This window comes from Solanum verrucosum, unplaced genomic scaffold (assembly GCF_900185275.1).
Source record: "Solanum verrucosum unplaced genomic scaffold, falcon-dt-bn FXZP01000128.1, whole genome shotgun sequence".
In the NCBI taxonomy this organism is placed as follows: Eukaryota; Viridiplantae; Streptophyta; class Magnoliopsida; order Solanales; family Solanaceae; genus Solanum; species Solanum verrucosum.
Genome location: NW_026020327.1, coordinates 1,320,880 through 1,391,157, shown reverse-complemented (window position 1 = coordinate 1,391,157; position 70,278 = coordinate 1,320,880). Strand labels below are relative to the sequence as shown.

At 33.8% G+C, this 70,278-nt stretch overlaps 9 protein-coding genes, 3 non-coding genes and 1 pseudogene across 12 annotated transcripts; 9 read left to right on the top strand and 4 right to left on the bottom strand.

Annotated features, from left to right (window-relative positions):
* Positions 1–690: 690 nt before the first annotated feature.
* Positions 691–795, bottom strand: LOC125835963 (U6 spliceosomal RNA). The gene has a single exon (XR_007443432.1). It is a non-coding gene; the product is annotated as a U6 spliceosomal RNA (small nuclear RNA).
* A 3,828-nt stretch (positions 796–4,623) lies between these two features.
* LOC125835958 (protein IDA-LIKE 2-like) lies at positions 4,624–5,113 on the top strand. The gene has a single exon (XM_049515063.1). The coding sequence runs from the start codon at positions 4,822–4,824 to the stop codon at positions 5,068–5,070; it is 249 nt and encodes an 82-aa protein (XP_049371020.1). The 5' UTR covers positions 4,624–4,821; the 3' UTR covers positions 5,071–5,113.
* Positions 5,114–15,273: 10,160 nt separating this feature from the next.
* On the bottom strand, positions 15,274–32,306 carry LOC125835913 (protein TONSOKU). Its single transcript, XM_049515019.1, has 19 exons — positions 31,979–32,306; positions 28,476–29,273; positions 27,640–27,816; positions 27,213–27,304; positions 26,360–26,458; positions 25,635–26,149; positions 25,512–25,555; positions 25,164–25,415; positions 24,725–24,872; positions 24,089–24,208; positions 23,104–23,207; positions 20,888–21,011; positions 20,607–20,719; positions 17,759–17,870; positions 17,431–17,535; positions 17,275–17,341; positions 17,047–17,167; positions 16,599–16,769; positions 15,274–15,918 (listed from the first exon to the last, which is right to left on the bottom strand). Exons 1-19 carry the CDS (start codon positions 32,255–32,257, stop codon positions 15,274–15,276), a joined length of 4,086 nt encoding a protein of 1,361 aa, XP_049370976.1. The 5' UTR covers positions 32,258–32,306.
* A 2,094-nt stretch (positions 32,307–34,400) lies between these two features.
* On the top strand, positions 34,401–34,561 carry LOC125835970 (U1 spliceosomal RNA). Its single transcript, XR_007443437.1, has one exon. It is a non-coding gene; the product is annotated as a U1 spliceosomal RNA (small nuclear RNA).
* Positions 34,562–36,349: 1,788 nt separating this feature from the next.
* LOC125835968 (U1 spliceosomal RNA) lies at positions 36,350–36,510 on the top strand. The gene has a single exon (XR_007443436.1). It is a non-coding gene; the product is annotated as a U1 spliceosomal RNA (small nuclear RNA).
* A 1,657-nt stretch (positions 36,511–38,167) lies between these two features.
* On the top strand, positions 38,168–41,076 carry LOC125835955 (40S ribosomal protein S18). The gene is made up of 4 exons (XM_049515061.1): positions 38,168–38,257; positions 38,377–38,537; positions 40,471–40,659; positions 40,742–41,076. The coding sequence occupies exons 1-4, from the start codon at positions 38,255–38,257 to the stop codon at positions 40,845–40,847; spliced, it is 459 nt and encodes a 152-aa protein (XP_049371018.1). The 5' UTR covers positions 38,168–38,254; the 3' UTR covers positions 40,848–41,076.
* Positions 41,077–41,687: 611 nt separating this feature from the next.
* On the top strand, positions 41,688–46,533 carry LOC125835934 (protein HEAT STRESS TOLERANT DWD 1-like). Its single transcript, XM_049515044.1, has 12 exons — positions 41,688–41,735; positions 42,129–42,280; positions 42,404–42,482; positions 43,513–43,662; positions 43,741–43,839; positions 44,065–44,224; positions 44,436–44,539; positions 44,627–44,766; positions 44,843–44,915; positions 45,131–45,276; positions 45,389–45,506; positions 46,368–46,533. The coding sequence occupies exons 1-12, from the start codon at positions 41,688–41,690 to the stop codon at positions 46,488–46,490; spliced, it is 1,392 nt and encodes a 463-aa protein (XP_049371001.1). The 3' UTR covers positions 46,491–46,533.
* Positions 46,534–48,262: 1,729 nt separating this feature from the next.
* LOC125835715 (putative F-box/FBD/LRR-repeat protein At5g22670) lies at positions 48,263–50,009 on the top strand. Its single transcript, XM_049514819.1, has 2 exons — positions 48,263–48,552; positions 49,784–50,009. The coding sequence occupies exons 1-2, from the start codon at positions 48,263–48,265 to the stop codon at positions 50,007–50,009; spliced, it is 516 nt and encodes a 171-aa protein (XP_049370776.1).
* Positions 50,010–52,648: 2,639 nt separating this feature from the next.
* Positions 52,649–57,723, bottom strand: LOC125835714 (uncharacterized; annotated as a pseudogene).
* A 354-nt stretch (positions 57,724–58,077) lies between these two features.
* Positions 58,078–59,818, bottom strand: LOC125835926 (F-box/LRR-repeat protein At4g14096-like). Its single transcript, XM_049515032.1, has 2 exons — positions 58,206–59,818; positions 58,078–58,105 (listed from the first exon to the last, which is right to left on the bottom strand). Exons 1-2 carry the CDS (start codon positions 59,816–59,818, stop codon positions 58,078–58,080), a joined length of 1,641 nt encoding a protein of 546 aa, XP_049370989.1.
* Positions 59,819–61,684: 1,866 nt separating this feature from the next.
* LOC125835919 (G-type lectin S-receptor-like serine/threonine-protein kinase LECRK3) lies at positions 61,685–64,037 on the top strand. Its single transcript, XM_049515024.1, has one exon. The coding sequence runs from the start codon at positions 61,685–61,687 to the stop codon at positions 64,016–64,018; it is 2,334 nt and encodes a 777-aa protein (XP_049370981.1). The 3' UTR covers positions 64,019–64,037.
* A 1,451-nt stretch (positions 64,038–65,488) lies between these two features.
* On the top strand, positions 65,489–67,013 carry LOC125835713 (G-type lectin S-receptor-like serine/threonine-protein kinase LECRK3). Its single transcript, XM_049514818.1, has 3 exons — positions 65,489–66,383; positions 66,433–66,821; positions 66,912–67,013. The coding sequence occupies exons 1-3, from the start codon at positions 65,489–65,491 to the stop codon at positions 67,011–67,013; spliced, it is 1,386 nt and encodes a 461-aa protein (XP_049370775.1).
* A 754-nt stretch (positions 67,014–67,767) lies between these two features.
* On the top strand, positions 67,768–68,534 carry LOC125835712 (calcium/calmodulin-regulated receptor-like kinase 2). The gene is made up of 2 exons (XM_049514817.1): positions 67,768–68,111; positions 68,405–68,534. The coding sequence occupies exons 1-2, from the start codon at positions 67,768–67,770 to the stop codon at positions 68,532–68,534; spliced, it is 474 nt and encodes a 157-aa protein (XP_049370774.1).
* The last annotated feature ends 1,744 nt before the right edge of the window (positions 68,535–70,278 follow it).

The window sequence follows — 70,278 nt, the reverse complement described above, 5'->3', positions numbered from 1 at the left end:
TGATGTACACTCTTCTCAATCTCTCCATACCCCATGTAGTAGAATTTTCTATCCTCTTTTCATTGTTTTCTTCATTGTGTACTTGAGTTTGATGCGCTCGAGCTGAAAGTGTTTTTGAAACAATCTTCTTACCTCCACGAAGTAGTGATAAAATATTTGTACACTCTACTCAATGTCTTCATACCCCATATAGTAAAATTTAATTAGTGGATATATTGTTATGTTATTACTAACTAGTAATAGATTTTTATAAGTTTTATGTCACGTGTAAGCACTTCTTATTAAATGATAAAATTATTTGTAAGGTTCAAATTCAAAAAATTTATGCAATGCTCTAATAATTAGCTAGCTAGGATAAATTTTAGGGTTTAATAATTGCAAGTCATAACAGAGGCGTTTGAAACTCACATAATATATCTAGGACATGATAACAGCGTACTATACGACAAATTTTTTTTAGTGAAAAACAATAATTTACTCTATATCAAGACCTGAATATAAACTACTTTATATGCACATCATCGAAATTTTAAACATGATAATCTTACAAAAAAATGTTTAAGAGAACATATATGAACGAAAGACATTATCATAGAGAGGAATATATGAAAGCTTTAACTGGAAATTAATTTCTACTTTATTGTCCTAACTTTTATTTATATTACCACAATTTTTTTAAATTTTTTTTTTTCAAATTTGGACAATTTCTCAATTTATGCATGTCATTCTTACGCAGGGGCCATGCTAATCTTCCCTCTGTATCATCCCAATTTTATCGAATGTCCCCAAAGGGACTTATATTACCACAATTGTCAGCAATAAGATGCGTGCAGAGAGCCAAAAAATGTTTAGTAACGTTAATCAATCTAATGAACAAGATTTGTTCTTACTTTTTTACTAGTTATAAACTTTTTATTAATTTAGCCACACATATAAATAATTAAAGTTTACATTTGTGTCAAGCAAAAGTGTTTATCTAGTCATTGTCGACAATTTGAAGCGTCTATTTATGTGTTTCGCCTTGTTTATTTTATTTTTTTAATTTAAACATCCTTGACCAGATGCTCTTGATTACGTCATATACAATTCAATTCCTTTTTCAATTTTAGAACTGATACAATTATAATAATGTGACATTTTTGGTTTTACCATTAGGGAATGTTGGAAATAGCTAGAGCTTTTTTTGTTCTTGATCCAATGTCTAGCTAGTTTGAGTTATCTTAAAGAATGATAATATTTTTTAAAATATCATTTTTACTTTCCTATGGATTAATTGACACTAATTCGAATAAGTTGATTAGTAAATTTTGAAAATCGGACGATGAAACAAAACACATTTCAAATTAGGAGAGAAAATGACAACAATGGTCCCTTTTTGTTTGAAAGATGAATAAACAATTTTATCTTAAAAAAAAAAGAGAGTCAAAATGGTTCATTAAATATATTTTGGTCCTCTAAATTTGTCAAAAACAAGCATTTTTATTTTTTATAAAATACTCAACAAACTCTAATAGTTAGATTTAACGAAAATTGTGGTGTGGGGTAGGGAGAAATAATAAAACACATAACAATCAGAATTTTGTTAAAACATATAAACTGTTTAGAAATATACATAAGAAACCATTTTGAATATATTCACACAATCAAGTTGTATCCATTTTATCAGTGGTGAATCCAGATTTTTTTTAATAAAGGGTTCGAAATATTAAAAGTAAACATACGAAAAAATCAAAAAAGATACTTCATCATTTATTAGATATACTTGTAAAAATAATTGTTACCATGTACTCCTAGCTGAAGAGAATACGATTAAAGCACTCATCGACTCTTACAAGCACCCACTTGTGTATAACCTACAAATCACAAATGCAAATAATGAAAATTGTCATTAATACTAGCTCTGTGCACCGAGTTGCCCAATCAATATTTTTGGCCCACCCCACCTCAACAAAGACTTTACAAAAATATATACTCCTATAAAAAATAAAAAATAAAAAATAAAAATTGTCCAACAAAATCCTAAATCAAAGGAGACTCTCTAGCAGAGTAAATAGAGTCTCTGTCAGAAAACAAAATCTCTGTCATTTTCATTTATGCATCAAAATCAGTACTTTCATTGACCTTCTTACTTTCCTCTCCCATAACCCTATTCTTCTAGCTACTCTTTCTTCTTATCAAATTTAATAATGATTAGACATATTAACATAACATTTTTTAGGTTTAAGAAAAAAAATTAACATTTCACAATTAAGATTTAGAATTCAAATCTTTGTTGAGGGGAGGTTCGCTAGTGCTTATTAGTGGTCGCGCTTAATCATATCCAAATCCAAAATGAACGAGAGATATCATGTACATATCGTTTACTGAGTGAAAGATGAAGACATGTTGATTTCTATGTACTAGTACTAATTTGTAATGTTTAGTTTGTTTAATATTATGTACATTATGTACACACTGCTTGGTGAGTGAAAGACGAGGACATGTCGATTCCTATGTCTCTTAGGAGGTGCAATACTTCTATAGTAGAGATTTTTGTGAAACATTTTACTATGTACTACTAGACTACTAGTACTAGTTTGTAACGTTTAATTGTTTAATATTATGTAACATTATATAAATCAAGTTATTATTAATTGCTTAAATTTACTGTGTCCATTTTCAAATATGTTACACTAAATAAGACAAATGGAACTATTTGAAGTATGGTTTTAAAAAATTGAGTCTGAAAACAATCAACAAGCATGTGTATAATGTCAAAGTCAAATATTAAATAGTTTTGACCTTCATATATATATATATATTATATTTTGGAGCTATTTTCAAAGGTGTGGGCTCTGTAATTAATGGTGGAAAAAGTACTATACATTAATTATGAAAGAAAAAAACAAAAGAAGATTTATAAGGTGCTCCATATTCTTGATGAATTGGACTAATTTTATTATATATGTATAAACCATGTATAACAACGAGGCTTTTCACCTTCTTAGGGATATTGTCAATAGAATTTGTGAAATATTATTGAGTATTATTTCAAGGAACTTAATTGTTTAGATTCAGTATATCGTATAATAAATTGTGAAATATTATTGAGTATCATTTAAAGAAATTTAATTTGCTTAGATTTAACATATTATACGATAAGTGTTATGATTGTAGGTGATTCATACACACGATTAGAAACAAACGTAACATCCATTGACTCATTAGCAGTAACAAACTCCTTCTGAGAGTGTTATTTATAGACTTTGTATTCTATATTTTAGTTAGTGAAAGTATGTGTGATAGTTTAATCAGACACTCAATTAAAAAAGAAATAAAAAAGATATTTGAATCTTCTAAGTTTAAATTAAATATATGTGTAATGTACTGATACATACATATTAAATTATATGGAATATACGTGTAAGATACATGAACTATATTATATGGTATACTTTTTTATCAGCCAAATACGTACATAGACAACCCCTCTAACTTGTCCTAATGTTCAAAACTACAGGTTAAAATTGAAAACACAGTTTAAAGTGATCAATATAATCAATGACATACTAAAAAAATAAAATACATGAAACAAACTTTTTTTATTGGCCAAATACATAAACAACCTCTCTAACTCAACTCTGATATTCAAACTCTTTAGTTTAAAGTTGATAACATAGTTTATGAAAATTGATTTTCATTACTATAGCACAGTAAAATATTAAAAAGTAAGTGATAAAAACATTAGAGATTTTACACACATATATATATGTATTTAGAAGGAAAGCATCAAATCAAACACTAGCAAAAGGAACAGTATAAAAAAGGGGACATGATTTCCTGTTTTGTGGAACAGTGCCAAAGAGCCTTAGTTGTCCATTAATATTTTAGTGGGACCAATCACTCACCTAATCCATAAAATGCCATAACCCCCATCTCTTCTCCAACATACCCCCACCCCCAACCAAAAAAATAAAAAATAAAAAACTTTGATTTACTTCCACTAATATAATTATTTTCATTTCTTTTGTTGGTATTTGATAAAGAAGAAAAAAGCAAAGAGTTTTTTTGGAGTGAAAAAAAATAAAATTGAAAGTTAAAAGTTATATTTGATAACCTAAAATAAATAGTAATTAGTCTGTTATAACAAGTTAAAATATATTATTTGATATTTCATTCGATGGCTAATATCTGCATTGGAAAGTTCAACATTAAGGGGTAAAACATTCTCTAGATGACTTCATATTTAAGGATATTCAAACTCGAAACATTTTGTTAAGGATGAAAAATACTTATAACTCTGCCTCAACCCTTGTTGGTATATTTTACTTTATCAATGTACAATTATAACAACAATTATATATATATACCCAAGTTTAATCCCATGATTTGGATTTAAAAGGGATAGAATATATTCAGACATTATCACTATTAGCGTATATAACTTAAGTTTCCTTATTAGCGACGTGTTATAATAATAACGATAAATATACCTAGAGTAAAATTTTAAAAAGATAAAATATACGCAGATCATATCACTATCGATTTATATAACTTCTTAGAATCATTTCTTTCTTCTTTTTCCATTTCTTTTCCTTTTTATTCTTTTCCCCCTTTATTCAATTACCTATCAAGTCATTACTCTCAATAACCCAAACCAAATGGCCCCCTTTCAAAAAGCCTTGTCAAACTTTTCAAAACTTTCTACTTCATATGTCTTCATTCTTCTTCTTCTTTCTTTCCTTCTTTCTAACCTTACTTGCCAATAGATTTACATATGTTTTCTTCTTTTTCTAAAGTATCACTCTTTCAAAATTGTCCATAGTGAATTAAGTTTCAAGAATGATAAGTTTCTTCACAAGGAAAGTACTTGTTTTATGGATGGCTATTATATTAATCTCTATTTTTGGTCATTTTTGTCATGGTTCAAGAAGCAACTCACAAGTATTCAATACAATAAATAGCCAAAGAAACTCTTACAATCATGGCCATTTTTGGAACTTCTTACCAAAAAGAATCCCAATTCCAGCTTCTGGTCCATCAAGAAAACATAATGACATTGGTTTAAAGAGTACTTGGAGATTGCCATGAAGATTATTTGAAGAAATTAAATATTGGCAACTTTTTTTTTTTGGTTATGGGAGGGTACTACTAATTCTTCTTCTTCTTCTTAATTTCTTGGATGAACACATGTACATTTTTTTGGGTAATTGTAAGAACTTTTTTTTTTGTTTATTGACTTAAGGGTATTTTGTGTTAGGTTGATTTAGTTCTATGTTTTTTTTCTTTTTTTGGTCATGGTGACTAGAAGGGAAATTAAATGAAAAGGGGAGAAAAGAATTAAGAACATTTTTTGGGGTTTTGTGGATCAAAATATAATTGATCATCATCTAGCTTTGGAGGTGAGGTGGGGGTGGTGGGGGTATTTTGGTCTTAATTAATTAGTATGCTTTGAAAAACTGTGTATGTAATTTCTGTATACATAGAAGAGATCCATGATAATACAAGATGAAATGTCTTTATTTTTAAGTTTTGTTTGAATGTTTTAATTTTCATGCCATTTCTACTTTTTATTTTTGATATCCTAGTATTTGATATTTGTTTTTTAGGGTTTGACAAGTTTGATTTTGCATTATAAGGTCTCGTTGTAGGTAAAATATTCATTTATCAAAGATGATTCAACTTCTGATAATTCGAGCTCCAAATCTCTATATAATTATAAGTAAATAAGTATTTATCATTCTATTATGATCTTTGGCTGTGTTTTTTTTGTAATTTTTAAGTATGCATAGATCAACTCTACAAAAGACTTGGCAATATATTACACCAAAATTTTGTGTTTTTCTCTTTTGTTTCTTTACTCTTTTCACGTCAATTATTATTTTGAAATCTTTTTTTATTTCTTCTAAAACTATTTGTCATGTGATAAATAAAAAATAATATTTCTGGTACGGTACATAATAATTCTGCAGAGAAGAAAATCAAGAAAATCGGTCCAATATTAAATTGACAAGTTTTCTGCTGATGGCAAATCTATCGCAATATAATCAATTAACTATCGTGAATTGACAAATTTTACTCTGATCATCAATTTATTGCAATCCTCCTCCTTCATCGGAGTTTCGAATCGAAACTGCTAACCTAGCATGCTCACACTGTCTCACCACATTCCACATAAGTGAAATTGAAAAAAAAATCAATCCAATATACAACAAAAAAAAAATTTATTATTAAAATCAGTCATAACAACGAGAACTTTTATTTATTAAAATAATTAATAAAAAAATATTTTATTTTATTTTTTGTTTGTTTTATGACTAATAATGGCAACAGTGAAAGCTACTAACTCCTATTTATTAAGTTGTACTGATACTGATAATAATATCTAATGTCATACGTAGATACAGCTGCACACGTAAACTATTTATTTATTTAGTACTCATACCGTACTCCATACCAAATTAATATATAATTAATAATGCTGTCAATGTCATATTTTTTATTTTTTATTTTATTTCCTTCTTAATAATTATTTCAATAATTAAATTTATTTTAATTATCATCCATATTTACTACGTAATTTATTTATCATAACGTACAATTTTGTCATGTTTTCGCGTTTGAATATGTCAGACTAATTTCTTAAGGTATCTGTTATATTCTCACAATACAAATATCGACTACAATTTTGTTACTATTTTATTATAGTGATAACTGATATTCGATGGTATTTTTACCTTTTTTCTCAATTTAATTTTTCCTTTATTTTTTCGTATATGTATTTGTCCATTAATTATGTGCCAAAATGATTCTAGATTTGTGTATAATTACACAGATTCTTTTTCATTACTTTAATCACTACAAGGAGCAGTTAAAAGTAAAGTTTTCACCGATTTTCTCTAATATAATTAGTATAGAAGTTTGTAATGATTTTAAAACAAATGTGTCCCCATTATTGTTCATGATTTTCCCTACAAAAATGTCCTATGATAAAAACCAATACCTTTACTAAAAAGAGTTACAGCTAGTATCAACATGAATTGTGATGGATGAGTGAAATTCTTTCATTCTAAAGCAGTCGTCTCAGATTCAGGTCCTGAAAAAAATTATGTTAAAGTGCCTCCTTTAAAAAATAGGTCGTGAAATGTGTGCATCTGAATTAATTGAACTTTAAAGCCGGAGTACCAGAAATTCGAGAAACTAAAAAAGAAAGTTACAATTAGGAAATTATGTACTACTACTTGCTTTTAAAATAAAGCATGGAATCCAAAGTCTGAGGAGAAAAAGTTTAACTAAGGGAATAAGAAAATAAGGAAATGCAAAATAAAAATTAGGGAATCTAATTGAAAAGCAAATTTCTTGAGAATTAAATGTTAGGTGTTTATTTATTTGTTTAGCTATAGTATAATCAAATAATGGACCTAGAATTATTGATAAATTAAGTGTATCTGGATAATGGAATACAAATAAATAAATGTCTTTATCTCACTATATGTATATGATAATAACAGGAATTTGTCCACGTAAATTGCACTATGTTTATCTTTTATATTTCTTAAATACCTTCTTTTTTTTAAAAAAAGTGTTTTTTGGAAAGATATATCACTTTATTCTATTTGAAAAAACTAAAAGAAATGAGCTATATATAACTACCAACTTTTCCTTTTATATCTCTGATACGACGATAATTTTTATGATTTCATCTTAATTAATTATTGTTACAAATCCTAAGTTTTTAACGTCTTAGTTTTGACTTGCTCTATCACGATCTAAATTTATGACATGTATTGTCCATTTTGGACCGAGGTTGCATGTATTTGCCGTTCAAGCTATGCATGTCGTGTGAATTTGAATCGTGCCTTCTAAAATTATTCATTTTCATCTCCCTTTAAATATGAGATTCGCCTAATAAGATGACATGCGTACCCATCTTCAGAAATTTGTCAGCCTAGAAATTAATATGTCAGTCATATTAATCCACCCCATGTCAAGGTGCAATATTTTTCACGATTCAAGTTCATGACACGTATTGTCTGCTTTGGTCCTAGCTCACATGAATTTTTCTTTCGTGCTCTATCACATGTACATCGACCCCTAAAAAGCATGCGTACAATGTGAACTTGATTTATGTCCTACACAATTGTTCATTTTCTTTTTTCATTTCGATGTGAAATTCCTTTAAGATATTATCGATTGTTTATCTCTAAAAACTTACTTACCACCTAAAAGTCTATCAGTCCTGCTTAATCCACCCTCATGGACGGCTTCACACAACAATGTGGTAGAATTATTATGATATAATACATATAGTATCTTTTAAGTAATCCTTTGTAACATTGTATTTACCAGCAAGCAAAACGAATCCTTTTATTACATGCTTTCGGCAAAAGTTAGATTAAAATAATTTAATATTCAGACCAAAAAAATAAATTAATTAAGTATTGCTATTCCTTAAATTTATGGATCTGTTTCGAAATATGTTTAAGGGGACCCCTCTTGTTTAGGATTATGTTAACAAAGATTATTTGACTATTATTTTAAAATACTAATTCCTCAAATATTTTATTGTCATTCATATTATTAAATATTTTCCACATTTCAAGGCCAAAAGTAATATATAAAAAATCAAAAGTTTCCCTAAATAGCTGCAAATTATTATACTATCTCCGTCCACTTTTAATTGTCGTAATTTCATTTTTTAGAGTCAAACTATAAAAACTTTGACTAACATTTTACAGTGTTTTTTCTCATCATATTGATATGCAAAAAAATGGAATTTATAGTACTTTTCGTATAGTTATTGATTTATATTTTTTTAAATATCGAATAAATGTAATCTAATTTAATTTTGAATATTAGTTAAATTGACACTCGAAAAATGCAATATGACAAATAAATGTGGACGTAAAGAACATCTAATTATGAAACTGCAAATTTTTGATGGGTTCAACAGCTTTTTGGGAAATATTAATAGTCAATGTGGTTTATATTTTGGTTTTATTTTTAGTTGCAAAATGACAAGCCAGCATGGTCAATGGGCCATTGACTTATTAATCAAGGATTTATAATTAAGTACCTTATCCTTAGTATACATAAATCTATAATTTAATTAAGTTAAACAATAAATTATATTGACATATGGTCAAAGTTTAGAGTTTAACATTCTAGAATAATTGTAATTTATCTCTCATCTTGTCCTAAAACAACTTTGCTTAATTGCAACTTGTAAATTGTAATCTTCTCCAATTATAAGTAGCTAATGGTTTAAAATATAATATGTTTATTTTAAATTGAACGTCTTAGTAGGCGTTTGGACGATATTTTGTTCATGATTTTTTTTTTTGAAGTTGATGTTAAATAAAAAAATACTTGATATTTTACAGATATTTAAAATATTGAAGTGGACGTATCGAGATTATTTTGCATAACTTAGTAAAAATACTTAAATTTGATATCTTAAAAATAAATTTGAAAGTACTAATCAAATATACTAGACCAATTAAAATACAAAAGCCTTGATTTTTTTTTTGCTATACTAGACTAAAGTTTTGTATACTCTCCTTTAATTTTCTTTGTATGTGGGAGGGGATTAATTTCCCTAATGATTGTAATAATTTTGTAGAAGGACTATAATCAAGATTTTAACTATGGCCCCACAAAATGACCAAAGTAAAGATGGTAAAATGATATTCGTTTGGTCTCAAAATAACTAAATAAGTATCACTAAAATAAAAATCACAATCAGAAATTAATAAATATAATATGTAATTTACTAAATTATCTTTAGTTGATAAATATCAAACACAATTAAGAAAGTGATGTATAAAAGTATAGTTAAGAAAATATACTAATTTTCTAATTATTTTTATTTGATTATAACTTGAGATTTGAGAGTTTAGATTGGTACCTGTGACCTAATAATAACTTTATTTTCATTGTCAATTTTCTTTAATGAATTTTATTAATCATAACGCATTATTTGACCCATGTGCATTTTATGTCGCATGAATGCTTGATTTAATTAATCAGAAAAAGTGGAAAACAAACAATATTTCTTACATCAAATTACTTGTGAAATTTCTAGTGAATAATATTGCTGGCGGCAGGAGTGTTTTTAAATATTTCAATACAACGCAATAGTCTGATTCAACATAAAATTTAAAAATTATAGAAAATTTTATAATAATTTTAAAAAAATGTATACCTTTATAGATTGTTTGCCAAATAAATGGGGCTCAACGAATAACTTATTGATATTATTATTAAATATTTATTAAATAAAAAAACATGCCATTAATTTTTGACCGACTAAAAAAGAAATAAATAGTATAAATTGGAAGGAAAAAAAAAGCATATTGTATTAATTTTTAAGGAGATGATTTACTTTATCCATCTAAATAATCTTGTAAAAGTTCCATTTTTATATGTACTTTAGACCACACATTTAATTGTCTAGACTATAGTTGCACTCCAACCAAACAAATACAAACTCATTGCTAATGTCAAATCAAATATGTCTCAATCCCAAAATTAAACATCAAATGCCAACCAAATTAAATCCAATCCAATCAAATCAAATACTTTACAAATTACATCAAATCAACCAAATACCTCATTTCACTTCAATCCAAAAAGATTTATACACCACCAAAGAATTATGTTGCCCCTCCCTTAATCAGAGTTTTTGGATTCGAACTTTGAGTATGAAATCTTTGGTAGGAAGCGTTTTTCTCCAAATGAGACCCTACACAACTCAAATTCAGATTAGTCCAACTCCAATGCAATAAGACACCAGACTAAATCGATCGTTCAAGTATTTCAAATTGAATAAAGGAAGTGAGACAAATAGATCAGGTATAATCCATCTATATTGAATCCCCTGAATGAGACCCTACACAGCTCAAATTCGAAATAGTCGGACTCCAATGCGAATATACACTGCGGACTATTCAACCTCCTCTTTCTTTATGGGCTCTCTATTATGTGGGCCAAGATTTGACATTTGGATAAAAGGCTTCTACTTCTAATGGGCCCATTTTCTTACTTCTATGAGGCCCAAAAGACATTCTAAACCATGCGTGATGATTACTTCCTTTTTTACTTTTACCCTTTAATCTTTTAATGTTTTTAATAATCACCCCTTTAAATTATCATAATGTTTTATATTATGATTTGTTACTGTTAATTGTTCAATACTTTTCTACCATCATTTATCTTAATTTATTATTATTACTACTTCATTTTTTGGTGATTATGAAAGCAATATTGGATTTGGCGGTGCAATTACTAAACACCAATTCAATTCATTATTTCAAGATTTTCTTTCACGCGTGATTTTTTGTTTTTTGTTAATTATTAAAGTATTCTTTTCAAATAATTGATTGACAAGAATATTGTCAATCAAATACCTCGTGTGTGTGAGCATGTGTGTTTGTTTGTGTGTGTAAGAGAAGCTTGTCAATCAAGGGCGGAACTAGTAATTCAGATACAAATTCGATCAAACTCAGTAGATTTTGCTCAAATATTATATTTTGTTAATAAATTCATTAATATATATAAATATTAATTTTGAACTCAGTTATTATTATTTAAAATTATCATTATAAAATTCAAAACTCATAAAATTGAAATTCTAAATTCGCCTCGGTTGGCACCCACTAAAAATTTAGAGAACAAGAAAACCATATGTACAAACAAAATAGACCTTTAACCTAACATTTTAAAAGATTCAATAGGAACCAAAGTTTGAATCCCATTGATTTTTTTATTCACTAATACCAAATGCTATTAATTAATTAGAACAATACCATGGTTTCACTTAGATGGTTTTCAAAACAATTTAAACTTATGGATAAAGTTAAAAACAAATAGAAGCTTCAATTATGGCTAGGGATGGCATAGTTTGGATCCAATGAAATTCTATTTATTTCAATTCAACTTTTATCCCTGTTAATTAATAAAGTAGGTTTGATATATCATTTGTAATATGCACATGTAAAAATAAATCATGAATAGAGTATTTATGCATATAATCAGGGCAGAGTCAGATAGGGATAAGGGGTTCATCCGAACTCCATTCGACAGAAAAATTACATTATTTTATATAAATTTCTTTTTTTACGTATATACAGTAATATATATTGAATCTCCTTCATTTACGTCATGAAATATAAATAAGGAGGCATTTAAATCAAACTACTTGAGAGGGGGAGAATTATAGCTTGATTTAAGTCATTAAAAGTAAAGTTGGTAGTGTGGGAATAAATAATGATGATGGTAAATTATCAAAAAGAGTAAAAGTTTGTTTTTTTTATCCTACTTTAATAAAAAAATAGTTTTAAATTTAATCTAAAGTTTGAGTGGTAAACAAAACTTTCCCAAAAGTATCTACTTATTATTTAATTTTCACCCCATCCCATCATCAATTCTTCCACAAATAGTTGCATAATATCAATCACCATGATTTTAGGGCTTGAAAATATGGGTCGTGCAACTTTACAGGTTAAGGTTACTACAACTTTTCATTTCTTTTTCTTATTATAGTAATAATAATAATAATATATTACAACTTAATACTAGAAAGTTAGAGTTTAGATTAGGGTCTTGGCCAGAATAAATAATGTTTTTTTTTTGGATTTACATTACAAAATTAAGCTCTAGGGTATATTAGAAATATATTACTCCCTCCGTCCCATTTTATATGTCACATTTTTTACTTTGCACTTGCACTAAGAAATGATGTAACTTTACCCTTCTACCCTTATTTTATTTTTTTTGGAACTCAAGTTTTCAATCAATGAATATAAATTAATTTATTTTGATTAATTAATTTAACCAATGAACATGAATCATTTACTTAGCTTTTCTAAGTTGGTCAAATGTATATTTTCAAGGCTAATAACTCACAAGGTAAAAAAAGAAGAATATTGTAATTTATGTATTGATTTTATGAAATGACAAGTATTATGAACCAACTATTTATAGAAAGGGATGACATATAAATTGAGACGGAGGGAGTACTTTATATTACAAAGTTCAGGTTTTAGAAGTTTGGCTTTTGGGCTTGTACAATTTTACGTTTAGTTTTAGTAGTACTATAGTGCCCGTTTTTGTAAAATAGTGAGAATTTTTCTTTCAAAAGGTAGTAGTATTTTCTTTTCAAAATCATGTGTATATAGTTATTGATGGTATATATCTATATTGTCTTAAAAGCATGAACTCCTAACTTGAATGTTAAATTACTATAATATTCCTAACTTAGGTTGTGACTTTTTCGATAAGTTGTGAGTGTCTTAGAAGGGTTGTGACTTTTTCAATAAGTTGTGACTTTTCCAAAGAGTTGTGAGCTTTTCAATAAGTTGTGACTTTTCCAAAGGGTTGCGACTTTTCAGCTAAGACACAAAAAACATTTGCGTATACTACCCTTTGTTGACTATAAATAGAGAGGCTTCCTCTCATTTTTCAACCACAATTTTTTTAATCTTCTACTTTTCTTTTTGCATTTTAATTTTTTTTTGTGTGATTTATTATCGTTGAGTGAGTTCAAAGTTTAGAAGAATATGAGGAACCACTTATCTAATGAAGTATGTCGTTCTATCCTAAGAGGGTATATTTCATAACCTCGAGTACTTGAGGAAAATAATTTTGATTATATAATAATGTATGTTTCACTATACATTGGTATGTAATGTTCCAATATATGAAGTTAACATGATGTAGTTTAAATTCATTTGTTTTTGTCAACAATTTCTCTTGAGATGTAGATATATGCTTCTGAATATCTTTTCCAAAATTTAGAGAATCGTCACGATTTATTTTTGATGATCAAGACAAAAGAATGATTTTATTTATCAACGCTACTTATGTGATTTCAAAATAGTTAATACTATATAAGCATTTCCCTTTTGTTTTACTTATTTACTATTTCTTAATATTTCAGTAATTTAGACGAAGAAAAATTTATATGACTTGTAATAACGCCAATTGAAGTTTGTATTAGTTTAATTTTTATTATTTATTTATTTAGTAGTTAATTTTATGATATAAATATTTCCATTAATGCAAATATATATTTATATGGGTAGGTATTTGTATATAAATTAGAGTATTATATATGTCACAAATGTATTATCAAGTTAATAAGATCTTCTAACTTCAAAATATATTATTTTAAAATGTTTCGAGTTTTTTTTAAAGAAAACACACAACAAATGTGAAAAATATGTGAATATATAAAATGCAGTTGTTCTATTCACATGTTCATATGACATCTAAACAATTTAACGTGGAATACACATGCAAAGCACATCTGGTTAGATAACAAGCAAAATACAAAGCGAATATTGTCTATAACTACATAATTGAACCTCATCAAATTGAAATAAATATATACATGATTGCATTTAAATAATAAAATTTTTCATTGACCATCTTCATAGGTTTACATGAATAAGAGATATATATGAAGATCCACGTTGAACATTCACAAAAAATCTACAATATTATTTATTGTTGAGCTTATTATTTAAATCTTCGCTTAAATAAGCAATATTATTTACTATAACATATATTTTTGGAATTGATAATCACGTGCAACACATGTGTCAAAAAACTAGAATATATATATGCATGTAGTTGCAAAAGTAAAAGTTAGATGTACGTGTGGCTAACTTTGTGTTTTTAAAACAGAAGTTGGACAAGTGAGACTTGCTTAAGTGGTTGAGCGCCTCCACTATTAACCTTATGAAGATGGTACTTCACACTAGACTTAATAATGCTTGATTAGTTTCTTGCTAGAAATTAATTAGATATAATTCTACAGAAAGAGAGGTTAAAAAAAAAATAGTGCAAGAATTAAAAAAGAAAGTAGAGATCAAATATTAACGCATGTAAATATTCTATTGTTTTTTCTTTAATAACAATACCCTTGTGAAGCAATAATATATTTGTTCCATTTCTTGATTACACTACATTCTAATGTTATTTAGTCATTCAGATTTTAGACACGTTTGTCAAAAACTCCATTTAGACTCAAAATAAAAAATATTGAAGTATCATTTCTGATGAATGCTTTGGATAAATTGACAATGATTAAACAAAACAATTCATCAAGAATTATGTTTTTCTTCAAAACACAGATATCCTTGGTTTAATCCCAACCTAATTGCCAAAAGCTATATACACTTAAGTTAGATTTCACTACTCTAAGTTTAAATAATTAGGAGCCTTTGTGAGGCTTCTGATTCTGATTGATGTTTATGGCATTATTACAAACAGAAGGTAAATCTATATAACTTAAATCCGTCTGCAGCAAGGCTTCAGATGGCAACATTTGACTCCCTCCACTGACAAATGAATTGTATTACCTTCGAAGTGCCCCCTCGATGAACCACTTCTTGAACTAGATCCCCACGCAGCATACAAACTTTCAGCTAGCTGTTTCGTGAACCCGTTATAACTAAGATCTAACAGTTGCAAGTTCTTTGCCATTTGAATAGCAGCTGGAAGCTCTTGAATGTACTCATATTCTTCTAAGTTAGAATGGTTCTTTATACAACTCTGATTCGTTGCTCGCTCTGTAACATCTACCTCCACTTGCTCATCTTCACTATCAGGAGCTTCAAGCTGATTATAATCTGTATTAACTGTACATAAATCTTCTTGACAACCTTCTTTAGCATTAGCTGCAGATACCTCAGACGTATGCTCTAAAAGGTTTATATCTGTTTGGAAGACATTTGAGCATGGATCATGTAGCAAAGCATGAATTTCGTCTTGATCTGCATTTTCAGCCACGTTGAGCTCTTCCAGATAATAGTTGTCTGATAATCCCTTTAGTATCGAAAGAATGCCAAGAAGTCCCAGTTGACATTTCTGTAATAGCAGGACTCGAAAACAACACTGGGGATTACTCACTGCTGCTGCCAATGCCCTGCCACCCTGCATTTATACACATTTTTTACATTTTCAAATTGCAAATATCGGAGTATTGTAGTGGAGTATTACAGATTAACTGATCCAAGTGTATATATTGAGAACTCTACCATACCGGAGGTAGGGTGAAGGAGCATAAAGCTTTCCACAACATGCATATTGTCAGAAGTCGAGAATTAATCCAGCTATATGTTAGAATATTATAGATCTATTCTATGTTTTAAGGTTATCAGTATAGCATATTACTTATAATTCTGTCATAATTAAGTAATTTTTCTTACAAAATAATTCTCCTTATTTCTGATAGTCTAAACTCATGTATAAGGAGGCTCTTGTACGTACAGGCATAAGTAATTTCTGTCTACTAACAAATAGCCTTATACTGCTTCCCAACCAATGGTCTTCCTTTTTTATAATTTGCCGATCTCTTTTTGGTGACTGTTTTATTAATCCACTCTTCTTTCATATACTATTTTGGTCTTCTCCCGCTACCTTTGCAATGACAACAATTGTTCAGACAGGTATTATAATCAGAAGGAAGGGCATCAATTAAGTTTCAACTCAACCCTTTTTCTGATAGGTTCGACTCACTTCACTCCGTGTTAGGTATCATTTTTCAAGAGGCACACATAACAAGGAAGGAACTGAACTACTGAAGTAATGAATAATAAGAGAGTGAAACAGACCTCTTGCTTGAGGTGATTACCCCCAAGGTCAAGCTCAACTATGCTATTAAATACAGAAACTTCTGCATTTAATCTGACAATGCAGTCAGGTGTCAGACCACAAGATGAAACGTCAAGCTTTAGTTCTTGACTTTCTGTGGACAATGATTGCATCAATTTTAACATTCCATCCTGCAGAGACATCCCAGTGTTATCAATTTTACTTAAAGAAAAAAAAAAAGGGCAACCCGGTGCACGAGTCATCCCACGATCAGTGTCTGAAGAAGGATCGCACCCTAAGGGGTGTTATGTAGGTAGCCTACCCTGACACATGTGTCAATAACTGTTTGCATGGCTCGAATCCGTGACCTATAGGTCACACAGAGACAACTTTATTGTTGCTCCAAGGCTTTCCTTTGTTTCAATTAAAGACCACATAAAATAGTTAAAAGGTAGATGAGTCGCTCACCGTCCCTATACTAGTGTTTCCAAGCAGTAATCCAGACAAGCAAGAGCTCTTGATAAGTTGACAAAGACTCTCTATTACAGGCTTGCTTAGCTTTATTCCCTTCAAACTAAGCTCTTGAAATCTACAACACGAAATACAAGATCATGCACTTTGTAATACTTGAACCAATCTTGAGCTTTTACATGTATAAAGAAGAATAAAGCAAGTCAACGAAGTTCAAGGATTTGCCTCTTTAAGTTGGTAAGTGTAACCAAAAGATTTATAACGGCATTTGCAGCTACTGGGTGGTTGTGTCCTATACAATGAAAGATAGAGACAAATAAGTAATGCATCGAAAAGGAAACATTCTTTCGAACTATCGTTCAAATAGTCAATTATAAGTACCTAAAGAAAGATGTGTAAGCACTGATCCAGAAGTCAGTGAGTCAGCAACCTTTTGAATTGTTCTGGATGTGATTGAACATTGCTCAATGTTTAAACTATAAAGAGCTGCAGAAGAAGAGCTATGTGAGAAATGCTGACGAACACTGCAACTAGAAGAGCCTGTAATGAGCCGTTAAATATGGAGCCTACTCAATATCTTGCCAGTTTTAGGCTAATCAAGCACTCATCCAATTCATGCAGAAGGGAAAGCAACAGCATACTCACTTCATGAAAAGCAACTAGATGATAGTTTTATTTTTAAAATATAAAAGAGCGAGAATCTCCATACCTTTGCAGTTCTGCAAGATAGTTGAAAGATATGATGCACATGCATCAGTCAAACGGTTCCCAGATAAGTTGAGTACTTCCAATCGGGCATATAGAACATCGCATTCACAAATCTGTAAATTTGTACAATCAGATAAGACTTTCTACTGGATCAATTCAGAATGTTATGTCTTTCATCAGCTCGACTGCAAACAAAAGAAAGATGACAAAGTGTGGCATGTGGATGATCTCAAATCATAAGTGACTTTATTGTGTCTCCCTCAGGATCTGACTAAATAAAACAGTTTAGGTGCCTCCCTGAGTTACAAATCTATCTACCCAACTAACATTATCAGCATTACATACTTTTCTGCCATTTGAGGCATAAAAGACTATACCTGAACTGACTAAGAGGTTCTCATGAGAGATAATTCAGAGTCTCTTCATATTCTGAAACTTCTATAAATGATTCAGGATCAATTTCATGCTAAATGTCATGCCGCCAAAACAGATAATGGAGAAGAATATTTCAATTTTAAATTTAGGAATTATTTTCTGAAAGTGGAATTGTTCATAAAGTTCTAGTGCAGATACCAGAATGGAATATCTGAAAAAAATAAAAATCACCTTTCTGAGGTAGCTAGATAAATCATGAACTAGTAATGATCCAAATCAGTCATCCAGGGAAGCTATCTTAACAGCAACTTAACAAAACAACAAAGCCCTCAAGAAACTAGAGATTCGATTCACTAGGCCAGTTGTACTTTAGAAGTTTCTAAAAGTTGAGTCGTTACTAATAATACTCTAAAAGCACTAAGATGTTTTGCTATTTTCATATTCGCTCTCATCAAGACTCAATCCAAAATCAGTCAAATACTCAAATGTTTCTTCTTGGATTACTTCCCCTCCAAAAGGATTACAAATATTACTCTCCTTATGCACAAAATACTTGCAAAAACCATGAATTCAACATTCATAAAGAATGTACCTTTACCCCAAAACTCAGACATGGAGTTCGCCACTGTGTCAGAAAAACTATCAATTTTGGGATTCCCATCACTCTTGTGACAACAACACCCAAATAATTCTCTACATTTGAGGATCAAACCACGTCTCAGTTTGGGATTCCCATCACTCTTGTGACAACAACACCCAAATAATTCTCTACATTTGAGGATCAAACAACGTCTCAGAGAGTGCACACTAACCTCTCTCGTCCTACTCCCAGTCCTAAGTAACAGAACAAGGAACCTAAAGTTTGCTCCAGATGTCAGAAGGATCCTAAATTGATGCAATACACATTTTGTCAGCTTTTCCCTGACAAGATCCAGAGTCAAACTATGAGGGAAGATATTCAAGGCAACACATATTCTTGTTCTCTACCAGTGTTGTCAAAGGTGTGTTTAAACCTTGAAGCGAAACTCAAAACATGTTGAGCACTTTGCATCGCTTAGTGTAAACTTCAGTTTCGTCATCAAGGCTCTAAGACATACTTTCCTTACCAACGAGTGTTTCATGAAGAGGCAACACTAAACAATTAATATTTCACTTAGTTGTTTTTTTTTCCAGTTTCTTTGTCCATATATTTGTTATTCATGCTAATAATTATTAGTCCTAGATGAAACATATTTATTTGTATTTATTCTCCATTTGTGCCTTTTTTTCATTACAGCACACGCTTTATTTGCGCTTTGTGCTTAGAGCACCACCAGACCTTAAAGCTTTTTTACACTCTATGATTTTGATAACACTGTTCTCTACAAAAAAAATATTATTTAGTTAATGAGCTTTGTATTCCTATTGCACAAGGAAAGGGAACCGAAGCCTATACTCATGACTATATTGTACACTTTGTTACTTGTTGAAGTGTGTGACCATCTCAACTAAAAGGTTAAGTTGTTTTAGAAAGTACACATTTATTGGTTAATTGTATTCTCAACACGACCCCTCACGTGGGGGCCTGATTCTTTTTCATGGGCAAAACACGTGGAAATTCTTTCTTTTTATAAGGGTGGCGGTAATATTCGATCCGAACCTCTGTCTGTTCTAATATTGAAGCGTGTGAGTGTGACCATCTCATCTAAAAGTTTAAGCTATTAGAGAGAGCACACTTTTATTAGTTAATTATATTCTCAACAGCCAATAAGAAGTTGTCCCATCTACAAGCTTCCACCACCAATCTGAACAATATAAGAATTTCTTAGCAGCATAAAGGAGGATCTACAACAACCTAACAAGAAGGAAGTTGTGAATGTATCTATCATGAAACATTTCCTCCTGTTGCAAAATGTCATATTTTAATTTTGCTATCCTTGACAGTTAATCTTGTCTAGGGCCTGCATCAACTGGATATTAAAAATGCTTTCTCAATAGCTACCTTGAAGAGAAAGGCTACATACTACTTTATTTGGATCTGAACCAATATCAGATTAAAGTTGTTTATATGGAACAGCATAGATAGAACAACGGAAAAGAAAATCCTCTTATTGATTGAATGAGAAAGCAGAGGAAAAAAGTCATTATACCCTCCTTTAATCATCTTAATACATAATAAAAACATTATCCTAATCTTTGTAACGTGTAATAAAAAATGTTAGTTGGAAGTTTGCCTTGAGGAAGGCAAACTTTAAAATGTCAAACTCTTCCAATATATTCATGGAGTTGGAAGTAAGTATTTTAAGCTACAGAAGATGTCATATACATTTTGACTTGAACAACCAGAAAAATGCTACATTAACTGCTGCCCTCAGAGCATGATATCTTCAGCAAGAACATGGCTGTGTTGTGCACAATTCATGAGTACATTGTATATCACATTTAAGAGGCAAAGAAAGTCATATTTCAAAGTTCTAATAATTATTTAGTAAAACCTGGAACAAGGCAGTTGAACCAAGTCGATTGCAGTGCAAATCCAAGGTCAAACCACCATATTTTTGCCCTGATGCGATGAATACTTGCTTAAGCTTCTCTATTGTTCCATTTCCTGGTACATTGCCAAGATTAGGAAAAAGAATAGCAAAAAGGTGAACTTATATTTCACAGAAATGATAATGGCTAGGAATCAAGCTATTTGATAAACATAAATAGCAAATCGGAGTGTGCACTTTTCGGGTAGCAGTATGAAGAAAGATCTTGACCATATGATTGTTACCTAACAGATTGTGTGAAAGGTCTAAGACAGCAAAAGTTTTGTGTACATAGAGGGCATTGATTAATGGTGTAACTGATATATCTTGCAGTTCGCAATCAGATACCACGACTTCATCCTCCGACACCTGGTAAAGATATATAAAAGAAGCCATCAAACTAATGATTAGGGGGTTATGTAAACACATTAATTTTCTTGCTCTGATTTAAATACGATTGCTAAAATTGCTATTATGTCTCCATCCAAAAAATCATGTGCAGCCCCACTTTAAGATATTAACAGTTTGTCTGGGATCTTGAAACAGCTAAATATCAGTAATACTTTTCACTTTAAATGATGCCAAGCCCATTCTTTTATTCTTGTTGCTGCACTATCCTTGTTGTTGCACTGTTTTGGCTGATGGAGTTAAAATATATTAGGGCAAGTGGTCCTATTATTTTTGGAAGAAAGAAGCGGATCATAGAAAAATTTTGGGATATTCACAGACAAGCTAGCAAATTAAAAAATTTCACAGTGATAAGGTATTGAGATTTTTCCTTTGCTCTTGGGCATGAAAATTGAATACAGTTGGGCTGATGTAATGCTTTTGTTAAAGAAGTGATAATGGATAAGAATTAATGGCTAACCATAAAAGCAAGTAATGATGTGATATTCATTGTGAATGGGGTAATCATTAGTCAATTATGAGTCTAAAAACTTTAAAGAATTTGGAACTTAAAGCCACTGTAGGCTGTGAACTGGTGCAGCAATGTGGTTTGCTACGAAATTAATTACACTTTTTCATCTAAGATTATTTACGCACGGTTTGTCTATTTGGGAATAGAGTGCTAATTTATTGTGCAGATAATTCACTAATTAAGTTTGTTAGTGATGTGGAGATATTCTTTAATCTTTAAATGATGGTTTAAGGTGTGAGATATTAGGGTTTAGCTCTAAGCTTAAAAGTTTGGGATATTGAGACTTGACTCCGACTAGCATAATTGATATCATTAATCAATATTTTGCATAGATTGAGGCCATTGGAGGCTGTTAGGTTGGTGTTCTATCCATTGCAAGGTTGGGGAACTTGTTATTAGTGAGGTAAGTGAGACTTTAAGCTTTAGTGCTTGCTTTTCAAACCTGCTTTGAAAATATGCTTTATCTGTCTAGTCCATGTGTTGGGACAAGCATGAGCTTGGCAGAATCAGTGGTCTTTCATCAGCCGTAGATATGCTATTTTGTGAAGAATATCGAATTATTTTTTTAGAAGTGATACGTGGGGTGACGTTGGATATCTTTCTTCATTACCGTGTTATAGTTACTAGGAGAATACATAGCTGTCGTAATATGTTAGGGGTCTTGTTCATGCTGTATACTTTGAGGCATCATATATGTTGTCATGGACATGTCGGGGTGCTAGGCTGATCTCCTTCACTACCGCTTATGACAAGCTTGGAGTGTGGATTGAATTGAAACAGGTAGCGTCCCCATTGAACATTTGTTAGGACTTATTGAGCATTATATTATGAAGTATATTCCTGTACATATCAGTTACATGTTCGCTGTGTAGTTGTATTTTCTAATACTTGTTTCAGGGTATTAAAGTAGCGGGTCGAGGATCTTACTGAATTATATTTATATATAGCTCACTCTTTACATGCATGTCCATGCGAACACTGTTGCATAGGGTGAGACTAGTGGCTGGCGAGTCCATTCGCGTAGATCCTGTTGCTGAGGTGCACCTTCGCATTATTCGTGGAGGCTAAACTCATGTAACTCTATTAGATGCTCCATGGTCTTATTGTGGAATTTGGGATAGAGAATTGGTATTTTGGTGATCGTTGAATCAATGGATTGATTATGGATTTTGCGGGATTATTATTCTCCTTTTGTTGATTATTACTAATGTGATTAGACTTGTGCATAATGCTCTCAGTACTTAGATAGTTTGGGTAAGTGTTTGAGTATTTGGTTCTCCCGATTGATGAGTGATGTTGTTAGCAGGTGTCAATCACATCTAGGAGGTATTTTGGGATGTGACAACTAGGTTTGGTTCTAATTTACAAAATCATGCTAAGAGAAGACCCCAACCCAAAAAATAATTTAGTTCAGAGATGCTTATATCAACTCCTTGACAAGCTACTAACTTGTTAATGAATATGAATGCTCCACAAAAGCTCTGACATCTTAGAAACAAAAGCTAAGGTATTGTTGGAAATGTAATGAAATTTGTATCTTACCTCTTGGTTGTACAGCATCTTAAGAACCTTCAAGATCGGTGGCTGAGACAGCTCCTCGCAGCAATCAATGTACAGTTTCATGAGATGCTTTAGAACCCATACTGCTGATGACAAATTTGAAGCTTATAATGTAGGGGATATAAATGACATGGCTTTGTACATTTCAAAATCTTAAAATAGCCAACAATTTTTATTTTATTATATTTTGCTTTTTTCTTTCCAAACCGACTCCCAAAAAGACTTCATCTTTCCAGAGATCAAGTCTTTTTTCTCCTCTAGTTGCATAAAATTATTAAGACTTGCCATAGCCATTATAGTTATTTGCATTAATTCCATAGCAATCTCAAGAGCAGGGAAAGCAAATATCTCTATTAGGAAATAGTACATTCATGTGTTTCAAACCAATATATTATTTCTCCTTTATACATTTCCAGCTACCGAAAAGCGATATTTGGCATCATGAAGGCTGCCACAATGAGATGATGACCAAGTCCTTGTCTGCATTGACTATTTGATGGCACAAACTTCACTATATGGAAGGACAACTGGAGAATGGTAGCATGGATTACAGTCTGTCTATTTCTAGGAATGAGTTGTTGCTTAATGCTAAATTTTAGGAATATTAACCCATATAACATGTTGCCACCAGTCTTCTATTTTAAAATGCTTGATATAGGCTGTAAGTATTTGTAGGATTCTCTATGTAGTTATAATAATTACTATGGTATATTGTGAAAATGGGGCTAGTAGGAGGTAAACTACACCCAAAAAAATATCACTACTATAGCACTTCTCCAAAATTTCATCTAGCACTAAATTTCAAGTCATCTTCGCATCCTTAACAAGTTTTGTATTCACAACTTAAGAGAATTAGAAACACATTAGAGTTTACTCTTTTGACAAGAAACTACTAACGATTTGAAAAGTAGCAATTGAAGGACAGGAAAATGAGTATCCGAGAAGGAACAGATCAGAAGAAACATACCATCGATTGAAACTTCAATGCATGCCTTTCCAGCCATATTATCTTTTAGGATATTAACTGCTTCTAATGATTCTATAACTCTTCCTTCATGCATCATATGTTGGATGACTGGCACTAGGCCTATGAAGAAACTAATCTATATCAGATGACTGACATGTGATGCCAAGACAAATTAGAAAACAAACTTATCCGGATATTGTCTGCACTTCACAGTAATTTTATACAAATACATTCAACGGATAGAGCAGATCACTTGAACTCTTTCTGCAGCTTTGTATCAACCTTCATCAAGGTTCCTTAAAAAATTCTGATAACAAAGTATATGAAAATCCTGCTTCTTTGCTGCTCTATGGTATTTTAGAAAATCTTAGAAGTTCTCATACTGATAATAGGAACAGCCGCAGCAGTAGCATTAGGAGCAATAATAAACCTTTAAATAATAAAAAAAAAATCGATGCATTAATGTTGTATTCAAAATGCTCATTTTGCAAAGCACTGGAACATTCATGAGTTGCAGTAGCTATGTCTTCTTGCTCTTCACTGAATACTGGTTGATGCCTCGTGAAAAGTAATAAATCAACAATTTGAGAAGGTGAGAGTGTGAGACTAACTACAAACTGAAACTTATTTCCCTACCTTTAGATCTCTCCTCAGCTGAGAGCTGTAAATAGAACAAGCATGCTACCTCAACTTTCATCTGCTCTAAGCTGAGCTTTGTGCCAGCATTACCTGAATCCCACTTTACATGTACTACATTGTTGCCAATTCTGAAGAGAATATGTTGCTGTTAAACACATCAAGTAAGAGAGATAGTCAATTATTGCAGTGTAATAACAGTATTCCAGTAAATATGTTAATGTTTGACAATGTTTCCTATAATGAACCAAATAGATCTAATGTTGTACATGTGATGGGTCAACGGCATAGTTATCGTATTGCATATTATGGACATAAAGTTAGACTTATCACTAACTTAAGGTGAAAACAGAAACATATAAACTGACTTGGTATTTAACTTTCTGTATTAACAATTATGGCCAGTAACATAATATCTTGAGGCTTAATTTACACTCACACAATGTTCACCACAAGCATGCAGAGTGAGATCAGAAATACTGTCATTGCCAGAAACATCTGCATCCAATTCTCTGCCACAAGCTCCATAACTAAACTTTGGAGCAGACCTTTTTGTGCTTGAATATGTGAAATCCTTGTCGTCCCTTAAACCTAACTCAGGAGTCCTAGATTTGTCGGAGCAAGTACTTTCTTCAAGATTGATAGGGGTACAAGCACTGACAACACATCCTGAACCAACTGGTGAAACTTCCTGCCACACAATCAACTTTCTTGTTAATAACAAGTACTTGATCAAATTCTCCAGAAGGAAACTATTTTTTCAAATTCTTGTAAAACAATTGAATACCTTCAGTCCATGAGAAGGACTACAGCGATGTTTTGTGTCTTTAACTGCAAATTTACCCAAATACTGATCAGTGTTCTATTTCTTTCATGATATAAACTTACTAGTGGCTGCAGACCAACTCACATTCATCAGAAGTAGCAACAGTTTCTACAGAACACTTGTGAGAGATTCTTCTTGAGCAATGGCCCATTTCACCCTCTAGAGGAGTAGAAATAATCCTGCTGGAGCTGTATACATCCTCATTATCATCTTCGTCATCAGAGAGAACAAGGCGGACACGTTTACGACCAACTGCTTGACTACCAGCAGGTCTCGACATGCTCGGGGACGGAGAATCAGGTAGCTCAGTAGTAGCAATATGTGTTTCTACATAAGCTGATTTCAGCTTAGATAGGTTCTTACTGGGACGGATAAGTGATTTCAAAGGCAGATCCTCGAATTCATCTTCACTGCTGTGAGATTTTGATTTCTTGAAACCTCTCTTAGCTTTCTTTGGTGTAATGCTATCATATGACGTGATTGGCGATTGGTTGCCGGCCTCTGTTTCACTTTCAGAACAGCAATCCCCTGCAACATGTTCTGCTTCAAGATCTCCAATTTTTGACTGCTTCAATTTGTCAATTGACGACTGCAACCTCCTGTAATGTTTCATCTTATTACTAACAAAGGAATATATATATATATATACACATATATATATGATTATATGTACACACAAAATCCCTAATAATCAATGATATTCAATATGTAGACTATGCACAAGACAAGAAAATCTAGGCATTTACTTTTTCAGTAACATGTTACTGATGGACCAAAATCCAAGGACTTCAGGAGTAAAAGCATTTTACCTGGCCTCTTCCACATTATCAAATCTGATCATCTGGCTATAGTGCATATTTTCTAGAGCAGACAACTGAATCGAGGGCTTCTTTGCCTGAATGGCAATCCTGCAAAATGATAATATAGTTGGCAGACATTAGAAGGGGAAAGCATTGATGAATTAGGTTGTTAACCATTTTTGTTCTAGAATTTTTAGCTTTCTTTTTTACAGCTTTTCATTTTGTCTCAAGTAAAGCTACTTGTATACCATCAAGTAAGCACACAGAAATGGAGAATATGGAAAATGACAGTGTCCATAGAAGTATTAACACACCCTGCATGGGTGCATCCCAAATCACAGACTTAGTTTGAGTAGGCAAATATGAAAATTAGAGTTAAAATTATATGGTAGTTTAAAGGAAAGTGGACTTGTAGGTTTGAGATACTTCAGGGATGAAAGATGTGTACACAAATTTTGAAGAAGTACAGTATTAAAAAGGAATGTATAGCAGAGGAAAGAGGTTTCCATTTAAGGAGGATACCAATAGGAGATATGTTAAAAAAGAAAGTACTATATTCCTATAGGGACGATGGAGTATGAAAAAAATGAACAAAATATATGAACTACTTAAGGATTGGATCATTCTCGTTAGGTAAATGATGATCTTTTACTTTACCAAAGAGAGAGAAAGACCACACACGCAGAGAGATTTTACTGAGGAAGTACAATGAAAACACAACATATCAAGCTTTAGACACCATATAACCCCGCATGAGAAATTTAGTTCCAGTCGGGCATCTAAACTCTTGCAGCCAAGCACATTTGACTCGTATGCTGGATACCACTCATTCATTGAGATAGTGATAATAAAGATGCTGTACCTGTAACCCTCTTCAAAAGCCGCCAAAGCACCTCCCCAATTACCATTACAATCCAGTACATTTCCAATATTGATCTTTGCTAGTGCTTGTCCCTGAAATCACTATAAATGTGTTAAAGAAGAGATTACTAAATACTCAAAGAGAGATATAAATTAGTCAATTCTTTTGCAGAGATTCCAGTTCCCGACAAGTCCCAAGTGCACACATCCCAATATGATCATAATATCTCAGGCACCTTTCATGAATAAGAATGAAAGTGAGATTGCGGATATGTTTGTTAAGCATAACAAGTGTTAAATTAGGTCTTAGGCCTAACTCACACCCCAAAAGCTAGCTCAAAGGGAGGAGGATTGCCCAAGCCTTATAAGGAGTCCACCCATCTCATTAACCACCGATGTGGGACTTTTGTCATTCTTTAACAAATTACCTCCAAATTTCCAATTGATCTGTATGTATCCAAGCTCTTGTTGTACCATTTAAGAGCTTTGTCAAAGTGCCTAAGCTTCTGGTGTGATTCTCCAATGGCTAGAAATGAGTCGCTTAATTTCTCTTTGTCACAGAGTGCAATTGCTGTCTGCTTCTTCTTTTTGGCATATGTACGATGCTAACCACAAGAATAAAGGTACCAAATTACAAAACTTCCAATTACTTAATTGAATACAACCAGTCAAAAACAGAAAAAATTACTGTTGTCACATTTCTATCATCAAGAAGCTCCTTTGATTAACACAATGCATTCAATGTATAAATGAAAAGGGAACACAAAGAATTAGAAGAAATGAGGTATTTGGTTCCACGAATGTGTTGGAACTTGCACTCCAGTCATTAGACTGTCACAAAAATATCCACACTCAGAGGTCCAAAAAAAAGATTAAAAACATAAATGGTGCTTCCAAATCAGACCTCAGTTCTTGGATATACCTCAATCTATTGAGATAGATATGAAAAATTACTGTTTGAGATTTTGGAAATTAAATCAGTTCTTTTTGGCCAAAGAAACACATTGAAATGACTGCCAATAACTAATCTTTCTTAGAAATTGATTAAGCAAGAAAAAAAGGAGATGTGTGTAAAAAAGAAGGATTAATAGCGCAGAGGAGGTACTGATCGACACAAGCTCGTCAAGCAAAAGATCCATAATTTTTGCCAAGACAGAATTAGGTTTGGAAGCATGATATTGGATGATGAAAACAAATCATGGAAATATGCTAGCAAGTTAACTGGTAGTTGAAATAAAAGCAAGAAGGCATGAAGAGAACGTACTTTTACCCATGCAAAGATTGCACTACATTTCTCGATGAGACGATCAAGTGCTGAATTTTGTTGCAGCAGGCACTTCCTCTCACCCTCTGTTCCTCTAGCTATTTCTATTTCCCTTGAGAGCTTTTTGAGACTTTGTTCTCCTATTTTTATCTCATCCATTACCTTGCGTGCTTCTTTCACTATTTCAATGTTTTGATTGGCTTGACTAATCAAAGCATCTTCATCTTCCATGGACTTCGCCAGTTTGAGAGCCCATTCATAACATTTCATGGCCTCATCATACTTTTGAATCCTGTAATGCAACTCCCCAAGATTTATATATCCCTTTGCCTCCCCTTGACAGTGCCCTATCCTATGACAAATGGTAATATCTTTCTCAATGTGCTCCCGTGCTTTATTCAAATTTCTTAGCTCGGTGTAAACATTTCCAAGGTTATGATGGAGCCTGCTACGTCCATCATCATCCTCACTTACCTCTTCTTCATCACAGATATCTAATCCTTTAATGAGAATTCTTTCAGCTTCTTCCAAGTTATCAAGATCAACTTCAAGCATACCAATGTTGTTGTAGGCATCAATGTATTCCTTCACAAAAGAATGTTTGCTCAATTGTAAATTCTTCTTCAGAGTTTTGGCAAGATCCAGTGACAATTTGAAATACTTTCTAGCATTCCGAACTGAATCATGGTCATCCTCCGACTTCAGAAAAATTTCATGATATGTTCTTCCCAGTTGAGTGCTGGCTCTTTGCTGCTCAACAAGGTCATTTTCATCCTTGGCAAGCTCTAAATGCTTTTTCTGTACCATACAAATAATAAGTATTGACGATAAACAAATGAAACATATACGCTGCAAACATAATTGTTGGAATATTGACGTTTTATGTGAAGAGTAATACAAAACGAGAAATGGGCATTTCTTTTCTTTTTTTTTAAAAGGAAAATATATAGAAATAGATTATAAGTCAGTTTGGCTTGATAACAACACGAAGAAATACAATGTTCAATCAATGACGAGCTATTTTCACTCTTAAGATTTATCTTTCTCATGAAACGTATTAGGTTTGGAATTTGCCATCCAAATAGCAGATTTATAAGAGTGAGCATGAGGGGTTCACCAAATATGAATATTAGAGAGGCAGGAGAGAAACCAGTCCAGCGTCCCAAAAGCACGAACAGAGCACTATGCATATCATGAGAACAAAATTGGATGCCTAAGGAGGTGACAAATGACATTGTTGCCCTATTATACACTGAAAAGAATCAAATAATTTCAATAGCATCTTGAAATCCTAAAAATATGTCAGACATAGAGTGACAGAAAATCAAGTTCCGAGTCAACAAGTGAATGTAAATGCTTGAAAAATTAGATTTTAATACTAAAGATAAGGCCCAGCCATACAGGAAAAGAACGTGATATGAAAAAATCAGCACCACTCATATATTTTCATATGGTTAACGTAATGATTCCACAGGTAGTTGTACTGAAAAATGTGAACTCTGTTGGATCTCCAGCTGTTGGTATAACCAATATTAAGGTAACTTTTTTTTTTTGAAATTGGTAAGGTTGAATTCTTCAGCATTAACGGTATGCTGGAAACCTCCAAAAAGGGATAATTACAGATTTCCTATCAAATATATAATCTGATCTATATCATCTATATAAAGTGTTTACACCAAAAAAGTAGAGATACTATACAATTCCATTTAACTTTGTGGATGGAATTGGACCTATCTTCAAAATATCTTCCATTTTTTTCTTTCCAATCTGACCACCATACACATGATGGTATTAGCTTCCACCATCTCTTTTGACTCTTACTGCCTCCCCTCCTAATCCAGCAGCTCAACATATCTGATGTATGTTCTGGCATTGTGCAGTTCATACTTGTGATGTTGAGAAACAGGTTCAAAATTTGAGCAGCAAACTTACAATACAAGAAGAGACGGTTATTTGTTTCCCTTGTCAAGTTGCACAAAAAACACCTAGGGACCAGTTGCCTGCCTTTCTTTTGTAGAACTTTTTGTGTTAAACATGCTCTCTTTATCACTAACCAGGTGAAACACTTTACTTTTGTAGGAATGTCACTCTTCCAAAAGTAACTCCAATTATATTTTCCTCTTTTGTAGGAATTGTTGACGGAAAAGACTCCAGCCTTACTATGTTTCCCAGGATCTTGTATGTTGATATTGTGGTTATAATCATTCCAGCTAGTTTTCCCAATAGCGCTGCCACACTCTCCACCTCCCAGTTATTAAGTAGTCTTCTTAAAGATATGTCCCATCCCTGTTTTGTCCAACAGACACTCACTTTAGCATCAGGGTTCTCACAGATTAGAAATCTGGAAAAGTTCCCTAAGAGAGGTTTGGTCTATCCAGCCATCTTTCCAAAATTTAGTTTTGTTTCCATTACCCACCAATATTAAGGAAACAAGAAAATAATCCTTAACTAGGTAACTGATTATATAGAGAGAAAAAAGATATTAGATCTTAAGCCCACTGAAATGTCATTAGCATTACAAACTATAACGTCACAAATATACAATTAATTAAAGCATATTGCATCGCCATTTAGTGCAGCTTTTTAGTTCAAGAGTTAGAGAAGTTCCCATGCAAAATAAAACTAAAGCAAATTTCAGAACTTTTCATTTCAACAGACAATAACTTGATTCAATCTGACACATCTAGCGTACTAAAAAAAATGAACATTAGCATAAAAGTTGGACCTACACCGACACTTTGCTAGGATTTGACCCTTAGATCAACTGTACAACCAGCAAATCCATCTTGGGTTCCCCTGGCTAGGCATTTATTCTCTGCCATTTTTCTTCCACTTATTTTTTATAACCATGGTATCCAGGCTAAATTGTGTGCACCTCGACTAGCTCCATGAGATACCTGCCACCTCTCACCAGCAACGGGTAACAGGTAACTCTGTCCACCAAGGCTAGAACAGATGAGAAGAAATCACCAAATGTTTTATCTCTAATGAGATTTGAACCTAAGACCCCGTGGTGCTCAATCCACTTCATTGATCACTAGGTAACATATTCTCGACCATTTGAATTATGTTTATCAAAGTCATCTACGGAAGTATAATGATTTATGCCCTTAACACTTCATCCCCAGCAACCCAAATATTCTTATGTGGCTTGCAGCTAATGCATTTGTTTCTAGTTAATAGCAGGCATCCCCAAAGAAACCAATTAGACATCTACCTAGATAATCAACCTTGACAATGTTTCTCAAATAAAATTTACATTTCTTTCTAAACAGTTTAAATTCTATGTGCCATTAAAATATTGCACAATCAGCTCATTGCAAATTCACCTATTGGTTCTGTTGCCCATTAAATTTTTAAACTTTATGTCAAACAGATGTCAAAAAATAAAATGAAGTTATTTTCTTCGAGTTAAATTGTAAAGGTTATGTTCAACATTTCGAGTAATGCTAAATAACTTGCTACAACCAGCTAAGCTAAATGTAATCACTAAGCACGTTTACCTGGAAAGTGAGGGCGTGTTCGTAGTCCTGAAGGCGGAGATAGACTTCACCAAGGGATTGACATGACGGAAGAAGCTGCTTCTCGGGCAAGTAGTTGAGTGATATTTCGTAGTCGATTCGGAGCCAACGAAGCGCCTCTACATACTCTCCTCGGTTCTTCAGCATGTCGCCGATCAAATTTGCCCATCTCGCCTCCTCCTTTCGGTTCCCCTCTGCTTTTGCGCTTTTGTAAGCTCTCTTCGCCTCTATTAGCTGGTTCTGGCTATCGTTCTTGCCCATTCAATTGATGATCTATTGCTGTGCAATTTGGAATTGTGAGAATTTAGGGCTTTTTGCTTTACTCTCTACTTTGCTGAGCTGCTTTTTTTTCCTTCTCTTTAATGGCGGGGATGTTGAAAAGGGGCTTTCAATTATTCGCGCCAAAAATGTTTCGTCTTGTTGGGCTTTAAATAGATCCGAGACTACACAACTACAAGATATGAAATAAAAATGAGAAAATTGAATATAATAGCAAACTATTAATTCAAATTAAATTCTATAAATATAGTTTGATTTAATTGTACCTCATAGCAAACTGTTGTTATTTCACCTTTATCCTATTGAATTTTGCTCGCTACTCTCGTTCTCTCCCTCCCCTCTCTCATTTTTTATACAAACGCAAGTGTATAAAGTGTGTTTGTGTTTATATAAAGCGAGAGAAAATTGTATATACATATGTTTTCGTTCCCAGATCTCGCTCTCTCACTTTATACAAAAAACGCAAATTGTATAAAATGCGTTTGTGTTTATATAAAGCGAGAGAAAATTGTATATACATATGTTTTCGTTCCCAGATCTCGCTCTCTCACTTTATACAAAAAACGCAAATTGTATAAAATGCGTTTGTGTTTGTATAAAGCGAGAGAAAATTGTATATATACATATATTTTCGTTCCCCTCTCTCCCTCTCTCCCAGATCTCGCTCGCCACTCTCCCAAATCTCGTTCTCTCACTCGCCTCTCTCACTTTATACAAAAATGCAAATGTATAAAATGCGTGAAAATTGTATATATACATATATTTTCGTTCCCCTCTCTCCCATCTCCCAGATCTCGCTCGCTCACTCGTCTCTCTCACTTTATACAATTGATCTTTTTGTATATGTATACCAAAGCAGATTATACATCTGCTTTCTTTTGTATATGTATAGCGAAATATACATATTTATGTTTATTATGAAGCGCAATTATGCAAACTTTGCTATAGCATACAAATATGAATTTGTGTTTGTTATATGTGAAAGTTGCTCAATAAAAATAGGGCAAAGGATAGAAATCACATACTTTTAAGACAAAATTACTATTTGCCCTTTATAAGTTTATAATTACAGAAATCCCTCAAACGGATACAATAATATAAGCGTTGATACATTAATCTGATGGGCGAGATACATTAATCGTTAAGTAAGATACATTATATTTTACACATGATACACTAATTTGATGCGCGAGATACATTAATCTGATGCGCAAAAATGAGGGATTTTGGAGATTTGTAAAACTAATAGGGGATAATGGTAATAAGAGAACTTAAATGTGGGATTTCTGTCATTTTTCCTAATATATTGTATCGTGTTTATAATTCAAGGTTGATGTAATGAACGAGATCGAAACAAATAAAAAAATATTTGAAGTCGTTAATTTATCGACTGTAAAAAAAGAAGAAGAGTAATTTCATGTTGAAGGAACATGTTCTTTGATGGAGTTTTGAATTGTTTAACTAATCCATTTTTTGTGTTAATATATTTTATTATTGTTGAATCAATGAAAATTATAGCGCATTATGTAGGATTGGATCTTCTTACACAAATTGAGATATTTGTACAACATATTTATTTATTTTCAATTGTAATTTATGATATTTCGCCAGTATACACTCTTATTTAGTGATGGATATTAAATGTTTCATGTCATAATTTAAAGAAGTGAAAAAAAGACCAAATTAGTGTAAAAGAAAAATTATTTAGACCATATAAACAAAAACAACTCAAGTACATTAGTCATTACTATATTTTTTTCGCGACAAACTTCTTCGTTTTGTTAAAATGAACCAACGATAGTTTTACTACAAACATTTCAGCATTTTGATTTATGATTTAATCATGATAAATAAGTGTGATTTGACGTAAATACAAAGTACACCTAAATTTTAGCATAGTAATTAGTAACAATAACATGATAAAATGCTTAAATTATAAAAAAAAAACATAACAGTGTATTGCAAATAAATAGCTGGCCAACTCTATCATAAATCTGTAGCCAATGTGAGAAGTTTGAAAAATCTTTACTATAAAGAAAGCACAGTAATTATATCCCACATCGCCAGATGAAGAAAACGGATAAAGCAGGTGAGTATAAAATTGGGCCAACGAGGATGAAGAAACATACTTACCTGGACGGGGTCAATGGGCAATCATGAAGGTCCATGGCCTAGGCTGGTGACCTCCATTGCACTTTGGAGGGGTACCTGCCTAAGATCGGCCCAAGTGGTCGAGTCTACGTCATAATTTGTTGCTAAGGGGGCCTGCGTTCGCGCGGCCCCTGCCAATGCTAGTTGAACTTTAATAGGTGGATATTAGATTGAGTAGAGTTTGTGATTTGGGACATAGTGGGAGATGTGTTTAAAACAAAAAATGAAGTGTTGGTAGAGACCTAAGCTGTTGAATGAAATGAAAAAGGGGATTGATAAGCAACAACTACAAGGGTATCAAACTATTTTGCCAAATTATGAAAGTTAGTTAGAGAGTGATCAAAATGAAGAGGGCTGTGTTGATATCTAAAAGTCATTTCTGACCAAGTCTAGGACGGTTGGCTATAGAAGTCATTCATATTGTAAAGAGATTGTTGAAATACAATACATTGATAGAAAGAGAAACTTACATATGGTGTTCAACGACCTAAAAAGGCGTATGATAAAGTCCCTAGGAGAGTCCTCAAGAGATGTTTGGAAGCTAGAGTTGTATCGATGATTTACATTAGGATGATTAAAAACACGTATGATGGAGACTCTGGGTTAAAACAATGAAAGACGATTCCAAATACTCTTCAGTTACAATGGAGATGCACTAAGGATCAAAGCCTTGGCCCGTCCCTATTTGTTTTAGTGATGAATGAATTGATGTGACATATATATTCAAAGGAATTGTGCAGTGTTGTATGTTATTTGCAGATGGAATAGTGTAGACATATCCTAAAGTCTAAAATTTCCAGGTTAAGTAAAATAAAAATGACGTATATAGAGTGCAAATTTAGTGAGATTACGCAAGAGGCAAAAGTGGAAGTGAAGATTGATGCATATAACCAAGAGGATGTTTCAAGTGTCATAAGCTACATAATCTAAGGAGACGAGGAGCTTGATAATGAGGTTCAACATTGCAACAACTATATTTACACCAAAGTTAGAACATTGAAAGGTGACTCAAAACACTTTCTGGACATGATGGAGGCTGCCTATAGGGATCAACCCTTAGTTTGTCTCTATTTCCCTAAGTGATGAAGGGAGTGACGCGACGTATTCAAGAGAAAATATTGTGGTGTATGTTATTTAAAGATGACATAGTATTAATAGAGACACACAATGAAGTTAATGATGTGCTGGAAGTTTGGGGACAAATCCTAAAGTCAAAAAGTTTTAGGTTAGGCATAACTACTAAACATAACACATGAGGTGTAAGTGAAAGTGAAAGTGAAGATCGATGCATAAGTCTTATCTATGCTTCAAGTATCATGGGCTACACAATACAAGGAGACATGAGTTTGATAATGATGTTCCACGTGTTATTGAAGCGTAGGAGAAATGGAGGCTCGCACCATAATATTATGCTATAAGAACGTATCACCATAGTTTAAAAGTAAATTCTATGAAATGATGGTTAAATCAATACTTTTTGAGAAATAATAGATCAAGATGAACCAGTGCATTATGAAGTGTGAATGTTTACACAATGCCATTTTCTACATATTCTATCATTTTCGTGTGCATTTTCAAGTGCAACTTAATGCTAAATATATAAAGGACTAATAAAAGAAAAGGAGAGAGTAGTAAGTTATAGATTATGTGATACAAAGAAAAGCTAACTATTTGATTTTTAAAGCTCAAGCAGATATGTTTCTGTTAATTTGTTGAATAATATCTTATTTTGATTCATAGTTCATAGATTAGAGACAGTTTTAATAGCTAGGCAACTCTTATCATAATAATTCATTACTATGGCCATTGGCCAAGGAGAAAAAGTTTTCTGAAAAACTTAAAATTTGTCCCACATCACCAAATGAAGAAAATGGATAAACCAGTAAAGTGAGTATAAAATTGGGCCAAGGAGGAAGAAGAAACATACTTACCTGGACGGGGTCAATGGACTATCATGAAGGTCCATGGCCTAGGTTGGTGACCTCCATTGCACTTTGGAGGGGTGCCTGCCTAAGATCGGCCCAAGTGGTCGAGTCTACGTCATAATTTGTTACTGAGGGGGCCTGCGTTCGCGCGGCCCCTGCCAATACTAGTCCAATCTTTTGATTGTTGGCCCAATTTCCTGCCAATACTGGTCCAATTTTGCTTCATAATAATTTTCATCTCTGTCGAGGATTATTTTCAATAATAATATAAAATCATATAGTAGATTATTACAACATCTTTCTTTTGGTGAAGGTAGAGGTAGAAAAATTGTTTTTAAAAAATTCTTAGCTCAAGTGTATCAATTAAAGTTTGCTTTTGAAAGACTAGCTCAAGTATCAATTATAAAAACAAACTCATGTTTCATTTGTTTGGATGATGGTTAGATATTGTTTCGTATTGCATTGTGTGGTACTTTTTTATTGTTTTAATGAATATAATGTTTGGAAAGATTGTATTGTTCTCGTTGTTGCATAATGTCACATGCCCATAATTTGAATGATAAACCTACAAGAAAAGTAGTGTGCATGATAGAGTTACTATGAACATATAGGATAAAAGATGAAATATGATTATTAAATAATAAATAAAAACAAAATGAGAAGAAAATATTAAGGTAATAACACGATCACGTCAAATTGGTCGTTATATGAAATAGGTCTTTTCGTCATTACATAACAATGAATTTAAACAATATGTTTAAACAATATGATACGATACAATACAATTTAAGTAACAATCAAAATAAACATAATATTTAAGCCAACAATATAATACAATACAACGGGTAACAACCATCCAAACAAGGTGTTAGTGTCTACTTAAATCTCAATAATTATATACTTACTCTTTCTGGTATAGGTTATATTTTAATTATTTAGATCTAAACTATTGAATGTAGCAACTACTTACTAGGTCTGTTAATAATTTTTATGATTTAGAACCCTTAAAGTGTGATTTGAATGATTTGGCTTGGAATTTTATAATAGAAGTTTAAAGTTCGATATTCTTTGTCTACGACTACACCTTTTTGGAAAAAGTTTGATTCACGAAGCTTGCTTGATATAATGTATCATTTTTATATGATTTGTGGGCTATTGTATAGAATTTTTTTTATGTTATGCAAATTCAAAGAATAACGACTGCGAAGTTTCTTGTCTTCAATAAATAAATATGAATAGTACCAAATTTTCATTGCAACATAAACAAAATTCCCTAAGGTACTCTAGGGTGCACGTACTTAAAGACTAAGGTACTGAGACGTTGGGTAAATTTTACAATTAATTCAAACTAATTTAATTTCAAGAATGCAATTTAATCTAACACGAGTTATATGTGGTCACAAATCAAAGTCATAGCGATAATTGTAATCAACATTGGTATAGCTTGAAATAAATTACAACTCTATGAGTAAAGATTTTTGTAAAATTACGAAAGTTTTTTCATATTCTTCTTACTTTCGTTACGTAGAGAAAATGAATGACTCTAAATTAAAAAAAATCTTTTTAAATATGCATCTATCGTAAAAAAAAAAAAAACACTTTGATGAGAATTATGAATTTTTTTTAATCGGAAACTCATATTTAGAGGTACACTTTTCATAATTCTGTCATTTTTCATTTATTTAATTTATGCTATTTTAAAATATATTTTTTGTAATATGCGTTTTTTAGAATTTAATTAAACTGTCTTGTTGTTTTACCAAATTACCCTTATCCTTAAGGAGTATTTATGTATCATTGCATTTTTATTTTTTCGCTTCTCGTATCTAGGGTTTTCTAAGAGCTTGGCATCTCTTCCAAAACAAAAGCAGCAGCCGCAGTGTAACACAGTGAAACCCTAGCCATGGTATGTGTTCTCAACCACGCTTATTCCTGTACAAATCTCTTTCTAATAAACTGCAATTGCGATTGTTTTGCTTACTGATTCGTATTTTTAATTTTTTGATTTTGATAATATATATATAGTCTCTGGTTGCGAACGAAGAGTTTCAGCACATTCTTCGTGTGCAAAACACAAATGTTGATGGAAAGCAGAAGATCATGTTCGCTATGACCTCTATCAAAGGTATCGGTCGCCGTTTTGCTAACATTGCTTGCAAAAAAGCCGATATCGATATGAACAAGAGGTGATTTTTCATTTCATTTTTAAGCGTATTATCATTATTTTTTGTTTAGATCCAGCTTGTTGATAACCTTTCTATGTATTTTATTGTATTATTATTTTTTTACTTAGATGTATTTGTAGACAGTGTCGAATCTATGATTTTGAGAACATGAGTGCACCACTAAAAAAAAGAGAACAGATGTAATACTTTTCAGTTTAGAATTCACTGTCGAACACTGTTTGATTTTAATATTTTCAGTTGGAATCATTGTTGCACAGTACAGAAAATAATTTGATAGAACTAAGCGCATTTGAAGCTAATATAGCTTAAAATAGTTAATTTGAATATTAACTCCAACAAGTATGAAACTGAGGTGTAGGACGGCCTAGTTGTCAATAAGTGTGTCGAGAACTATGAGATCTCGTGGTCAAATCCTAGCCTAGACAAAAATACTAGGTGATTTCTCGTGCTGAAATCCCAGCCTGGACAAAAATAGTAGGTGATTTCTTTCATTTGTTCTAGCTTTGATGGGCAGAGTTATTTGATATTTGTGGCTGGTGGGCGGTTATAAGCATACATGGAATTAGTTGAGATGTGCGCAAGCTGACCCTCACAACACGAATATGAAAAACCCAAAGAAATGAAGATGTGATTTAGAGACTAAAATGGGTGAGACAAGGAAGTTATAGAGGGACCAATTGTTGTTAGGATAGGATATATATAGTATAGGATATTGGGGTTAATTTGAAATATTGGTATAGACTATTACCATATATACTAACCAAGTACTATTAAAAATGAAATAAATGGATAGAATAAGTATCCTTTACTTTCATTATGATGAACAAAAATAGAAATGGTGGTCTATATGAATGTGAATTAGATGTCTGTCTATGATAGGTGGTTATTTTACTATGTCAGAGGTCGAGCTTAGGAGGGTGACCCATTTGGGGAGGGTTTCTAATTTTGTATTTGTGGGTATGAAATACTTGGCTACTGCTGTTCTGAAGTTTCACTTTGCTTAAGCCACACTATAGTGCATGCACCGAGGAGTTGAAGGTTTGCCTCAAATATAATGATCAATTGGTATGGAGATGTTATGGATAAATATCTTAGTGATTGGTTATATGAAAAGTATGTGCTAATACATTAAACTCTATGTTTAATCTGGGTCACAAAACATAACTTAGAGCCTGATTGAAAGGTCTTATAGGTTTTGACTTATATAAGGCAAAAGCTTTAAGTTAAGAATTCTAACTTTTGACTTGTTTCGTCTTTTTGGCTTAAAAGCACTTCTTTTGTTTTGCCCAAACACTACAGAAGTGCTTTAAGGCTATTTGAGCTTAAGTGCACTTAAATTTATGCCAATCCAAACCGGCCTTAGTTGCACCTGAATTAAAAACATGAAGTGTCCTTTTTCCCTCGATTTTCTCCATATATTCTGTTGTTTCGACTCGACATATTTTACTTAATTACGTTTTTTTTCAATCTGCTGTTTCATATATTTGATATTTGTGTTCTTTGCTTTTCATGGAGCAGATGTATATTTTATTTTTCTTCATTTGCATCTCTTCAATAGAGTGTCCACTTGATTACCAAATTACACTCAACTAAATTACTTTTCTAAAATTACTTTTCTCTAGAAAAGTTAGTTTTCTTATTCCTATATTTATATCCATATGTCGGTGCATGGATCTGGTGCTACTCTTTACCACATCAACTTCCAGTTAGGATAATCTTCTAATGATCTGTGTATTTGGTGATCTAACGAGAGAATATAACCAACTTACAAAACTTGGTAGTTATTTTATTTGTAGTTTATTTTGTGGGCTTGACTAAGTGATTATGTAGCAATAGGTGTTGCATTAAGTGTCCATGTGCTCTTTTTCCAGGTCTATATTTTAGCCTTGCTGTAAGGTTATCTAAATTTGTTTATCTCCTCTGTCTTCTGTAGGGCTGGTGAGCTTACTGCTGCAGAGCTTGATAGCTTGATGGTAGTTGTGGCTAATCCTCGCCAATTCAAAATCCCAGATTGGTTTTTGAACAGACAGAAGGATTACAAGGATGGCAAGTTTTCCCAAGTTACATCTAATGCCCTTGACATGAAACTTAGGGATGACTTGGAAAGGCTGAAGAAGATCAGGTGTGTTATCAGGCCATATGCTTTTGCTACTAACATCTTCACTACTTTTTTCTTATATATTGATTATGTCTGTTGCTGACAGGAATCACCGTGGTTTGCGTCACTATTGGGGCCTCCGTGTCCGTGGTCAGCACACAAAAACCACTGGCCGCAGGGGAAAGACTGTTGGTGTCTCCAAGAAGAGATAGATTATCTACCTATGTTTTATGCTTTCTCTTTAGATTGCGGAATCTGGACACTTGCAAAAAGTTTGTTAGGGTATTTTTGTATTGTTTGCATTTGAACTTTCTTGCCCTGCCTTTTGGAGATCTATAGTTCCTATAAATCTTCCCATGGCAGTGCAAGCATGTTTTAACTTTTGGGATCAAAGTTTTGTCGATTGCACTTGGATTAATACATCAAATATGAGTACTTTTTACGGAGATGCATCCTTTTTTCAATTTCCAGTTTTTCGATATTAGTTGTCGCAGTGGGCGTGTTGGGTTTTTGTTTTCTGAATGCGTTTTGGACCTTGGTGTTCGTCATTTTGATTTATGAAAACATCTCTACATGTTTAAACCGAATAATAGGTAGCGCTGTCCATGGTTATTTTTTTTATGCAAGGGAGAGCTCTCTATTAACTCAAACAATAACAAACTTTCATATGCATCTTCAATCTGCCACTACTGGGAGTAAGGAATTTGAAACCGACTAGATCAAGTATTTGAATACAATTGTCAAAAAGCATGTGACAATTTAATTTGTCCATGTAACAAATGACTCGTTACTTTCGAGGTGTGTGTTGATATCCATGAACATAAATTGAACAAACGTTTTTTTTTTCCTCTTCCGGAGATAAAATTCTATGAAGAGAAATTATATTTTAACACATAAATAAGAAAATAAAAATATTATATTTTAATTAATATTATTTTAAGACGCTTATATAAAGTAAAACCTTAATTCTAAAACCCATAAAAGGCAGTTGAGTCTCTGCTTCACCTTCAGTCGTCTTCGTTCGTTCTTATTTACAGTGTAACAATTCCAAGATGGTCCGAAGCTTAAAGAACCCTAAAAAAGCTAAAACCAACAACAAGGTGCAATTTTTTCTCTCTCATAATTTGTATCTTTTTGCTATTCACTCTGTTCCAGTTTTGCTTCTAGACGAGAGTTAATTTGACTAATTTTTAAAGCTAAATCAAATTAAATTACCGTAATATTTTAAAAGTACTATAAATTGCAATTCTTTTCGTATGAATAGGTTGAGAAAATATATTTTGAAATTTTGATCAAAGTTAATATCCTTATGGTCGAGTTCTGTCATACAAAGCTTGCCTAGTGTAGTTTATTTCTCTTGTGTGGTTTGCGGGTTATTGCATAGGAGCCCAGTCTATGGGTTCCCTTGCCAATAAAAGTTTCTTTTTGATCAAATTTACGTAGTTTGATAATTTTTGTTACATGAAAGAAAATCTGAAATTTGAATATTAAAGAAAGGGGAAGGATCCTCGGATTCCGTGCCCTCGTTGGCAGCTAAAGTATGGCAACCAGGAGTAGACGAATTGGAGGAAGGTGAAGAGCTTCAGTGTGATCCTTCTGCATATAATTCTCTTCATGCCTTCCACATTGGCTGGCCTTGTATGAGGTATTTTCTCTATTGCCAGAGTTGTACCAATTGATATTTGTTTTGTTATGTGCATTGCGAATATTGGGACATGAAGTTTTAAAACAGTTTTGGATGTGATTGATATATTGATTGAATTGGCAGTTTCGATGTGGTGCGTGACTCGCTTGGTTTGGTGCGGACTGAGTTTCCTCATACTGTATATTGTGTAGCAGGAACACAAGTAAGCTCTCTTTTCACACTAAACCGAAAATAATAATGACAATAGCTTAATTGTCGCTAAACATATTTCTTTAGTGACAATTAGCACTCTTTGTAAATGTCGCACATTGGATCCAATGACAATTAAGTAATGCTGGTAAAGGTTGTTTTTGTTGTAATGTCATGTTATGTCAGTTCGACCTGCTTGTTAATTGCGATTAGGATCATCATAACATCCTAAAAGATTCTCTTGAAAAGTTTGGCTTGCAAGCGGAGAATGATGAATTTCTCACTTTTTGGTCAGCTTTGTGATTTTATGATTGGAAAATGCTCTTGTATCGCTAGGCTTCCTTTGTTTTATCATCAAAATCTAGCATAACTAGAGAACATTCGAAAAGATTATGGAAATATATGAGAATGATTCATCACCATCATCGTGTATTAAAACAAGGGACATTCAAGTCAAACTGCTATTTATTTGCTGAATAGACAGGTAGATTGAAAAAATCATGACTATGCTTAACGTTAAAACACTCTGAAAAACCCACATCTGGTGAAAACATTTTGTTTCCCTTGAAAAAGAACAAGTTCGCTCCTATTAACCTAGGGACTTGAAGTGGAATGAAAGGTATGATCCACGCATATTCATATGTTTGTTCTGTTCCATAAAAAAAAATTGAATTCTTAATTAATTGTTTCCGATTCACTGTATCTTACCTCTTTTGAAATGGAAATATCACGAACTAAGGGTGGTCATTTATTTCTAGCCAAGAGTTGTTGGGAATTAGCTTCGGACTTCAGAGGATGATTTCTATACATTGGCCAAACTCTTTTTGATAAGAAAAAGTAATTAGCAAAAGCTATCTGTATTCATTGCAGAAATTCCTTCTGTTTTAGTTTCTGTAATCCAGTTCATTTTTCTAATGAATGTACATTTTGTTCGCCAATGTTATGGTTTAGAATTCCTTTTTATAGTAGGGAAAATGAAAATGGAGAAAACCAAAATTTGATTTAGTAAGAGAAGATTTAAGCTCCTGAAACATATCTTTCAGGCAGAGAAAAGTTCTTGGAACTCGATTGGAATTTTTAAGTTATCTAATATATCTGGAAAAAGGCGAGACTTGGTGCCAAGCGATGAGAACTCTGATATGGACAGTGAAAGTAGCGACAGTGATGAAGAAGAAGAGGAAGCTGTTCTACAGGTACTTTATTTCTTAACATCATCGATAAAGTTAATATGACACTGTTATGTATACATCACATTTTCCAAAATTGTACAGCTACGCAAGGTGTCTCATGAAGGATGTGTTAATCGTATACGTGCTATGGCGCAAAACCCCAATATAGTTGCTTCTTGGGCTGATACTGGTCATGTTCAGGTAAGACCATAAGTTTGAAGTTTTAAATGATAATATAAAAAATAATACGAGTTCTCTAACAAACCCAAATCCTATTTTTCTGCCTAGTAGATAAATCTTTTTCTTCCATTTAGTCCTATCTTTAGCTAAGTTTGCATTGATCCCAAGGACAACTTCCTTCCATATGATTTTAGGTCTACCTTGTGTAGTATAATTTCTCCTCTTATAAGTTTAATGCACTGACAGGTGTGGGATTTTAGCTCGCATTTAAAGGCTTTGGCAGATTCAGAGAGCCACGGGGCTTCTGCAGTCTCTAATCAATCGCCCTTAGTTAAGTTTGGCGGACACAAAGATAAAGGCTATGCTATAGATTGGAGTCCTCTTGAACCAGGGAGGCTTCTTTCAGGTACGACAAATTACTCTTTGCACATAATTACATTCCGTGGTGACATGGCATACTGTCATAGCCTTGGTGAACAGAGTTACCTGGTACTTGTTGCTGGTGGGAGGTGACAGGTATCTCGTGGAATTAGTCGAGATGGGCGCAAGCTGGCACATACATCACGGTTTTTAACAAAAAAGATATTAATTGTTCTAACGTCTGATGTTGTTACTAGGGGACTGCAAGAATTGTATCTATTTATGGGAGCCAACTTCTGGTACATGGAATATTGATGCTAATCCTTTTATTGGACACACTGCAAGTGTTGAAGATCTTCAAGTGAGCGCTCGTATAGCTAGAGTTACCTCACTTTCAACTTTTCTCATTACTTACGCTAAATTCTAAAGCCGACTTTCTCTGATGCAGTGGAGTCCTATAGATCCTTTTAGGTTCGGCTCTTGCTCAGTTGATGGAACTATTGCATTATGGGACATCCGTGAGAGAAATTCTCCTTCTGCAACTATAAAGACACATAAGGCAGATGTCAATGTTATATCGTGGAACAAGTACTGGACCTCAATTGTTGTTACCTTCCACATCTATACTTATGGTTATATTGAAATTTGATTGTTTTTTCACCAGGTTGGCGAGCAATATGCTTGCATCTGGAGGTGATGATGGGACATTTTGTGTTCACGATATTAGATTCGTAAAGGTATTCTGTTAGTACTCTTTAAATTCTTGGCACTTGAATGTATATTGATTCTCTAATACTTGGTGGGCTGGGAAATGCGGATGAGATTAGTAGAAGTTCATCTCGTCCTACTTCCAACCGTCTTCATAGGGGAGAAAGTGTGGTTCTTTTTTTTTTTTAAATGTTCTTTAAGAGAAGGTAATAGGGAAAGAAACAAAAGCTTATTCCTTTGACAGGAAGGACGAGACACTACCGTGGACCTCGTGGCGTACTTTGAATATCACAAACATCCCATCACTTCTATCGAATGGAGTCCTCCTCATGCAGCCTCCCGTGAAGCCTCCTCAATCGTTGCTGTTTCATCATCAGACAATCAGTTGACGTAAGAACTCTAATGGGAATGTTGAACATCCTTAATTATGTCACTACGGATCTGTTTTTGCAATAAGTCTCTATGGACGTGTTTGTCTCACCATCCTTTTTCTATTTATCAGTATATGGGACCTTTCTTTGGAGAGAGATGAGGAAGAGGAGGCCGAGTTCAAAGCTCAAATGAAAGAGCAAGTCAATGCCCCAACAGATTTACCCCCACAACTTCTCTTCGTCGATCAGGTACTTATGTTGATCTCTATTTCTCTCTGATGAGAGCAAAGTTTATCTGCTTTAAGTTTATTCTGAGTGTTAGTGGTCAAAAACAGACTCAAAGTATTACATTTTCGCGAGTTCCTTACCTGAACTATAATTATTACCAATTTTTTAAAAGGAAAAGGCTCAAATATGCCATTGAACTTTCAAAAAAGACTTATTTATGCCATCCGTTAAAAGTTTGGCTCACCTATGCCATTACCGTTTAAGAAAAGACTCATTCATGCCATTATTTTTTAACAGTAGTTTTGCAAAACCATTTTTTACACGTGGCCAATTATAATTCGGCCACGTCATTAATTTTTTTTATACAAAAAATTGAAATTCTGAACAAAAATTGAATAAAAAAAAATTATGACGTTGCCGAATTATAATTCAATTTTTATTCAGAATTTTGATTTTTTTTATAAAAATAATAATGATGTGGCCAAATTATAATTGGCCACGTGTAAAAAATGGTTTTGCAAAACCACTGTTAAAAAATAATGACATGAATGAGCCTTTTCTTAAACGGTAATGACATAAATGAGCCAAACTTTTAACGAATGACATAAATGAGCCTTTTCTGAAAGTTCGATGGCATATTTGAGCCTTTTCCCTTTTTAAAATCAAAACACACACCGACTATCAGTTGTTCCCTTTTCCTATCTGAAATATCACCATCATTCAGGTAGGAAAAGTGAACACCATATAGTTTAGGTAAGAAACACATAAAAACGTGATACTTCAGGTGTGTTTTTGACCATTTCTCGCAAAAATATGATACTTTAGGTGTGTTTTTGACCATAATCTCTTATTCTGATGACATTTCTCTTGCACTCGTAACAGGGTCAGAAAGATTTGAAAGAACTTCACTGGCATCCTCAGATCCCAGGAATGGTTATATCCACAGCAGCAGACGGATTCAACGTACTTATGCCATCAAACATTGAAAACGCGCTTCCTGCTTGATACTTCCTTCGTTAAATACGCAAGTAATGTTTGATAGTTCGTTCCTATTTCGTTGGTGCCTAACTCTATGTGATGACATTTATTCCTTTAACATTTATTGTGCTTGAGTTCCACCAGTTTATTCCCAGAATGGATCCTTTGAACTATATCAATACATACAAATAAACACATTACATTATTTACTTCTATGATGACGCAACAAGAAGAGTCTAGTCTAAAGCTAATTGCTTGTATATGAAATGAGTATACGAATTTTTCGTATTCCCTCTATACTTGATGCACCTTTGTGTACATGTTTTGTTCCAGGTTCGAGTGACGCCGTGGCGGAGCCACATGTAGTTGAGGGGTGTCGACCGACACCCCTCCATCGGAAAATTACACTGTGTAGCTATAGTAAAAATATTTTTTATGTATATGTATTACATATTGACACTCTTTGAATTCTACGTGATTTTATTTCTTTTTATTTTGACACCCCTTAGTCGAAGTTCTGGCTCCGCCACTGAGTGACGGTTATGGAAGTTAAATAGTCAATAACTGCTCTAAATATTATACCGAACAAGCTATTTCTTATGCTCTCGACGATATTAGTGCAAAAAGATCTGTATAATGAAATCCTTATCGGAAGAAAATTTTGCCTACTAGAGATTAAAAAATCTACTAATATATCCTATATATATGATTGTTATTTTTTTTTCTTCAGTTTTCTCTTTTAATAAAACCAAATTAAATCAAATACTATTGGTTTTTGAAAATTTCAAACTGAATCAAATACAAATAACTATTGATTTATTTAATCGGTTTGATTCGATTTTTAACCAAACCATGAACACCCGTATAAAACATTATTTTAAAAAACTGAAATACCTAGGATGAGTGATTTTATATGCCATTGATCTTTGAGAAAAAAATCGTCTATGTCCTCGGTTAAAAACTTGGCTCATCTATGTCATTTCCGTTTGAGTAAAGACTCATCAATGCCATTATACATTTAACAGATGATATAAATGAATCTTTTTTGAAAGATCAATGACATATTTGAACATTTTCCCTTTTAAAAAAATAATTTAATTAGTGACGTGGCCGAATCATAGTTAACCACATGTAAAAAATGGTTTTGCAAAACATAACTGTTTTTAGTTAACGAATAATGACATGGATGAGCCTTTTCTTGAATGAAAACGACATAGATGAGCCAAAATTTTAATGAATGACATAGATGAATATTTTCTCAAAGTTCGATGACATATTTGAGCCTTTTCCCTTAAAATTATTTATAAATATATTAATATACTGTATATACATAATTATAAAAATTATGTATATAATTGTCATTTTATTCTTCAATTTGTTTTAATAAAGCCAAATTAAATCAAATACTATTGCTTTTTTAAAATTTAAAATCAAACCAAATTCAAATAATTATCAATTTATTTAATCGGGTTGATTAAATTTTTAACCGATTCCATGAATACCGTATATAACATTTTAAAAAAAACTAAAATATAGATGATTCTATTTTTATTTTTTTTGTAACTAACTATTTTATTACCAAAAGTAGACAGTTACTTTACCGCTAAAAAAAAACCCAGGAATCCTCCAAGCTGCAGGAGAGAAAGAAAAGTCCTACTCCAACTCTTCATCAAAAGACGTGTTCCCCCAAATTGTGGTGTAAACACAATTCTTCCAAATTCCAATACACGAGAGAATATATCAGTTCTAAATCATAAAGTTATTACGCACGGAGGAAACAAACTGTCTTAATTAGTGCCATGGATAGAATTTCACTGTTACCAAGAGAGATTCTTCACCAAATACTCTCTCTTCTCCCAACTAAAACTGCTGCTCGAACCGCTGTGTTGTCCAAGCTATGGCTTAAAGCATGCTATACCAATCCCCATCTTAATTTTGATCAGTTTAATTTCTACACTTCTTCTGATGAATCTGATTTCGACACTTCTGATGATGAATCTGATGATGAAGCTGAAATTGAAGCTGATTTTGAACCACGGCATAGCGATAGATTTTACGAATCTCATGTCGAATTCTCAAGGATTAGACAGTATTTTGGAAAGATATCGCCGTGAAAATCTACCGATTTGATTTTAACATTCGTATCTCTTTTTCTGATCAAACTGATTGTGAAGGTCTAGTCGATAAATGGTTAGATATTATAACAGAGACGAGTGTTAAATTAGGTGTTAGGCCTAACTCACACCCCAAAAGCTAGCTCAAAGGGAGGAGGATTGCCCAAGCCTTGTAAGGAGTCCACCCATCTCATTAACCACCGATGTGGGACTTTTGTCATTCTTTAACACCCACCTCACACCTAGTGCTTAGCATCTGGTGCGTGGGCAATTTTGATTTTTGGGGGCCCCAACATCGGGTGAGACGGGTCATGCTCTGATACCATGTTAAATTAGGTCTTAGGCTTAACTCACATTCCAAAAGCTAGCTAAAAGGGAAGAGGATTGCCCAAGTCTTATAAGGAGTCCACCTATCTCATTAACCACCGATGTGAGACTTTTGTCATTCTTTAACAACGAGGGCTTCACAGGTTACACTTTTGGTGGAAAGCAAAATCGATGATTATTCCGAAAGATATACTCTGTTAGTTGATACAATCTTCGCAATAGAATCGTTGCAGCAGCTGGAGCTAAATCACTGCAAAATACTGAAACAGAAAACACTACTTTCCTACGATAAAATTAGGTGCATTCACCTAAAAAATCTCACATTGCAATTTGTTACTATTTCTGAATCAACACTCAACGCTCTAATTTCATGTTCCCCTCGGATGGAGACGAAATCACTTCAATACTCTATCGGGTTCAATTGCATTCGTGTTACAAAAAGTCTTCATAACCTTTTGTCTCTTAGTATCTTGTCCTGTCAAATTGAGGAAGTTCATATTTTCGATGCACCAAAATTGTTATCTTTCGAATATGAGAACGAGTGGGAAGCTTATTCACCTGATAAAATATGTCTGTGTGTGTTGAATATTGGTACTTGTCGGAATCTGAGAAGAGTAGAATTTGTGGAAGCTGGAATTGATGATACGTTTCTCTTCGAGTTTATACCAAAATACAGTTCATCAATGAGTTGATCTTACAGTTTTGTGAGTACTTGAAAGAAATAAATATCTCAAGTTCAACACTCGAGGTTTGTAGTATAGTTAAGTGTGATTTATTAGTACAAGCCATTTTTGATACACCGAAGTTACTCTCCTTAGCCTTCTCCAAACAATGTAAACTACCCTGTTTATCTTTCGTAAGTGCTTCAAGCCAATGCAGAATTTCCATAATGTATGACACTATAATGGATACCGAGCAGTTGATGAACTTATGGAGATCTCTAGTTGAGTTGCGTGATCAGGTTGTAGATTTGACATTGCCTAGTATTGATAAGGATTTGAGATTAGCAAGTGAAATTGATCATCTTCCTCCGCCTGAAGTTGACAATTTATCATCTTACTGTCCGAATTCAGCATATTCATCTTACTTTGATCTCCTCTTCTAGATTTGTTGCCCCAAGAGTTTAGTAATACAGTACTGTGACCAAGATTTTGGAGAGTTTCTACTTCGACAGTTGTTGAAGGAGAAGGAGAGACGATGGAGATTTATCGAATGTACTTGGAAAGAGTATCTCATGAATGCTGAGATAGAGTACAAGGAAAGGACACGAAACGATTGGATGACACTTGATAGGAAAATGTTGGCAGCTGACTCTCGTATTTTTGATGAGACTAATACAATGTGCTTCAAGCAAACTCAAAGAAAAGAGAAGAATAAATATTCTTGTATTTCCAGGTAACGATTCGTTATGTACAATGTGTGAATTATGATTAGGTCCTCTCTATTTCCGAACAATAAATGAAGTTTGTTATTTGTGCAGATGGATTCCGAGTTGGATAGCTCATATTGGAGTGATCGTTATGGATAACTCATTCTTCTTTGCTTTATTTCTTCGTGTTATTTGCTTTATTTCTTTGCTCCCATTTTTATTTCTTCTTTATTTGTTCTGTAACGTGACTTTATTGTAAGTTGTTCTCTTTCCTTTTCTTTGTAATACTTGCTTTGAGGTTCGTAGTTTATGATAAATTATCAGTTGCATTCGTGTTTGAAACCTTTTTAATATTTAGTCTCTTAATTAATGTCTCGTGTTTCCGAGTTGAGGAAGTTCATATTGTTGATGCACCAAAAATGCTATCTTTCGAATATCTGAACCAAGATAACAAGGTGTAAGAATCAGTCAAGACATTTGATGTCTACAGGGTTCTTACAGAGTCGGAGCTAGAAGGTTACATACAGGTTCAGCTGAGATCAATAGTTGTAGTTCAAAGTTCAAACCATGTATTTGTAGTAAGAGATCCACTAAATATGTATAAAACTAAGTTCATGATACCTTTGTGGGGTAGAGAAGATGTTTCCATAGACCCTCGACTCAAAAGGAATGTATCCAATACAGGATTAAAATAAAATAAAATAAAACAATAAAATATCAAGGTACAAGACAAGTGCAGCAACGGATTGAAAAATAAGAAACTTTGTGATTGTTATCTCCTGTATTAAGGTTAGCAAACCAAAAATAGAAAATAGATGAAACAAACAGAAATAATAATCTGAGTCCACAGAACCCATTGTGTTTCTTTAAGAAATTTAATCCCCTCAAGTACCCGAGGTTGCAGATTAATTCCTCCCAAGATAAAACGGATTAACCTATTAGAGAAGTAGCGGTACCTCAAACTTCAATAATTTCAGCGAACGTAAGAACAGTAACGAGAGCACACACAGACTCAGTCGATCGACAATTTTGTTTATGTAAGAAAATGTATGCAGAGAGGAAACATTTTCAGTGAATGAAAAACGGAAAAAACCTCTTATTTATAGCCAATTGCAGCAAGGAACGCGTCTGTTCGGACAATGGTGTCTTTCCAGAACGTTGTGTCTTTTTGGGAAAAGTAACGTCTTTTCGGAAGGAACAGGTCCCTTCAGAACGTTTCTACCATTACATGCGAATTTCAAATAAATTTCGTTACGCGAAATTAATTCTGTTAAATAACTAACATTCTGAATTAATTTATAAGAGAAAGGAAATCAGTTAATGAGATTGATTAAATAAATTTTGTCCAAAAATATTATCAATTAATCACATAACTAACATTTTGAATTAATTTATAAGAGAAAGGAAATCAGTTAATGAGATTGATTAAATAAATTTTGTCCAAAAATATTATCAATCAATCACATCATTTGCCAAATCTAAATCCAAAGTCGAGCTAGGGGGCACCTTCTTCTTAACCAGGGGCGGACCCACGTGGTATCGAGGGGTTACTCGAACCCCCTCGGTAAAAAATTACACGGTATATATAAGGTAAATTTTCTGTATTTCTGTAGATATATATATTTTGAACCCCCTCAATAACAAAGAGAAACTAATGGCGCAATGGCAAGTACTCCTAAAATTAAGTTGTACGTCACCGGTTCAAATCCCAGTGAAAGCGTTTTATTTTTTTCAGTTTGCTTTAGTTTTTTTTTTACTTTAAAAAATGTGCTAAAAGTTTGGTTTTAAACCCAAAAGAATTCAAGATTTCAATTTCTAACGGCTTATTTACACGTTTATATTTTATTTTTCAAACCTCCTGAACGAAAATCCTGGGTCTGCCACTGTTCTTAACCCTTTAAGAAAAGTAAGTGTTTCCTAATATAAAGACAACAATTTCCTTTCTTCTACCAATATGGGAAAAATGACTTTTCATCTTCAAATACATTTCATTTGAAATGACTTTTCATTTTCCCTCCAAATTGGTTCTTTTTCCATTTTCTCTTTTATTTCCCATTCACACCTTTGCTAAAACCCAATAGTGATAACTAAAAGAGATGAAGAGAGGAGGAGGCTAGCCCATGTCTCTCTCACACACAAAGTGAGACAACACCCAGCTACCTACTAACCTTCTATCCTAATACTTTGAACTCCGTCAAATTATTGGGTTAATTAAAGAAAATAAGAAAAAATAAAGCAAAGAAGATAGCTTGAAGAATGAGTTATCTATACCGATCACTCCATGATGAGGTATCCATTTCAGAAATAACAAACTCCATTAATTGTTAGGAAAGGGAAAGGGGATGGAAACTGGAAGACGTGATCAATATCATAATTCATACATTGTACAGCGTAAGGCGGATTGTTTTCATCTCTTCAATAATACGAGTGTCAGCTGCTAATATTTTCCTATCAAGAGCAATCCAATCGTCTTGTGTCCTTTTCTTGTACTCTATCTGAGCATTCATCATATACTCCTTCCAAGTACATCTCGGAAAACTCCATTGTCTCTTCTTCAACAATTGTTGTCGTAGATACTTCCTAAATCTTTTGTCACTTTCCTGAAATGTTAAACTCTTGGGCCAACAAATCGAAAAGATGAAATTTCAGATCTGCAATTCACCAAAAGTGAAACCTGTAAAACACTTTTCTGTGCTATGATATATCTAGCCATTTATCGATTAGACCGTCACAATCAGTTTGATCGGAAAAAGAGATGCGAAGGTTAAAAGCTGAAATCTGTAGATTTTCACGGCGATATCTCTCCAAAGTATTGTCTACAATCGTCACGAATTGATCATGAAAGTTATGCAGCCACGGTGGTTCAGAATCATATTGATCAAAACAGAGATAGGGATTTGTATAGCATGCTTTAAGCCTGAAATGCATTTTTCACGGGAAATGTTTAATACCACAAAATTAAATGATATTTTGGAACATTCTACATATTATTAGTTTAAAATCACAAATTTTAAAAATCTTCTTTACGTTCTTTATACTTTGTGTCGAGTCACTCATCAGACAAACAAATTGAAACAGATGGAGTAGTATAGTTCTCAAATTCCTGTTCTTCAGCACTGAGTGGATTGGTTAGCATTAATCCTGCAGTAATGTATATGAAAAGTGATATTGTTTATGCAAGTATCGAATGATGGTGTTTCAGACAGCTCGCATTTCTATCACGTATTTGTTAACATGTAAATCTGCGCACCAAGACTTTGACAGATATAAAGAACTATCTAGTAGTACTTTTTGTTGTAAGTCGACAAAAATATCAAATCCAATCAATTCGAGACCATACCAACAGCATAACATTGGAGGTCCAATGGAGAAAATGAAAATAAGCTTAAATGGACATAAACAGCTAACCAAGAACATTTAGAAGGTCTCCTCCACCAGCACTTCTTCAACAATTGTTGACATACGAACTTTCTAAATTTGTTGCCACAATGTACAGTTAAATTCTTGGGCCAACAAATCCAGAAGACGTCATTTAAGTAAGATGAATATGACGTAATTGACCAGTCACAATAAGTTAATATCAAATTCTCAACTTCAGTTGAGGGAAAATGATCAACTCCACTTGTTGCTCTCAACCCTTTACCGATACTATCCACTGTCAAGTCTACAACTTTATCATTCAACTCAACCAGATATCTCCTTAAGTCAATGATGTGCTCGGCATCAGATGGTAGATCGCCATACTTTATGGAAATTCTGCATTGGCTTGAAGCACTTTCAAAAGATAAACAAGGTAGTCTTATACGTTCACCAAAATCCTGCATTGGCTTGACGACTAAGAAGAGTAACTTGGGCACATCAAAAGTGGCTTGCACTAACCATGCACAACTTTATATGCTACAAACCTAGAGTGTTGAACTTGAGATTTTTATTTTCTTCAAGTACTTACAGTAGTGTAAGATCAACTCCTTGATGAAGTGTAGTTTTGGTATAAGCTCGAAAAGAACCACATCATCAATCTCAGCTTTCACAAATTCTACCCTTCTGAGATTCTGACAAGTACCAATCTCTAACGTCCGCAAACTTATGTCATGAATCATGATTATGACGATATAAACGCTCGGAATCACCTTTGTTCACATATTCGAAAGATAGCAGTTTTGGTGCATCACCAATATGAACTTCTATAATTGGGCATTTAAAGATATGAAGAGACAAAAGATTAGGAAGATTTTTCGTAACACGAATGCAATTGAACCCCAAACAGTGTTGAAATGATATCTTCTGGATCTGAGAGCAACACGAAATTAGACTATCAAGTACTGATTCAGTAACAGTAACATAGCACAAGGTTAGATTTTTTAGGTTACTGCACTTAATTTTATCTTCGGAAAGTAATGCTTTTTGCTTCAATATTCTGCAGCAATTTATCTCCAACACCTGCAACGATTCTGATGCAAGTATATGTAGTCGAGTTAGTTAAAATGAATGTAAAGGAATCTGAAAATCTGTTAGAAGCTGTTAGAACTGTTAGGCAGTTAACACTGTTCAGCTGTCAAGAAATTAGTTAGTTAGTTACTTTTGTTGTATTCTTCTTTAAGTCATTTTACCCATTGATTAGTTGTATAAATACATGGGAAATGTACTGATTCACTCATCATTCTATTCTTTCTTCCTTCTTCTACATCTTCTCAACTAATCTTCTCGGTTGTACCCTGAATTAGTTTTCATCTTCTTCGAGCCACAACTCCTAGATTAACTACTATCATCACGATTGATTGTGAGTGCATCAATTGGTATCAAAGCTTTCATTCCTCGGCATGGCTTTGACTCGCAACAAGAACCCAGAAGGATCGACAGAGGCAGATAACAATTTTTTGCAGATTCAAGAGCAATTGCAGAAATTGATGGCGACTATGAATGATCGAAATGAGAGGACAGATAAGGAATTGTTGGAAATCAAGCAAGCCATTGGTGGTATGAAGCAGAGAGACAAGGAATTGGATAATTGCAGAGGTGAATCTTCTGCTGGAGGTGACAATTCTGGAGAATTGAGGCAGTTGAACACAAGTAGAGACATTCAGACTGGAGTAACTGGTAATTTTCTCACTCGATGCTCTAGGTTAGATTTCCCTAGATTTTCTGGGCAAGATCTGAAAACATGGCTGTATAAGGTGGACCAATTCTTTTCTATGGATGAAATTCCTTATAGTCAGAGGGTCAAAGTCACATCAATTCACTTAGATGGGGAAGCTATTGCTTGGCATAGGTCTTATCTGAAAGCTAGGAACACTGCTGTAGATCCTACTTGGACAGAGTATATTTTAGCTTTGAATGAAAGGTTTGGGGATGGATATGAAGATTCAATGGAATCCATTAAGCACCTGGAACAAACTAGCAATGTAAGAGCTTACCAAGCTGAGTTTGATAGGCTGCTGACTGGGGTGAATTTGTCTAATGAGAATGCCATCAGTTGTTTCTTAGGAGGCCTCAAACCTGAATTGAACAAATCAGTAAGGATGCAGGCACCAAAGACTCTGATGCAAGCTTACAAGTTGGCTAGATTGCAAGAGGAAGTTTTTGAGGCACAAGCTCAGTCCTGGGGAATTAGATCTTCTGGAAAAAATCAGAATCCCATTTTACCAACTCCAAACTTCCATAGAAATCAGAATGTACAGAGGCCCATACCAGCTAATACTAGTTACAGGAAACCTTTTGATAATTCTTATAACAAACCTAGTGGATTTCAGGGCAATGTTAATGGAAGGAAGCTCTTAACTGCAGCAGAGATGGATGAGAAAAGAGCCAAGGGACTGTGCTTCCTTTGTGATGAAAAGTATGTAAGGGGGCATGTGTGTAAGGCCAAGAAGCAGTTGTTCTTAGTAGAATTGTGTGAAGAAGGAGATGTAACTATGGAAGATGATCTAGATCAGTTCCAGGATCAAGAAGCAATTGATAACATTGTCAATCCTGAGGAATGTATGACAATTTCATTGCAAGCCTTCACTGGTGTCACTGGGTACCAGACCATTCGAGTCACTGGGTATCATGAGAAAAGACCATTACAGATTCTTATTGATACAGGTAGTACCCACAATTTTATTGATGAAGAAATGGCAAGGCAGCTAGGATGCAAGGCCAGCACAATCATGGAACAGTCTGTTAGTGTAGCTGATGGGAGGAAGGTACAAACTGCTTCCATTTGTAGGAATCTGCAGTGGTTGTTACAGGGGACTACATTTTCTTCTGATTTCCTATTACTGCCATTAGGAAATATTGATATAGTATTGGGGGTCCAATGGTTGAATACATTGGGGAGAATTCTCTTTGATTTTAGCAAAAGGACCATTGAGTTCATGCACCAAGGGAAGAAGCACGTGTTGAGAGGGGCAACCACTCAAGTCAAGACTACTAAGGCTAAAGTGTTGAATAAAAAACCTGCAGAACAAGTACAATTTTATATGTTGTCAGTAAGCACACCTGTTACCTTCCAATGTAACCACATCCAAGCTATCACAGCCACAGGTGATGACATTCCAGTTGTTTTGGTTTCTTTAATGGAACAATACAAGTGTATATTTGATATTCCTACTGCATTACCACCTCACAGAGGACCCTATGATCACAGAATACCACTAATAGACAATGCAGCACCTATTAGTAAGAGACCTTACAGGTTTCCCGGAGTAAAGAAGGATATTATTGAGAAGTTGGTACAAGAGATGCTAGATCAAGGGGTTGTACAACACAGTACTAGTCCATATGCATCCCCAGTTGTGTTAGTTGGAAAAAAGGATGGTAGTTGGAGACTTTGTATTGATTACAGGGATCTGAATCATTTAACAGTGAAGGATAAAATGACTTAAAGAAGAATACAACAAAAGTAACTAACTAACTAATTTCTTGACAGCTGAACAGTGTTAACTGCCTAACAGTTCTAACAGCTTCTAACAGATTTTCAGATTCCTTTACATTCATTTTAACTAACTCGACTACATATACTTGCATCAGATTCTATCGCAAATATGGAATCAACTAACAAACTATATCTTTTCGAATAAACTCCAGATTCTCTTTTCACCAAAAGTGCAACCTGTGAAGCCCTTCTCTCTGATATAATTTCTAACCATTTATCAACTACACCTTCACAATCAGTTTGATCGGAAAAAGAGATATGAAGCTTAAAACCCGAAATAGGTAGATTTTCACGGCGATATCTTTCCAAAGTATAATCTACTAACCTCAAGAATTCACCATGAAAGTCTACAAACCTACCATTATTCATTTGTTCTTCGCCAAAATCAGATTCGTCAAAACAGAGATTGGAGTTTGTATAGCATGCTTTAAGACATTGCTTCGACAACACCGCGGTTCGAGCAGCAGTTTTAGTTGGGAGAAGACAGAGTATTTGGTGAAGGATTTCAGTTGGTAACTGTGAAATTCTGTCCATGGAAGAGCATATGGAGTTTTGCTCAAACAAGAAAGTGAAGAAAATGGACCAATCATAATATATAGTATAAAAATAAAGTATTGCTTAACATTACATCTTTCTGCTAATTTATTTAACATGAATAAGATACGAAAATACGTATATCTAAAACATTAAATTCACAACCCAGTTACTAACACCTGATATCAATATTCTACCACGTAGAATCATAAAATTCAAATCCTAATTCAATCAAATAACATTTCCTAATTCAATTCAAATCCGAGCAAAGATTTGCATTACGCTGTTTGGTATTGCAGACGATGTAAATAGAAGCCAAGAAGAACGAGCTATCACATATCGCGATCACTCCAATCAATGAACTATCCATCTCGGAATGCATCTGCAGAAATAACAAGCTATGTTAACTGTTTGGAAATGGAAAGAGATGAAAAGTATTGATATCATAATTCATATATTGTGCATAACAAATTGTTACGTACCTTGGAAGATATGAATACTTATTTTTTTCATTTCTTTGAATTTGCTTGAAGCGGATTGTATAGATCTCTTCAATAATATGCGGGTCAGCTATCAGTATCTTCCTATCAAGGGTCATCCAATCGTCTCCATTCCTTTTCTTGTACTCTATCTCAGCATTTATGAGATACTTTTTCCAAGTACATTTGATAAATCTATTTTCTCTCTTCTTCAACCATTGTTGACGTAGAAACTTTTTAAGTTTCTTGTCACACTGTAACGTTAAAATCTTGGGCATACAAATTGCGAAGATGACATCATAGTTATAAGATGAATATGTCGCGGTTGTAATATCACTATAAGATAGTTCCAAATGCTCAACTTCAAGTGTGGGAAGATGATAAATTCCTCTTGGTAAAATCAAGCTTTTAGAGAATGTAGACAACGTCAAATCTACAACTTGATCACCCAACTCAACTAGAAATCTCCGTAAGTTCATGAGGTGCTGAACGTCCCATAAAATGTCAATGTTTATGGAAACTCTGCATTGGCTTGGAGCCCTTTCAAAAGATAAAGAAGGTAGTCTATCTTGATCGGAGAAGGCTAAGGAGAGTAATTTGGGCGTATCAAAAATGGCTTCCTCTACTAAATCACACTGAACTATGCTACAAACCTCGAGTGTTGAACTTGAGATTTTTATTTTTCTCAAGTACCTACAGTAGTGTAAAATTAACTCCTTCACGGAGTGTAATTTTTGTATGATCTTGAAGAGATCCCAATACTCAACTGTGACCTTCACAAATTCTACCCTTCTGAGATTTTGACAAGTACCAATCTCTATTATTCGCAAACATATGTGAAGATTATCACTAGATAAATAAGGCACGGAATCACCTCTGTTCACATATTCGAAAGATAGCAGTTTTGGTGCATCAACAATTTCAACTTCCACAATTGGGCAGCAAAAGATACTAAAACACACAAGTTTAGGAAGAGTTTTTGAAACACGAATGCTATTGAACCCGACACAGTATTGTATTGATACCTTCTCAATCTGAGGGCAACATGAAATCAGGCTTTCAAGTGCTAATTGAGAAATGGTAACATAACACAAGGTTATGTTTTTCAGGTTATCACACTTAATTTTATCATCATAAAAGAGTGCTTTTCGTTTCGCTAGTAATATTTGGCAATGATTTAACTCCAAATGTTGTATGAATTTCATCTTAAATATGTTATGAACAAACAAATTATATCTTTCACAATATTCTTTAGCTTTGCTTTTCACAAAAAGTGAAACCTTTGAAGCTCTTTTATCTGTTATAATATCTAACCATTTATCGACTAGACCATCACAATAAATATGATCATAAAAGGAGATGCAAAGCTCAAAAGATGAAATAGGTAGATTATTATCGCGGTGATACCTTTCCAAAGTATTATCTACAATTCTCAGGAATTCATGAGCTCGATATTCTATGGGATCAGATATATCGAAACAGAGATGGGGTTTCGTAGAGCATGCTTTAAGCCATGATTTGGACAACAATGCAGTTCGAGCAGCAGTTTTAGTTGGGAGAAGAGAGAGTATTTGATGAAGGATTTCTGTTGGTAACTCTGCTGAAGTTTTGTCCATTATAGTAGCAGAGTTTGTTTTCCTATTTGGTTACGATAAAAAGTGATTATCTGATAAATCAACTTAATAAATAATTATTTATTATAAAATATGATTTGTTATCAAATGACCAAGTCTTCCAACTTTGATGGAACAGAAAGGAAATTTTAGGACATGCATGATTCAAAATCAACTTATTTTGAAAAATATTTCTTTCTGTTCCACCAAAATTGGAAGACTAGGTCATTTTAAAAAATACTTATTTCTCTTAATTTAATTATTATATTTTCACATTATATGATTTTTCATCTTCCTTTTTATTTATTTATTTTTTAAAACATGTTTTACATATCTAAGATTTAATTCTTTGAAAATAAAGTTTAAATATTTTTGGTATGATCGACTTTGAGTACTATTTAGGTTTAAGTACATATGGTGGTATATGTATTAAAATTTGTTTTCAATTAATTTGTGTTGTTGATTGAATAAACTAAGAAGAGTAAACACTGAAGCAATGAAATACCTATTCATACACTTTTTCATGTTGCGAAGAAGACTTAATAAGTTGTGAATAGTTTTCTTATGAGATTAGTTATCTACATTCTGAAAAAAGAATGAGTAAAATGTTGTCAGAATTGTCTTATTTATCTAGATTGTCTTTAATTATTTAGATTCTAAAAAAATGAGTAAAAAGTTATCACACTGATAATTGTTTCAAATTGCTTTAATGGTGTTGACAAAGAACCGAGAATGAAATAATGAGGAATAAATTGTGTGAAAGAATCTTCTTATTTTTGGTAAGCCAAATAAGAATTGTAAATAAACTCTTATAATTAATTTATAGGCCAAGTTACCATATAATACGCTTTTTGTTATTTTAATTTAAATATTAATAATATGTGAATATATTAAAAGAAATAAATATTTCTAAAAATGAGTTGATAGTTAAATTTTCTTGTCTACTGACTACTATCAGTGAATAGTAGTGAATCTCTTTTCTTTTTCTCTCGCTATATACTTGCTTAGTGGTTTGTGGTTTATGTCAATTCAAATAATTTCATTTTCTCCATATCTTAACCAAAGGCACCTCCATATACATGAGATTGATTAAAATGAAGAAGTACTTAATGCTCCACTTCAACTTTCGTTGGTTATACCTTCTGTTTACGGTTAAGTTCATATAGTACTTTTTTTTTACCTTGCAAATTTTACTTTGAAGCATATTTTCTCTTTCCATCAATACCAAATTCGATTTAAAAAAATTTTCATCGATTTTATCATAAAATTATAATGCTCTACATTCCGTTTATAGTTGGAACAATATTAAGGAAAGCCAAAGCTAAGATTTGAAGTTAACGAGTTTTAAATTCTAACATTTTTTAAGTTATTGAGTTCGAAATTAATAATCTATACATTCAATGAATTTTTACTAAAAATATAAAGTTTAACATAAGCAGCAGAATTCAACCAAATACGCACTACTAGAAATAAAGGTTTTTCCCACCTTCAATAAATAGAAAATCTGCGCTATAAAACATGATTTCTTAACCACTGAACATTTCAATGAAAATATAGTGATTTATTAGTAGTGACGTAGTTGACACGCTAGCTCTTTTCCCGAACCTAAATTTACTCTGGACGGACTACACCACTTATAATGGGAAATTTGAAAGTTAGTGGAAGCTGTCAATTTTTAAAAACATCATTGCTTGACTCAACAATTTCCAAGTCTCCTATGTAACGCATATTTTACTTCATTGGCGTAAATTGACTTGTCCTACAGTAGCTAAAGTTTTTGAATGTTATAATAAACTGAATTTATAACATATTTACATCACAATTTTGTGATAAATCAGAGAAACAAAGAAAAAAAAAAAGATAAAATCTATGGCTGTTTTGCTATGGTTATTAATATTATCTGCATTTCATGCGGTAGCACTAGCACAACAAAGGCAGTTCGATATAATTCTTGGCTCTTCTCTAACACCTACTTCCAACTCATCATGGTTTTCACCATCCAGGCGCTTTGCCTTTGGGTTTTATGAACAAACCAATGGCTATGCTGTTGGAATCTTCATCGTCGGTATGCCTAACAAGACAGCAGTGTGGACAGCAAATAGGAACAGTCCTGTTGTCCCGAGCAACACTGTCTTGCTCTTAACTAATGATGGAAGGCTCATTGTACAAGTAGGAAACCAGGAAATCTCTGTCATCAATTCCTCTCGAGCCATTGCTTCAGCTTCCATGCTGGACACTGGAAACTTTGTGCTCTATGATTCAGATCGCAATGTCATTTGGCAAAGTTTTGACAATCCAACAAACACACTTTTACCTGGTCAGCATATATCAGCTGGACAAGAGCTGTTCTCGAGTGCCTCGGAAGCAGATGATTCTTTCGGGATTTTCCGTCTCAAAATGCAACATGATGGGTACCTTGTTCAGTATCCTGTCAATACACCAGATACTGACCCATATTCTTACTACGTATCCTACACCAGTGGAGCAGGGAATAATGTTTCACTGAATCTTGATGATGACGGCCTCCTCTACTTGCACAATTCCACCAATAGTCTAAAAAATCTAACCAGAGGAGGCTACCGTAGAGAAAGGACCATCATCTATATGATGAAAATTGATGCTGATGGTATACTTAGAGTTTATTCACATTCTCTGAACCAACAGAACAGTTCCGTGATATGGTCATCAACAGATGATAGGTGTATTCCAAAAGGCCTTTGTGGGCATAATGGTTTTTGCACCAATATAGATGATCAAGCTAAATGTTTGTGTCTTCCGGGATTTGATTTTGTAATGCCAGGAAATTGGAGCGCGGGCTGTGAAAGGAATTTCACTGCAGAATGTCGGTTAAAGGAGAACACTTCCAAATACTATGACATGAGAACAGTTGTAAACACAGTATGGGAAGATAGTACTTATGTTGTTTTGGGTGGAACGACCAAGGAAGATTGTGAACAAGCCTGTCTACAGGATTGTAACTGTGAGGCTGCTCTGTTCAAAGACAGAGAATGTAGAAAGCAAAAGCTGCCTCTGAGGTATGGAAGGAGAGACCTGCGTAATTCTAATCTTGCATTGGTCAAGGTGGGCATTAATGTGTTACCTAACAAAGAGCTGCCTGATCAGAAGGTTGAAGAAACAAAAGGCAAAAAGCTAAGGATAGACATCCTAATTGCCAGCATTACATCGACTGTTTTTGCTTTGTTGGTGTTAGGCATCTCTGGATTTCTCATTCACAGAATTCATGTCTGGACTTGCAGAAAAATCCAGGAGAGTAGAAATGTTCAGTTATGTGAGGATGTTGCTCCACGAGCATTTTCCTATGCAGAACTAGAGCAGGCAACCAGTGGCTTCAAAGAAGCGTTAGGGAGGGGGGCATTTGGAACAGTATTTAAAGGGATTTTGGCAGAAGGCCAGAAAGTGATAGCTGTTAAGAGACTAGACAAAGAATTGGTAGAAGGGGAAACAGAGTTCCAAACTGAAATAAAAATCATTGGAAAGACACATCACCGAAATCTAGTCCGCCTCCATGGTTATTGCCTGGAGGGATCAAGAAGGCTTCTGGTGTATGAGTACATGACCAATGGGTCACTCGCGGACGTACTTTTCAAATCAGAAAAACAGCCCACGTGGGAGGAAAGGTGTGGCTTTGCTCGAGATATTGCAAGGGGCCTCCTATATTTGCATGACGAGTGTGAAACACAAATCATCCATTGTGATATTAAGCCTCAGAACATACTCATGAATGATCAGTTCTGTGCAAAAATATCTGACTTTGGAATGGCCAAGCTCTTAAAGAAAGACCAAACAAGAACCTACACAGGGATAAGAGGGACCAGAGGCTATGTTGCACCAGAATGGCACCGAAATCTGCCAGTGACAGTGAAAGCAGACATTTACAGTTTTGGTGTTGTCCTATTGGAATTGATTTGCAGGCGGAAGTGTGTTGATATGAGCCTCGATGAAAATGAGGCAATTCTTGAATACTGGGTTTACAATTGCTTTGATGCAGGAGAGCTAGATAAACTAGTCAGGGACGAGGAGGTTGATAGAAGACAATTCGAGAGAATGGTGAAAATAAGCATTTGGTGCATTCAAGAGGAACCATCACTTCGCCCTTCAATGAAGAAAGTTCTACTGATGCTGGAAGGAACAGTAGAAATTCCAGTGCCTCCTAGTCCTTCTTCTTTTCTAAGTGCCATATAGTTTTAAACTTCTTCACTTTTTGTTTATTCTACTTTGAGTTTCAAGTATCCCAACTTTCCCATAGAGAGCAAACTACTTTATTATAATTGTATCAATTTTCTACATCATTCTCCACCTCTTCTTGCCACCAGTTATCTTATGCTGTGGTGTATCTCAAGGCTTATGTTTCCATTTTGAGATTTGTCCATATCAACACTTCTCTTTAAATTTACTTGTAGTACAATGAAACTATATTTTGTGCTAAGTGACTAGCAACCGTCGTTGTAGTATTTGAATGGTAAATACTAATTTAGGAGACTTACAATTTTCTCCATAGTGAAAGCGAATCTGCAACAACCACAACTCGTGTAGCCGATGGTCGGGAGTCCTCACAAAGCAGATGAACTTCCTTTGTCCATAGTCTAGATATCCTCTAGAGATGCAGAGAGTTTTTATCCTCTGGAGCTTTTCTATTTAACAAAAAAATTCTATTGAAAAATATTTAGTTAACCGATTAAAATAAGGTCCGTACGACCATCTTTTAATAAAAGAAACATATTATAAAATAAAAAGACTGTGTAGATTAAGTGTAGAACTCTTCAATATTAGAAGGATTATATACTTGCTTAGTGGTTTGTGGTTTATGTCAATTCAAATAATTCCATTTTCTCCATATCTTAACCAAGGGCACCTCCATACACGAGATTGATTAAAGATGAAGGAGTACTTAGCACTCCACTCCAACTTTCTATGGTTATACCTTCTGTTTACTGTTAAGTTCATATGGTACTTTTTTCTTTTACCTTGCAAATCTTACTTTGAAGCATATTTCCTCTTTCCATCAATACCAAATTCTATTTAAAAAAAATTCATCGGTTTTATCACAAAATTGTAATTCTCTAAATTCCATTTATAGTTGGAATTACAATATAAAGATGTAAGGAAAGCCAAAGCTAAGACTTAAACTTAATGAGTTTTAAATTCTAACATTTTCTAAGTTATTGAGTTCAAAATTAATAATCTATACATTTTCAATGAATTTTTACTAAAAATATAAAGTTTTAACCTAAGCTGCAGAATTCAATCAAATACACACTACTGGAAACAAAGGTTTTCCCTCCTTCAATCGGTAGAAAATTTGTGCTATAGAACATGATTTCTTAACCACTGAACATTTCAATAGAAATATAGTGATTTCTTAGTAGTGACATAGTTGACACTCTAGCTCTTTTTCCGAATCTAAATTTACTCTAGACGGACTAGACCATTTATAATGGGAAACTTGAAAGTTAGTGGAAGCCGTCAATTTTTAAAAACATCATTGCTTGACTCAATAATTTCCAAGTCTCCTATGTAACGCGTCTTTTACTTCATTAGCGTAAATTGACTTGTCCTACAGTAGCTAAAGTCTTTGGACGTTATTAATAAACTGAATTTATAACATATTAGCATCACCATTTTGTGATAAATCAGAAAAAAAAACTAAAATATATGGCTGTTTTGCTATGGTTATTAATCTTATCTGCATTTCATGCAGTAACACTAGCACAACAAAGGCAGTTTAATATAACTCTTGGCTCTTCTCTAACACCTACTACCAATTCATCATGGTTTTCACCATCCAGGCGCTTTGCCTTTGGGTTTTATGAACAAACCAATGGCTATGCTGTTGGAATCTACATCGTCGGTATGCCTAACAAGACAGCAGTGTGGACAGCAAATAGGAACAGTCCTGTTGTCCCGAGCAACACTGTCTTGCTCTTAACTAATGATGGAAGGCTCATTGTGAAAGTAGGAAACCAGGAAATCTCTGTCATCAATCCCTCTCGAGCCATTGCTTCAGCTTCCCTGATGGACACGGGAAACTTTGCGCTCTATGATTCTGATCGCAATGTCATTTGGCAAAGTTTTGACAATCCAACAAACACACTTTTACCTGGTCAGCATATATCAGTTGGACAAGAGCTGTTCTCGAGTGCCTCGGAAACAGATGACTCATTAGGGATTTTCCGTCTCAAAATGCAAGATGATGGGAACCTTGTTCAGTACCCTGTCAATACAGCAGATAGTGCCCCATATGCTTACTACGCATCCTACACCGCTGGATTAGGGAATAATGTTTCACTGAATCTTGATGATGACGGCCTCCTCTACTTGTTCAATTCCACCAATGGTCTAAAAAATCTAACCAAAGGAGGCTACCGTAGAGAAAGGACCATCATTTATATGATGAAAATTGATGCTGATGGTATTTTTCGAGTTTATTCACATTCTCTGAACCAACAGAACAGCTCCACGATATGGTCATCAACAAATGATGGGTGTGATCCAAAAGGCCTTTGTGGGCTTAATGGTTTTTGCACCACTATAGATGCTCAAGCTAAATGTTTGTCTTCCTGGATTTAATTTTGTAATGCCAGGAAATTGGAGTGCAGGCTGTGAAAGGAATTTCACCACAGAAACCTGTCAGTTAAAGGAGAACACTTCCAAATACTATGATATGAGAACAGTTGAAAACACAGGATGGGAAGATAGTACTTATGTTGTTTTGGCCGTAACGACCAAGGAAGATTGTGAACAAGCCTGTCTACAGGATTGTAACTGTGAGGCTGCTTCGTTCAAAGACAAAGTGTGTAGAAAGCAAAGGCTGCCTTTGAGGGATGGAAGGAGAGACCAGCGTAATTCTAATCTTGCATTGGTCAAGGTGGGCATTAATGTACCTAACAAAGAGCTGCCTGATCAGAAGATTGAAGAAATAAAAGGCAAAAAGCTAAGGATAGACATCCTAATTGCCAGCATTACATTGACTGTTTTTGCTTTGTTGGTTGATGTTATTTTAGTTTTGATGATTTGACAAACAAAGGGATCCTATAATGGTACCTGATACCTTGTGACAATTTGTTGAAATTGCCAGCTGGAAAAAGTACAGAAAGTTGGTGAGGTTGGTGCACGGCTTCCAAGCGTGCCAGAATCCTCAGACAATAGCATGGCTTCCTTGTGTGTGTCTATTAGATAAAAGGCTTTAATCAATAGACACATTTTTAGTTTTTGCACTCCTGAAATTCTCAAGAACACAAGCAAAAACCACTCCTATCAAGAAGTATTATCCTCAAGAGCAACAGGGACCTGATAGAGCTGCTTGCTGCTTAGTTGTCTTAGGATTATATCTTCCGTGCTAATATTGTAAATCTATTCCTAATCTATAAAGGAATTAGATAGTTGTTTTGTTCATCTAAAAGTCTAAGCCAATTAAGTGTAACTGGCTTAGTGGGCAGTGTTGTATCTGCTTAGACAAATTCTAAGTCATCTAGAGTTAGGTGGTTTAGTGGGCAGTGTTGTATCTACTTAGTTGAAGTCTAAGTTATCTAGAGTTAGGTAGCTTAGTGGGTAGTGTTGTATCTGCTTAGTTGTTTTCTTTGTAGTAGAGTTACTACATATAGGGGGAAGGGATTTAGAGGTAAATTCCTAGGTTGCAGCTGCTGTAATCTAAACTGTTGCTCCGTTTGAGTGAAATGGAGTTGGATTGAAAGCCTGTGAGGACAGGTCGTGGTTTTCACCGCCCTTGAGCAAGGGGGTTTCCACGTAAACTACTTGTGTTGTTTTCTTTATTGTTTACGCCTCATTTATTGTTCATACTGAGTCAAGGGACCTGGTCCGTTGACTGATAGTGGACGCATTGGTGTTGGGCATCTCTAGATTTCTCATTCACAGAATTCATGTCTGGACTTACAGAAAAATCCAGGAGAGTAGAAGTGTTCAGTTGAGCGAGGATGTTGCTCCACGAGCATTTTCCTATGCAGAAACTAGAGCAGGCAACCAGTGGTTTCAAAGAAGCGTTAGGGAGGGGGGCATTTGGAACAGTATTTAAAGGGATATTGGCAGAAGGTCAGAAAGTGGTAGCTGTTAAGAGACTAGACAAAGAATTGGTAGAAGGGGAAACAGAGTTCCAAACTGAAATAAAAATCATTGGAAGGACACATCACCGAAATCTAGTCCGCCTCCTTGGTTATTGCCTGGACAGATCCAGAAGGCTTCTGGTGTATGAGTACATGACCAATGGGTCACTTGTGGACATACTTTTTACACCAGAAAAACAGCCAACATGGGAGGAAAGGTGTGTCTTTGCTCGAGATATTGCAAGGGGCCTCCTATATTTGCATGACGAGTGTGAAACATAAATCATCCATTGTGATATTAAGCCTCAGAACATACTCATGAATGATCAGTTCTGTGCAAAAATATCTGACTTTGGAATGGCCAAGCTCTTAAAGAAAACCAAACAAGAACCTACACAGGGATAAGAGGGACCAGAGGCTATGTTGCACCAGAATGGCACCGAAATCTGCCAGTCACTGTGAAAGCAGACGTTTACAGTTTTGGTGTTGTCCTATTGGAATTGATTTGCAGGCGGAAGTGTGTTGATATGAGCCTCGATGAAAATGAGGCAATTCTTGAATACTGGGTTTACAATTGCTTTGATGCAGGAGAGCTAGATAAACTAGTCAGGGACGAGGAGGTTGATAGAAGACAATTCTAGAGAATGGTGAAAATAAGCATCTGGTGCATTCAAGAGGAACCATCACTTCGCCCTTCAATGAAGAAAGTTCTACTGATGCTGGAAGGAACAGTAGAAATTCCAGTGCCTCCTAGTCCTTCTTCTTTTCTAAGTGCCATATAGTTTTAAACTTCTTCACTTTTTGTTTCTTGTACTTAAAGTTTCAAGTATCCCAACTTTCCCAAAGAGAGCAGAGTACTTTTCATAATTGTATCAAATTTCTACATCATTCTCCATCTCTTGTAGGGACTTCTAGTCAATTTAATCCCCAATTTTGCAACAATCTTAACATCCACAAACGTATGAGTAGCCCCTGTATCAGCCATGGCCATCACACGTTGATCCTTAACTTTCATTTCTATGTTAATCAGTGAAGCATGCGGCTGTCAATTTTAGTATTCCTTGGCGCTTTCCGCGCCGGGGTTCGTTGGTCGCCCGACAAGCGCGCGGGCGCACGCCGGGGACGGGAGGGAGGCACCAGTTAACAGAACTACATGGATTTATCTTCTGCTGTAATGAATCTCAAGGCTTATGTTCCCATTTTGAGATTTGTCCATATTAACACTTCTCTTCAAATTTACATGTAGTACAATGCAACTATATTTTTTGCTAAGTGACTGGCAACCATTGTTGTTGTATAGAATTGTAAATTCTAATTTAGGAGACTTACAAGTTTCTCCATACCAGAAGCGGATCTGCAACAACCACGACTCGTGTCGCCGATGGGGAGTCCTCACAAAGCACATTAACTCCCTTTGTCCATAGTCTAGATATCCTCTAGAGATGCAGAGAGTTTTTCTCCTCTGACGCTTGTGTTTAAACAAAAAAAAATCTGTTGGAAAATATTTAGTGAACCGATTAAAATAAGGTCCTTACATTCACCTTTTATTAAAAGAAACATATTACAAAATAAAAGGACTGCATAGATCAAGGGTAGAACTCTTCACTATTAGCAGGATTTTACCAAACCACCAGCATAGCACTGTTTTTTTACCAAAAGAACTACTGGGTTCTCAAACTGTCAAACATGCCTTCTTTTTTCGCCTTTGGTACTATGTTTTTCCGGCTAACTAATCTTCTGGATTTGTGCCGGAGAGTCCTACTTTAATAAAGGATAAACCACTCCTCACCAAAGGCGCCTCCGTACCCAAGACCGATTAAAGATGAAAGAGTACTTACCACTCCACCACAACTTTCATTGGTTATACCATCTGTTTACTGTTTAGTTCACATACCTTCTTTTACCATGCAAATTTTACTTTTGAAGCATATTTCCTCTTTTCATCAATAACAAATTCGATTTTAAAAAAATTCATCAGTTTTATCACAGGATTGTAATGCTCTACATTCCGTTTATAGTTGGAACAATATAAAGATCTAAGGAAAGCCAAAGCTAAATTTGAAGTTAATGAGTTTTGAATTCTAATATTTTCAAGTTATGGAGTTCTAAATTAATAATCTATACATATTCAATGAATTTTTACTAAAAATAAAAACTAAACCTAAGCAACTGAATTTAATTGAATTCGCAGTGCTAGAAACAAAGGTTTTTCCCACCGTGAATCAATGGAAAATTTGTGATATAGAACATGATTTCCCTGAGGAAATTTTCATTATGAAAATGGAAATAACCACTAAACATTTCAGTGGGAAAATAGTGAATTTTTAGAAGCAACGTAGTCTACACTCTAGCTCTTCCCCCCGGACCTAAAGGTACTCTAGTCTA

What these genes read in the sequence shown, in the direction of transcription:
- LOC125835958 (XM_049515063.1), top strand. Translation starts at nt 4,822, where the DNA reads ATGATAAGTTTCTTCACAAGGAAAGTACTTGTTTTATGGATGGCTATT.
- LOC125835913 (XM_049515019.1), bottom strand. Translation starts at nt 32,257, where the DNA reads ATGGGCAAGAACGATAGCCAGAACCAGCTAATAGAGGCGAAGAGAGCT. An exon ending in CATTGAAGTTTCAATCGATG is followed by an intron (nt 23,208 to 24,088) that starts GTATGTTTCTTC and finishes ATTTGTCATCAG; the next exon opens with CAGTATGGGTTCTAAAGCAT. An exon ending in TATCTTGCAGAACTGCAAAG is followed by an intron (nt 17,536 to 17,758) that starts GTATGGAGATTC and finishes CTTCTTCTGCAG; the next exon opens with CTCTTTATAGTTTAAACATT.
- LOC125835955 (XM_049515061.1), top strand. An exon ending in GATATCGATATGAACAAGAG is followed by an intron (nt 38,538 to 40,470) that starts GTGATTTTTCAT and finishes TGTCTTCTGTAG; the next exon opens with GGCTGGTGAGCTTACTGCTG. An exon ending in GAAAGGCTGAAGAAGATCAG is followed by an intron (nt 40,660 to 40,741) that starts GTGTGTTATCAG and finishes TGTTGCTGACAG; the next exon opens with GAATCACCGTGGTTTGCGTC.
- LOC125835934 (XM_049515044.1), top strand. Translation starts at nt 41,688, where the DNA reads ATGGTCCGAAGCTTAAAGAACCCTAAAAAAGCTAAAACCAACAACAAG. An exon ending in ATTGTGTAGCAGGAACACAA is followed by an intron (nt 42,483 to 43,512) that starts GTAAGCTCTCTT and finishes CATATCTTTCAG; the next exon opens with GCAGAGAAAAGTTCTTGGAA. An exon ending in AAGAGGAAGCTGTTCTACAG is followed by an intron (nt 43,663 to 43,740) that starts GTACTTTATTTC and finishes AAAATTGTACAG; the next exon opens with CTACGCAAGGTGTCTCATGA.
- LOC125835715 (XM_049514819.1), top strand. Translation starts at nt 48,263, where the DNA reads ATGGATAGAATTTCACTGTTACCAAGAGAGATTCTTCACCAAATACTC. An exon ending in GAATTCTCAAGGATTAGACA is followed by an intron (nt 48,553 to 49,783) that starts GTATTTTGGAAA and finishes AAGCCAATGCAG; the next exon opens with AATTTCCATAATGTATGACA.
- LOC125835926 (XM_049515032.1), bottom strand. Translation starts at nt 59,818, where the DNA reads ATGGACAAAACTTCAGCAGAGTTACCAACAGAAATCCTTCATCAAATA. An exon ending in AAGTATTCATATCTTCCAAG is followed by an intron (nt 58,106 to 58,205) that starts GTACGTAACAAT and finishes TTATTTCTGCAG; the next exon opens with ATGCATTCCGAGATGGATAG.
- LOC125835919 (XM_049515024.1), top strand. Translation starts at nt 61,685, where the DNA reads ATGGCTGTTTTGCTATGGTTATTAATATTATCTGCATTTCATGCGGTA.
- LOC125835713 (XM_049514818.1), top strand. Translation starts at nt 65,489, where the DNA reads ATGGCTGTTTTGCTATGGTTATTAATCTTATCTGCATTTCATGCAGTA. An exon ending in TATAGATGCTCAAGCTAAAT is followed by an intron (nt 66,384 to 66,432) that starts GTTTGTCTTCCT and finishes ATTGGAGTGCAG; the next exon opens with GCTGTGAAAGGAATTTCACC. An exon ending in TGACTGTTTTTGCTTTGTTG is followed by an intron (nt 66,822 to 66,911) that starts GTTGATGTTATT and finishes TGAAATTGCCAG; the next exon opens with CTGGAAAAAGTACAGAAAGT.
- LOC125835712 (XM_049514817.1), top strand. Translation starts at nt 67,768, where the DNA reads ATGTTGCTCCACGAGCATTTTCCTATGCAGAAACTAGAGCAGGCAACC. An exon ending in CAGCCAACATGGGAGGAAAG is followed by an intron (nt 68,112 to 68,404) that starts GTGTGTCTTTGC and finishes ATTGATTTGCAG; the next exon opens with GCGGAAGTGTGTTGATATGA.